Below are 72,089 nucleotides of genomic sequence, written 5' to 3' on the forward strand. Positions count from 1 at the left end.
AATTCGCATATAATCAAGCAAGCACTTACAAAACTACTTTTAAAATAAAAACTACTTAGTACAAGGCATATAAAACTATATTTAAAATAAAATTAAGTCAAAAATTGAAACAAGTAAAATAAGGTTATGTTCTTTTGTAATTAATTCAATTAAATTCAAGTCTTTTTAGTCAGTTTTACTCAACTCTATTCATTTCAGACCAGCTTAATTCAGATATATTTAATTTAGTTTAGTTTTGAAAAAAAATTAAAAATAATGTTGACCGGTCTTCTATTAACAGTACGACAAATCGATTAACTCCAAATAATCCAACGTTTAACTATCGTCTTCTAATAACATGTCAAATGACCGGTGACCTGCTGAAACAGATCAACGAGTCAATGTTGACTCTTTTTCCCCTCCTAAACCAAATTACTCACCACATTTACTCTCTCTTACCATGTCTTCATATCTTTCGTTTCTCCTCTGACTCCATGGTTTTCGAAGCTTGAAGAAGCTCCACCATTTCAGCTCCCTCGGAAGCAGACCCTCTTCCTCCCCTCGTAAAGAAATCCCAACAGCAACAACAACGCAACGACGACAATCCACCTCTTTTCTCCGATTTCGACGATGTTGCCAACGGTGGTGGTTCAAAGCTCTCCCTTTTCTTGTCATCTCTCTTGTTGTTGTTAGATTTGTCTCCGTTTGGATTTGATTTTTCTGGGTTTTATATTTGTAATTAGTTTTACCAATTGGGGCAAATTAGAAATCTTGATAATCATAGTCACAAGGAGGCAGTGGTGGGGAAGGGGGTGGTGACAATGATCACAGAGGGCAGGGGTCGTAGGGGGTGGGGAATGGGGTGGTCACGGTGGGTGGGGTTGGTCGCAGGGGGCAGGTGGGGAAGGGGGTGGTGGCGGTGGCCGCAGGGGGCAGGGTTGGGAAGGGGGTGGTGGCAGTGGCGGTGGTCGCAGGGGCAGGGGCGGGAAAGGGGGTGGTGGCGGTGGTCGCATGGGACGGTGGTGGGGAAGGGGGTGGTGGCGATGGTCGCAGGGGACGAGGGTGGGGAAGGGGGTGGGTTTTCTTGGTTAGGCAGGAGAAGAAGAAAAGGAGAAAGATTTTTTTAAAAAAAATAAAAAAAAATAAAGTTTAAATTAAATTAAATTAATCCAAACAAATTAGAGAAAGACACGTGTCACATTTACTTGTTAATCATGTCACTATCCGGTCACGGCCTATTCTGAGAAGATAACCCCCAAAGTTTGGATTATTTAAAATTAATCGATTTGTCGTACGGTTAATAAAAGACCGGCTAAAGGTTGAATTATTTTTTACAAATTTTCCTTTAGTTTTAGAATTCGCTCCAATTCATAGAATATATCCTTAAACCTTAATCGAATAAACCAACTTGATTGTTAGGAGTACTCATTAATCACTGCACACAACTCTATACGGAGTTACTGTATATCTTCTTATCTTCTTATACTAAAAAAGCCGCAAGGCCTCTTAGGTTTTGCGTCATATTTGTTTCCCATTATGCCCCCTTACTTTGTTTATTATTACTATATTGCCATACTGATTGTAATCTCTTTTTTTTTTTTCCTTTTTTGAAGGTTTAACACTTGTATGCAAAAACACAGACATTTTTAGACATTTATGTGCACGTGTTTTGATAATTTCATTAAAAGAAAATACATACTCCGTACTTTTCTTGAGTTTATGTATAATATATTTTTTCCCCTATATAAGAAGACTTTGAAGAATATATGACTACTAAATTTAATCCAACTATAATTTATCTTACCTCATTTAAATTTTAATGATTAAATAATTAATTATGTACTCTTAAAGTTTTAATCTATACTATTTTTAACACTCCCGGCATATAGAAAGCGAAATGTGGCGTATCATCATCTTTGACATGTCATCTCATATATAAATTTTTTGATCATGAAAAAATGTTAGATATAGCCTTATAGGTTTCAAACTTGTGACCTCTCATTTGTTAGTCACATATGATAATCACTATGCCACAAATTATTTTGTTGTTTCTTATACGTTCCAAATTATATTAAGTCAATACAATTAGAAAAGTGATTTGAATCATTTCTTAATAGTCTTACCTCACTAATTAGTCATTACTTTTATGAGTTACTAATCCTTACATGTTAAGATTTATTAAAGCATACTCGAAGAAAGACATATATTATAATGTTTGTAAAAAATATAAAAAGTTGTGACCAATCAAACAACATTTTACATAATAACATTTGATTTTTACTCTGCATATATTAGTAAAATATCCAAATAAAAGATATTACTCCGTAAATAATATATATATATATATATATATATATATATATATATATATATATATATATATATATATATATATATAGTTTTTTTTTTCTTCTGTAAATGTAAACATCTTTATGCAATTTTTAATAGAAGAAGTCAGGTAGGTATATTTCTTAACTTGCAAATAAGAACGATAAACTTTTATTTGATGTAAACAATGTCTTTTATGCTATACGTAGTAGAAAATAACTTAATCAATTAATACGAATAGTAAAAATTATAAATGTACGTCTAGCCAACACGTGTGTGGCACGTGCTTGTGACTGTATACTAAAAAAGCCCCAAGATCTCTTAGGTTTTGCGTCATTTTTTTCCCATTTTGCCCCCTTACTTTGTTTATTATTACTATATTGCCATGTTGATTAGTAATCTCTTTTATTTTCCGTTTTTTAAACGTTAACACTTGTTTGCAAAAACAGACATTTTTGGACATTAATGTCCACGTGTTTTGACAATTTCATTGAAAAAAAATACATACTTTTCTTGAGTTAAAGTATAATATATTTTTTTTCCCCAATATAAGAAGACTCTGAAGAATATATGACTACTAAATTTAATCCAACTATAATTTATCTTACCTCATTAAAATTTTAATTATTAAATAATTTAATTATGTACTCTTAAGTTTTAATCCATATTATTATTAAAACTCCACGGCAAAGAATGACATCTCGCCACATTTCTCTTTCTATATAATGATAACGTGTCGTATCGTCATGTTTGACATGTCATCTCGTATGTAAGTATTTTAATCATGAAAAAAATGTTAGTTATAGCCTTATAGGTTTCAAACTTGTGACCTCTCATTTGTTAGTCACATATGATAATCACTATACCACAAATCATTTTTTTGTTTTTTATATGTTCAAAATTATGTTAAGACAATACAATTAGAAAAGTGATCCGAATAATTTCTTAATAGTCTTACATCACTAATTAGTTATTACTTTTATGAGTTACTAATCCTTACATGATAAGATTTATTAAATCATACTCGAAGAAAGACATATATATTGTAATGTTTGTAAAAATTATAAAAAACAGTGACCAATCAATCAACATTTTAAATAATAACATTTGATTTTTACTCTGTGTATTAGTAAAATATCCAAATAAAAGATACCACTCCGTAAATAAATAGTGTGAAAGTTAAAGTGATTCATTTAAAAAGAAACACAGAGCGTAGATATATAGTAATTTTTTTTTTGTAAATGTAAACTTCTTTATGCGATTTTTTTATAGAGGAAGTCAGGTAGGTATAGTTCTTAACTTGCAAATAAGAATGATAAATTTTTATTTGATGTAAACAATGTCTTTTATGCTATGCGTAGTAGAAAATAACTTAGGTGTCGTTCGGGACTGATTTAATTTCCCGTTTTTCGTTTTAATTTCTCAAAAAACCAAATCAGATATGTTCGGTGTTTCCGTTTTAAAAAACAATATTCCTCCTGATTTATCAAAACCAAAGCGGAAATCTACAAACCACTTTTAGTGGTTTTGTCGTTTTGGTTTTATAAATTTTCAGTCGCTGCCCCTACTCTTTCTTCCTCCTTTAGTCTCTTTTTGAGTCAACCATGACAGTGTTGAGTCCGCAGCCGCAGCCGCAGCCGCAAACCACCGTGAAAATGTTATCGCCGCCCCCAAACTAAAAGAAACACCACATACACAACCCTTCAATTCCTCTCGATCACCGGCCTACTCATCGTCGGGAAATTAATTCAACCCCAAAATAAAGGAAACCATACGGCCCTTTAATTCCTTTCACCGACCTTTTTATTGCCGGAAATTTTCAGAATTGTTTAAGGCGATGTATCAGGAGAAGCAACTTAACCATGTTTGGGAAAGGGGAAAAAATCTATTTAATTCTCAATGATTACTGAATTCAGGATCATATCTATGAATTATAGTGGGTAGAAAAAATCTTGTTCATCTTAAAATAATGAGAAAAAGAAGATAGCAATGGTGGTGGGAGGTGGAAAATGGTTAATTGTAGTTTGGGTATTAAGTTAAATGTGAGGGGCATTTGGTGAATTTCTGAAAGTCGAGGGGCATTTGGTGAATTTCGTGAAAATTCAGGGGTATTTCATGAAAAATCCGTAAAAATTATAAATGTATGTCGATTTCAACACGTGCATGGCACGTGCTTGTTGCTAGTTTTTAAAATATTACTCCAGCAATCATCATCGAAAACCACGAGAAAACAAAAAAAATGACATCATTATTCAACAATATTATTCTGCCACTTGGCGCTATACAACTCGTCCACGCTCCCGCCACTTCAAGTACTCGTCCCAACAACCACTCTCAGGTCTCTGCTTAAAAACAACCACTCTGCCCCCACTCTCTCTCCTACATCATCATTATCAGTTATCACCAACGTGAAAAGCATGGCTCTTTCTTTCTCTCTCATTACTTTCTCTCTCCTCATCTTAACCACCGCCATCGCTGGAGAACTCCCCGTAACCGGAGAACTTCCCGAAGACTCACTCATTCGCCAGGTAGTCGGTGGCGGTAACGACGCCAGCTCACTCGACTTGTCCCAACCCCACCACCATTTCTCTCTCTTCAAGGAACGTTTCGGCAAATCATACTCCTCCCAGGAGGAGCACGATTACCGTTTCGAGATCTTCAAGGCTAACCTGCGCCAAGCTCAGCGTCACCAGGCTCTTGACCCCACTGCGGTCCATGGGGTGACTAGGTTCTCCGATTTGACTCAGTCTGAGTTTATGAACGAGTTCTTGGGTGTACGAACTCGGTTGAAGTACCCTTCACATGCTAACAAGGCTCCCATTTTACCGACTGATGAACTTCCCCTTGATTTTGATTGGAGGGAACTTGGCGCTGTTACTCCTCCCAAAGATCAGGTCTAAATTATTTCTATTTTTGTCATTTTTATCTTGATCATATTTATTCAATTTGCAAAATTGCTGGTATATTGTGCTACTTTTTAAATTAAGTTGAATCGGGTTGACCTATGTTGGTTTATAGACATTCTCTACCATCTTAATTCTTAAAATAGATAGGGACACAAAATGAAAAAGTAAAATTTGTCAAAAAAAATTGGTCAAGTTTTTATTTAGAGGTATAGGTAGTGATCAAAATTTAGCTTCGTACTCCGTACATATCATACCAGCTGACAGCTGCTGGTTTTCTAACAGTTGAATTTGGGTCGTGTTTGTGGGCTCCACACATAGGCTACAGTAAAAAAGTTGGCTTTGCAGTGTGATCTGAGCTTCATGTAAATTGTTGGGTTTTTGTAACTGCAGAATTTGAGAAATTTTAGGAATTTCCAAAATATTTATGTGATGATTAATCTGACATTTGATTTTGCTACTTTGTTGTGAATTGAAATCTTGTGGTTGACAATCTTCAGCTTCTGAACTTACAATGTTAAGAAAGAATTATGTTTTTACATAATTTTGAAATTGGATTATCAATTGTGATCGTATATGGTGGTTTGATATGTCATACTCAGGGCGGATGTGGTTCCTGCTGGTCCTTTAGTACCACTGGTGCCATGGAAGGTGCACACTTTATCGCGACAGGGAAACTTGAGAGCCTTAGTGAGCAGCAGCTTTTGGATTGTGATCGTGAGGTTTGCACTAATGCTTCATGATTTCATACGACTTTTTAAACATAACAGTAAAGAATCAATTTCATCTTTTGATTGTTGTAAGAATTGAAACTGTAGATTGACATTGTTGAATTAAAACTTATGTGTCAAAGAGTTGATTGTATATGGTATGTTGCTAGATAGGAAAACATTTGACTTAAAGAGTTAGGATACTTCTTTGGTTAATGAATGGGAATGCTACATTGTCTTTATAAGTATATGCTGTGGCATGGTTCTTTGATGTTATAATGACTGAGGCATAGTTCTTTGATGCTTAGCAACTATGGAATACTTGTGTGTGTGTGCGAGAAGTTGTTGCTTATTAGTTACCAATTCCCTTCCTTATTGGCATGTTAGATTTACTTTGTAATCTCCTTGCAAGATAAACCAAGCCATGACTTGTGATTTATGTCCTTGACAGTTGACACCCTAATTTTTTGCATCCTTTTCGTATCTGTGTTTTGGAGAGGATAGTATTGGTAACTGATTTGGTATTAAATTTGCATAGATTTAAAGGCCAGACTCAAGTTGTCATGTTTTGCTTGCAAAATGAGATGTTCTCTGATGCTAAAAGTTTGTGATTTGATAGTGTGATCCAGAGGGGGAATCAGATGACTGTGACCAAGGTTGCCAAGGTGGGCTGATGAACAATGCCTTTGAATATCTTCTGAAAGCTGGTGGATTGATGCTAGAGAAGGATTATCCATACACAGCTAGAAATGGTCGCTGCAGATTTGACAAGAGCAAGATCGCAGCTAAGGTAGCAAACTTCAGTGTTATCCCCGTTGATGAAGGCCAAATTGCTGCAAATCTTGTGAAAAATGGGCCCCTTGCTGGTAAGCCCTTGTTTTATACCACTATTGGGTGTTCTAAATATGTTGGAAGTATACATTATAATCTGGTGTTTACTATAAAATTAACTTAAGGTCGTGTTGAATGCAGTGGGCATCAATGCTCGTTATATGTCGAGTTACATAAGTGGAGTATCATGCCCGTTGACATGCTCAGCTGATTTAGAGCATGGAGTTTTAATAGTTGGCTATGGTTCTGCTGGTTATTCTAGTATGAGGAAGGAAGAGAAGCCATATTGGATAATTAAGAACTCGTGGGGTGAATACTGGGGAGAGAATGGGTATTACAGATTATGTAGAGGTTACGATCTTTGTGGTGTCAACACTATGGTTTCTACTGTTGCTGCAGCTCCTGTTACCCCTCACTAAAGCTGTAAAGTCAGTAGGGGATGATGAATCATATCATCATACATTACTGTACATTTAATGTAAAAGGAGTAAGCCTAAAGCAAGAAACTCCATATTCAAGGCTTCCTTTCTCACTCCATTGTTATTTGTTAAGCTGTTGGAGTTTTTGTAAGGGCATCAACATGTCGTCTCTATTATTACGGAGTATAATGTATCAGTATATCTCCAGTTCTTAATTTGAGAATTGAGATTGTCCGACTTTATTATAATGTATCAGTACAGTACCAGCAATCGTTAGAGGTTCCTTATATACTTATGTTATGGAGCACAAGTCGATCATTTTCGGGTCAGATAACTTTACTTTCGGGTCCTTTTGGTCCAATGTTTTCATGTATGTTCATGTCTTATCCCCGTGACAACCTTCAAAATACCGAAACAATAGCTTTCAAAGTTTGACAATTTCTCAATAATTAGTAGCTGCTAATATAACCCAACATGATTGCCTACGTAACTTTTGTAGATTTTTTTTTTTTTTTTTTTTGACAATTACAAAGAGGTAAATGAAAAAAAACATAACTAGATATAAGAAACCAAAATCTAATCCGGCTCTGACGATGCCCGTGCAAAGCTCTATTGAACAACATTCTTGGCCAGATTAGCGCTTTCTGGATTTGATCTCGACCTACCTTGTGCACAACGCAACGGCTAAAGAACTTACCACATTTTTGAATCATCACCATTATCTATTCCTGTTGAGCATCTTGTATTTGTTGATGTTGTAAATTAGTAACCAACACTGATGAGTCTGTCAGTATTAGGAGAGAGTTAATAAATTTGTCCTTACCCCAATGCATTCCATGTTAGCATGCTAAAGCCTCCGCTTGAGCCATTGAATGGGTCATTACCCAGCTGCACCCTCCTGTTGTATGAAAAGGGTCACCGGTCATGAGACTCGTGACTTTCTAAGATCGCCCCATTCCTACTCGATTATTCTCCTCTTTCCAGGCCGCATCAACCTGCAAATGATAACTTATCTGGACATTCACATGTCTTCCTATTTTCACTTCCAAAACCCGCAGCGGACCATTGTTGTTGACCTTAATCCTTACCAAAAGCTGCTCTTGTGAACTTTGGTAAAGATTTTAAATTGTTTCATTGCTCCTTCCACGTGGGTGAAAACCAAATCCACGTCTGCGAGCTGTTTTTGGACAATTCTGTTATGTCTCGTGATCCATGGTGGCCCAAAAAGTACTAATGAAGTAAGCCATTCTTTTTCCATTTTTCCTATCCAAGCTAATAAAAAGTCGGATATAATTAAGAATCCAATCCTGAATGGAAAGATTCTCATCATAATTTGAGTGAATACTCAAAGATCCATTCATCCAAATTGTTGTGCTAGTGAACACAATGGAAATATCCTCATCATTCAGTACCACAGTGCACGCAAACAGTGTCAGTGTGAATACCCCTTGCACGAAGGTTGACACACAGCCAACAACACTTCCCATCAGGACTTTCCATATTTTCCACTTTGGTGAATAGATAGAAAGAAAGAAATGGAGTGGAAGTGAATGAAAGAAATTATAGCTATATCCCGCAACAGCTTGGGATTAGATTACCAGATAATAAACACAACCAATCTCTAATTTAACACTTACAATATTGCTTGCAATTTGGTATTTAATGAAACACCAATTGCAAATAAAAAAAGAGTACTTTATTAAAGGAATAACTTATTGTACATAAAAGCACAAACATCTGATTTGTTATGATACATGGCCTATAACTTCTCGTCGAGGCCTATTATTTCTCCCAAAGTACAAAATAAACAATTGGAAGGGCTGGAACTCTTGACTGTGCAAAACTAATTCTCGCAAATGTCCCTCAATGGGGTGTTCCCAACTTCCATCTCCCAGGAAGCTAGATAAATTAAGGAATCAAATATCAACAACTCACATACGTCTAGTGAAATGGCTAACCTATTTCTGATACATTCACTCTTCTTCTTCAACCATCAAAGAGAATGAGAAGGGATAAAACTTGTAACCATCTCCAAAGTAAAACTTGTTCTGGAATTCCACCCAATGGAGACGCAATGCATGTAGAAAAGCACTCAGGGTTTCCATGACCAGCAACACACCAACAGTAGCAAAGATGAAGACAATAATACCAATTATAAGAATAAATACATTGTTGTACCTGCAATGACAAAGAAACAATTAGGAGATTAACGTGCTGATTCTTACTTCACGTGCAAAACTCACCACCTCTTTTTTTGTTCCACCCTAAAATTAATCCATTAATTGAAAGTCCAACATCAACAACAGAAATCTAAATCTAACAAAATTTACAAAAGGCAAAACTCCTCTTTTAATTTGTACCATTTGAGTGGATAAGCACTAGAAGGAGGACAAGAAAACACAATAGAATTAGGCTTGCCTTCTGTCAAGGCTAAAGCCTAAATTTTCAATTGGCATAAGATTGAGTAAATGATCAGGGCCAATATCTTGTCGATCATGTATATAATACAAAAGACTAGGGACCCAAATAAAACTTTTTGACTAAATAACTCAAATAGAAAGGCATTTTACCACATAATTCACTTGATGGTTACCTAATTCACTTGATCAATCCAAAATACCAATAATACTTTGCCACATAAAACATCTAAGGTTTGGATTTTAATGAATGCAAAGAGTGCCCTGAATACAACAGAATCTGCCCATCTGTCCCATTGAACACTTTTGTTTACCAATCATATGAAATATCATCTTAGATTGCGTGAGACATACAACTATGCAAGCCTAGAAAAAGAAAAAATAATAAACAAACAAGAGGATATTTGCTTTGACGTACCCCCATGCTAGCATCAAAACCTTGTCATAAAATACAGTAGACAGCTCCGAGTGGGCCAGGCTGCATCAAAAAAAGTTATCACAGGAAACATTAGCCTTTGTTGACATAATAATGTTCCTAATATCTCTATAATTTACCCAAACTACTACAGTTGATGTCAGAATTTGAACTACCTTTAATACTCTTATAGTCTTATCTAACATTATACATTTATACACTATTTTGCAATACATAAAATTTTCTATTTGCTTAGCTTCTGAAATTTATTGAGAAAATTAGGTGAATTAGTTAAGTTATGAGTAACTGTTACTAATGGGCTGTTTAATCATGGTTTTGATAATATTTGAAATTTTGTTTAAATTTACAGAAACCGACTGTCAAACCAATATCCTCAATTACCTTGGTAATTGTTAGTCTGTTACTAATGGGGCGTTATGCTCACCTTAAAAAAATAAGTTTCAGGTCCAATAAGTTCATATAAGTTCCAATATTAATAATAACAATAATAATAATAATTTTTTATTTTTTATTATGGAGTTTTTTTATTTATTATTATACTAATTATTATTATTAATTACTCTCTCCGTCCCAAATTACTTGTTACACTTTCCTTTTTCGTCCGTCCCAGATTAGTTGTTACACTTCTAAATTAGGAATGGCCCCACAATTATTATATTGTCTCTCTCTTCCCACTAAACTTTTTTTGTCACCACACCCTCTCTCATTCAATTAAAAAAGTACCCCACTAACTCACATCACATCTACTTTTTCAATAAAATAACAATTGATAACCAAACAACCTCACCTAAACTTTGTGCAAAGGTAAGTGTAACGAGTAATTTGGGACGGAGGGAGTATTAATTTATTACTTTTATTATTATTATTTTTATTATTTTTTATTATTATTATTATTATTATTATTTATTATATATATTTTTTATTATTATTAGTTCCAATAAGTTTAGATAAGTTTCAATAAGTCAGATAAGTTCAGGTCAGATAAGTTGAATAGAACGCACCCTTAATAGTGTGCTAAAAAAAAATTACCATAAGAAGAAATGCAACAAGAGTTAAGATCCCCTACTCCAGACGGTCAATTTTAACACATTGGTGTTTATAACTTGTCGTGTTTATTCTGTATCGATGCTACATGAAATTTAATCATGAAAACACCAATATGCTCAGGCAGGCATCGAGTGCAATATAAACTAGTTTTCTAATACCAAAACAAGATTTCATAATGCAACCATTAGCATTCAATCGTCTGATGGATTGAAATTATCTTGTCAGTTATTTTACTAGTTGTTCATTTATATTCCAAGCTCAATATTACTATTGACAGCAGTAGGTTTACTAATTTTGTGTTGTTCAAGATCCATAGTCTCTGCAAATACTGTTGGAAGCTTTTAGTGACAAGTACCTCAATGCCCATAATCGAAGGTATGAAGCAGTATTCGAAACTGCTCCAAGTACGAACTCTATAGTATGAATGAGCTGATGCACCAGCACTTCACTGAATTCAAACTCCTCATGCTCGCCATGAGAACCGTTTGCTGCTTCCCCTTGAAGGCTTTCTTCTGCTTGAAGGGGAATATATGACTCACCCTGATGCCTCTACAAAAACATTAAATTTGGAATTAGTTGTAAAAGCTAGACCTGATCCATTAACAAGTTCAAGTGTTCAACACATATCTCAAAAATTTACATTTTCATGCTGTCTTTTCATAATAAAAGGCTTTGGAAGCAGCATCCAAGGTACAGCCACAAGGGCTAGCAGCAACAGAACAATCTGAAACATAGGGAGATAGAAAATGGAAATGTTATGAACACCAAGGGTACAAATATGTGAAACAATTACAATCTCAGAATGATGTCAAAAACAAGGATAAAAGACCTGAGTTGTCTTCTGGCCAGAGAAAAGCTCATTTTCACCCAAATCATCAGTAGGGCTTAAAAACATGTAGATCATTATGTGATATAAATCAGCTTTAGAGCCAGTGCACCATTTCAGAACAATGAGAAAGGAGAGATAGCCAAACAAACTGTTTAAAAAAATGATCTGAGGAACAAATTGGAACCTGCAGCAACAATATAAAGTTCAATAACAAAGCCGGTGCAAAACTGAAATCACATAGCTTTTCATCATAAGATATAAAGTAAATATTTAAAACGAGGAAGCTATAGGATGAACGATGAATATCACTGTAGCTAGTAAAATTGCAAATGATGTCCAAGATCATCACCACTAGAACAGATGGCACAAGACTAACGTCAAGAATCAAGACATACCATATATCAACACAACTTCTGAAGAACGTAGCATTACAGAAACTCATCATGATCCCCAGGTTCATTTGGGCAACACCAAGTAAAATTGACATCTTCATCTTTAGTGAGTTAAGGAAAGGCAATTCGCTTCGTGAGCCATGCCATACAGGATCTAATCCAAATGGGTATGCATCTCTTACTTTAATCAAACCATCAATCGTTGCATCCCTGAAATGCATTACCACAAATAAATAAAACAAGACAGTGACAGAGATGAGTGAAAAAACAAAGACCGCAGTAAGTATTAGTTTTGTCTATACTTGCAAGAAAGATCACGGCAATCATAGGCTGACTTTCCGAATAATTCGAATGGGACTGAAAAGAACTCGTTATAGATGAAGCCTGTGTAGATTGAAAAGATTGCCATCATCAAAATAACATATCGACCTCCAAACATCATCTCCATGATATCTCCCAGTTTCTGCAGCAAAAGAACAAAAACAATTAGGCCTAGACCTAAATTACCCAAAAAAAATTATAACAAGGGGTGACCGACACAATTCAATCAAGTAATCCCTGCAGATCAGGAAACACCACCTTATGGCATTTATATGGTGGTTCTAAAAATGAGAGCTCTATACTTTGAATTGACTTGTGCAACACCACCTATGTATCGTAGTAATCTTCGACTCTTGGTGACATCCATCAATTCATATTGGGGCACATGAAACTTTATATACAAATATCTCCATTCAATATAAAGAATTCATACATATTATTGATGGAATTTTTATGGACTTGTGAACTTTTCTTAAAATCTAGAATTGGTTATTGGGTATCGTCCAAAAATTGAGTTCTAGGTTTAGCATTTAGTGTCAGTTTTCCTATTCAACAGAAGCTCATTTACTTTGTGTTCTTTAAACATGTGAAATTGAAGAGTTTCCTCAATACAATAGTGTTTTGCTTCTTAGTTTTACCCTCACCACAGTATGATAAATCAGTCAGTGACTATGTTACTCCTACTTTTCCATCCTTGTGATTTTAAGTCCAGAAACCAGCCTGCAAACAGAAGGAGACTTTTGTGTGCATATGCTCCTCTCCAGTCTTTGGAGAGAGCTTCCTGCAGATGGCTGCAATTTTTTAGATACACGCTCTCACTTTTTTTCACTTTTTTTTCATTTAGATACTCTTTTACTCTCTTTTTTATAGTGATTAATCTTTTACTTTGTTTTGTACATGCAGTATGTCAGAAATTTTAGAGTCTGCCAAAACTTCTGATCCATACCTTTCAGGTCAGAAAAAAAAAAATCAGTAAGTAAGAAGATAGCAGACCAAACAGGAAAACACTATTTGAGCATGAAGTTTAGTCAAAAACTCATGTTAACACCTTCAGAGATACTTGACTGTCATAATAAGTTAGAAATAATCACCTGACTTCCAAGCTTCTTTTCCCTGATTACCAGGTATAAAGTACAAATTAACAGGCATATACCATGCCCCCAATCACCAAACATGACTGCAAACAAGAATGGAAAAGTAACGACTGTGTATACAGTTGGATTTGCTTCTCGATACCGAGCAATCCTGCAAATATGACATTGATCACTTTAGCAATGATGAAAAATGGCACGTAAGGTAGATAAAGAAGCCGCAACACTAGAAACTTGACAATCATGAAAAACACATGTACTATATTAGCTTTTAAGTAAATCAGCTACTCAAGTTCAACGATTAAGAGAGCTAAGCAGGCACCATTTCCTCCATGTTTTAACACTTTCAATGTTAAAAGTACGTAAACAATACAGAATAGAGGCCTGCATATTCAAAGATTAGATGAAGAGAATATAAAATTGAAGTTTCAAATGAAATACAATTTGAACTGGGCACCAATGGCGCCATTTCCAAATGAACTTTTTGGAATAATATGATCCGCACCACCAAAGCAAGAGGGGAAGATAAATGGTTTGTATTTGTGCGATAGAAGTACTCTGCATTAACGAATCCTACGTTGAATTTTTAAGCATAACCCATGCCTTGTCCAAATGTCTGCTTTCCAATTTCCAAGGCCGTTCATAAGTATTATTTTCAAGAGGATTCAGATAGTAAGTTAAGCCTCAAGATTCTTTGCAAGCCAATTCTTTTTTGGATGGAGGTGGAATTTTTCTACGGAAATAATTCTGACCCGATAATCCTAAGAGTATCAAATATAAAAACCGATAGCTCAAACCCATGCTCTGATGCTTCATGTATTACGCTTACAACTACAAATATGTTCATTCTAAATGGTGAGATACTGTTTCGAGAAGAAAGTAAGTAAAATTTGGATCGGGGTCTGGGAAACATAATTACAGGATTTATGCAACAAAATATTGGGTTTCAATCAGCATATTCATAACTAGAATCATAGAAGACTTGATTAGGGCCTGCAATGCTCTTGAACAATGCAAGAGTTGAAAGTTACAACTACAATCTTCGGTAATGAAACCCCATAACTTTTATCAATATTGTAATAAAACCTTATTCTAATTTCAAGGATTTATCACTGGAAAAAAATGACATAACACACAAAAAAAAAAATTAAAGCGATTTACCAGACATATAATTTCTTTTTATAATTTTATACGTTGACGTCAGGGTTATTATATCAGAAATCAAACCCGGGGGGGGGGGGGGGGGGAGGAGGAGAAGTGGAAAGTGATTGATTTTACATTCAATGCATCCTATGATAAATATATAACAGCTAACAAGTCATCTCCCTGATCCAACTGGAAGCTACATACAATGCCTATAAAACTCCTCTTAATATGCACAAGACAAAATAGAACAAAAAAATTGTTGTGAGCATTTTGAAGTATAGATGTTGCAGTTCAACTGATGTTGATTTTGCAAAAGCATGTCATATTTAATTAAGTCTTTCCTTGATAAGAATTTGGGTTTTTATTGAAGAAGATACACTAGACATGCTGCTAAGGAGAAAATAAGAAGGTAAGAGAAGGTGAGCTACATAACTGGGGAAAATAGAATAGGAGAGGGAAAGTTTGATATTCATCTTACTGATTGCAGTTACAATACACAATGATATGCAATGAAACAAATCCATTAGTGTGCCATTATATCATCTTACAACCACTCAACCAGTGAGAACTTTGCTGGAGATAAGAATGGGGGTTAAGCTGCACTTCTGATAAAAGTTATGGAATTCAATTGCTACAGTTACAAGTTAGGGAGGTTGAATTCACAATTGATTATAGCTAGGGGTCAATTTGCTGCTTTCTCGCTTGAACGACACAACACTCATTTTAACCTTTAAAGTTAAGATAGCTTACCCATAAGAATCAACAATCTCCTGATAAGCAGTAGTAAATTTGTTAGTCCTGAAATAGGTTGGCGGCGACTCCTTTGTATATAGAACCTGAAATATAGCTTCAACTTGTGAATTTGAGTCCAGCGTCGCCCTGTGCAACAAATCCTGGATCTGCATTGATCAAGCTTCACTTCAGTTTTGATGTCTCTGGTTAAAAACTTAAATACGCATGCACAATCCACCAAGAATTCACACCTTAGATGGTTAGAAGTTTACCTGTTGCGTTGCAAAAACTGGGCACCACCCTTCTGCCACAAGACATTTTTTGGTTACATCCATGCTAAGCATGTTCAATGTGTGGTAAATGGATTTCTCTTTTCTCACCTTCATAATAAGAAAATAAAATTTAAATTCAAACTAAAACCACAACACATTAGCAATGCGAGCTACAGTTTCTCTTTTCTTTCAATTAAATACACAAGAAAAACGCTGATTTAACTTAAGGATTTCCAACATACCAGAATGTTCCACTGCTCAAACTGATCACCAATAGTCTGTAATAAGTTTCCACGATGCAGAAGTCCAGCATCAATTGTAGTCCTCAACTCAGATAGTTTACCAGAAACCTAAAATTCAACCATGTAAGGTCAGCAAATTTGCATATCCAATGGAAAAAGAGAAGCTCTGAAGTTGAAGGAAGAACATTTCAACGAAAGTAGAAGTTGTTATAAAAGCAGAAGAGATCTACACTAATGAAAGAAACAGTAAGCAGAAGCTGTGGTTGTGAATTTATCACTGCTACTGTTTCAGATATAGAAATCAATGGATCTCTTGGTTTAATACTGTATTTCATTGTGAATATTTCACAACTATTGAGAAAAAATAGGGGGGATAAAAAGAATAACTTCAAGAAGAGTTGTGCATTGAAATGCCCTGGGGGACAAATGAGCAATTAAGATAGTCAGGCTGAACTATATTAAAACAAAAAGGAGGGCTATGTGAAATGGAACAGTTCAGGGGATATTCTTTTTCTGTAAAAGGGCACACCAACACTTATAAGTGGTGCTAAGAAAAATTGTTACAAGAAAATGTAACTCGAAACAATTAGATCAGCAGAAATAACAACATATGTTTATGCAAACTTTCCATTTCCCACTTCATTAGCATTCTTTTTATTTTTTTACTCTTTTCCAGGACTATTTGGCAATGGAGTGTAGAGTAATGCATTTGATATTGGTAACAAATCCTCATCTTACTAAATGCAAATAAAAGAAAGACATATTAAATAAAGTACAAAGAGCACACCTCTTTCAACATTTGAGCTTGTTTGCCAAAGTCCTCACTGAAAGGATAACGATTAGCTCCAAATGCTTCACATATCTTAAGAATTTTGGTCTTTGCTCTTTCACCAGAATAGAATATCACAAAGACATTTTTCTCAACCTGAAAATTAGAAGACAAAAAATCAGCGCAATATTCTAAATTTTATGGATGTCAAAATCATGTATGGTAAAGGACCTGCATGTATGCTAAACAACTGTTTCAAATTTTTTATAGGAAAAGAACTCCCACGGCATCAAAAATAGTGCATAGAAGAAATATTTTGTTGAACCTTTTCTCCAGAAGCAGGATCAGTAACAGGATTCTCAGCTGTGGTTTGCCTCAAGAAAACATTGCCTCTAGTAGCACGAAACAAGATCCTCTCAAATGGCATGGATTTCTCCCTGGGTACAAGGCCTGTAAAGAACCCCAGCTGCACCTGCTTTGATGGATCACCCGATTTTTCCTGAACAAAAGTCCATCAAGAAATCATTCCAAAAGCAGGATACACATGAGAAGTACAAACAAAACAGATCAACAGATCAAGTCTTACTTGGTCCGTCAGTAAAGGTGTGTCCAAGGACTCTTCAGTTTGCTGTGCTTCCATTTCCCTCTGCTGAGCAGCTGCAATGCTCTGGGCTGAATGGAAGAATTCTCCTGCCTGAGGGATAAACAGAAACACAATTTTCAGTATACGACCTAATCAATAAATATAATGCATAGAAAATGAAATATACTATGCATCTCATTCCTACGAGTTGGACTTTTAAATAAGTTCCTAAAGATTACGTCTCTGTTGTGATATAAAATAATACGCCAAAATTACTTTAAATAATGTGTAATATTCCTCAAATATGAAGCCTTTTCACCACCAAACTCCTCCTTCCAGAGCTACAGGAGTATGAGTGTCTGTGGCAGTTTAGCTTCCACTTAATAACACGCTAATACACAGTCTTTGTATTCAACTGATGCACCCATGTTAGGTACTTAAAAATCTAATATAGAGGGGGACTATATGGACAAGGTTTAATAATATAAATAAACAAGTTCAAAGAAGCGTGAATAACCTACCTTCTGTAGAACAAGTTTATACTCGACAAGTTCATTATAAGTGCGCTGTAACTTCCCATTGTTTGCATTCATCTCAGTAAGCTCAGCTTCCAGCTCTCCAAGTTTCACCTATATAATCACAAAACCGCATGTTGCTCAGTCCACAAAGCATGTTAAACTCCCTTCATATGGGGAAAAGGATAAACAAAGTGAAAAAAAAGAATTCTCAACAAACCTCCAAATCATCCACTTTGATATCATTCCGAGTGAAGGACTTTGGTGGAGCTGAAATACCAGCATTGGACATTTGTTCCCTGAAATATCGTAGTCTACGGGCCATCTCTCCACATTTTTTTATCTTCAGAAAGAAATTAAGTTAATCAATATGCCAAAAAAAAATTCTAAATTGACTAAAGACTTGAAGAGTCCCTAATTAGGCAATTTTTAACTTTGGATAACAAAGAATCAAGTCGAATGCCCAGCTTAGATGTCCTAGGGTTCTTTGATGCGGAAAATTGGGTCAGCCAGTTGCCTTCTGGACCAAAGTCTAACAAAGAAAACTTCTTTACAACTGTAAAGGTAAATCTAAGAGAGCTTCGGAGCATTGTACAAGTGAGCTATGTGCAAATAAAGCCTTCCTGTCATGCCCTATTCGGGATTTACTTTAAAGGTTAACGAGGAGAATGTATACTTATATATCAGTCGAATAAAGGTGAAGTACAGGACATGAACTTCATCAGGAACAATTAATGAAGTATTGACCAAAAGTTCGGCTTTATCCTTTTAATTAAGCTTGAGATGTCAAAAAATGCCTACACAATTGTCCATGTATGAAAAAGATCAATACCTAAGGGCTAAGGTTTGATTGATAAATAATTACAAGAGGGGCAAGTTGCTAATCAAATGATACAACTCATTGAACAAAAGGGGCCCACAACCACACTCAAACAAACTGGAAGATAGAGAGACACAATGAGTCAAGGAGGAGTTAAAATGCTGATCTTTAGCTCATATAAAGTCTTAAGCACATACAAGCAATCAAATAATATAACTGCAGTAGCACAGTTGTGATGAAATATGAAGTGAGATATGTTCCACCAATAATCACTTCAATTCAAGTATGCTACACAAATAAGGATGAACAAGGGTCTTAGAAAGACATTCTGCGCACTTGAAGCCAAAAAATGAGCAATGATAGCGTAATGGAAACCTCAAGATACCTGATTCGCATAAGTTCGCTGGAAAGGACTCTTATCTGCATTCAACTGGAAAATAAAATATGTCAATAAAGTAAAAGTCACCTGACAGTTACACTTGCACAATGTCTCAATTTTAAAATAAATTAGGGGAAAGCAGAAAAATTTAGAAAAAAAATATCAAGTAGGAAAAAAACGGCATGAATAGACCAACATGAAACAACTTAACCATTACAAGGCTAAAAATTATTACTGGTAATTTTCTACATTCAACACCATCAAAGTAACAAAATAAAATAAATAATGAAAAAGCTCCGAAAAGTATCTCTTAATCTCAATTCTTGAAGTGTATAAATACCATGATGTTCTAGACCGTAGCTATAGGTTTGTTAATCTAATCACCATGACTCAAATAACTTTCTCAAATCCTCCTTCGTGATTTACAGGGTAAAAACTAGTCTAGAGCAACTTCATGCTTTTTGTGTAGGTTGAATCAACTATAATAAACGGAGGCACGCGAACTTTCAAGATCAACGTGTTCAGTAAATCAGCAGCGATAATGATCAATCAAATAGCACACTCTCCTTTCCATTGTTCCTAGGATAAAAAATAGCTGTCACATCAATCCATATACTCCTCTAAACTTTCAACTCTTCCCATCACAAGACCACAAGACGCTGTCATCACACAAATTCTTAGCACATAACCTCACCATACCTGATACCACAACGCTCAAGTACCTTTACAGAAAACATGTAAGCTACTTTTTAACAAAAAATTCCTCTTTCATGAATCATTCATGTTAGAAGCATCAGTTTCTACAACGTGATGCATTGCACCTATCAGAGCCAGCTTCACTCCGATGACTTTTAAACTTACCAGAAACCTAAAGACTTTAAACTAGCTGGCACATCAGTAGATATACTCCACCATACATCAAACTCTTCCCTTAAATGTCACAAAAACCTCAAAAAGCTGTAATCTCAGAGATGCTAAGCACAAAACTTCTGCCCTCGGCATACCTCAGCGTTCAAAGTGTATTTGCAGCAAACAAGTTAGCTATTGTATTCACACACAAAAAAACCCTTCTTTCATTAGTCATTCATGTTGTAAGCATCAGTTTCTGCAATGTGATACATTGCATTTATCGAAGTCAGCTTCACTCCAATGACTTTTAAACTTATCAGAAACCTAAGACTTCGAAATAGCTGGCGCATCTGTCCACATACTGCACCATACATCAAACTCTCTCCTTTCAATCATGCCACAAAACTTCAACAGCTGTCAACTCACAAATGGTGAGCACATAACCTTGGTCCTTGGCATACCTCAGGTCCTCAGCGCTCAAAGTAACTTCGCAGCAAACAAGTTTGCTACTTTATTCACAAAAAAATCCTTCTTTCATGAACCAGTTATGTTATAAGCATCAATCTCGACCCCTCGGTAACAAAAAGGGCATTAATCTCGACAATATTGCATTTATCAAAACCCGCTTCTTCACTTGCTGACTTTTAAATTTATGAAACACCTAAAGACTTCAAAATAGTTGGCGCATTAGTCCATATACTCCACTATACATCAAACTCTTCCCTTCATCGTCACTAAACCTCAAAAAGCTGCCATCTCACAAATGCTAAGCACATACCTCAGCGCTCAAAGTAGCTCTGTAGCAAACAAGTTAGCTACATTAATTCACACAAAAAATTTATCTCTCATGAATCATTCCATGTTATAAGCATCAATCTCAACAACGTAACACGTTGCATTTATCAAAGCCAAGTTCAGTTCGTTGACTTTAAAAAGTTACTTGAAACCATTAAACTCAAAAACAAAAGCACTACAATCAAAGGACATTGAACAATTCCAAAACAAAACTACCAGAAATCAGAATAACAATAAACGATCATCAATTAAATACACAAGCAGCTAGAGAAACCCTAAATCAATTAATTTTTCAGTAAAAGACAAAAAACGCAACATAATTTGATCCAATTAGCAATCATCAGATAACAAAATTGCAATCATACTGCCCAGCAATCAAAATTCAGCAACAAAACGATCAATAATCGAGGTATTGCAAATCAAAATTACAAAAAAAAAAAACTAGAAATTAAAATTTGAAACGAACGTCTTTGAACTGGAGAAGGCCGAGGTCGCCGAGATGTGAGACGGTGAGATGAGAAGACTCAAGAGGGATGATGAGCTGCACCAATTGCATCTCCTCCGACCGCATCAGATCCATCGGAGGACAACATCCTACCATTGTTGTCGTCTTTCACTTTCTCTCTCCTCGCTCACGAACTTTCTCTATCCTCCCTTGTGGGTGTTGTGGTGTTGTTTCCTCCCCTCGCGAGCTTTGTCTCTTTGGCTAAGATGATGATATGACAGTGTCGCGGAGAGAGACGGAGGAGAGAGAATTTTTGTGGTTTTAATTATTTTATTTATTTAAGTAAAATTAATCTTCCGCCACGTTCGTCTGACAGCTAAAACCTGACTTCTGTTTTACCCTGATTAATCAACTAAATTTTAGCCCGTGGGATGCACGGTTTCTATTAAATTGTTACGTTAAAATAAAACTCTCATATATATTAACTGTTATATTTTATATATTAGATTAAATTTTTTTTTTTTATTATTGTGGATTGGATTTCATTGTAGATTTTTTTTAAATTATTATAGTGTTTGATTTTGGATGAAATTGTATATAAGAAATATTAATAATTATTTAATAAAAATATTTACGTGGTACCTAATTATTTATCTATGTGGCATTCGACTTTTTAGTTCAAAAATAATTTTGAATTCTTATTTTTCATTGGCCGAAACCATTAGCTTTCCTCTCTAATATTGGATTAATGTTTGATTTTAGATTGAATTTTATTTTAGATTAGTGTTTGATTTTGGATGAATTTTATTTTAGATATATTTTTTAATTATTAGAGCGTTTGATTTTGGATGAAATTGTATATATGTAATTAATTAAATAATTTAAATATCTACGTGGCACCTAATTAATTATCTACGTGGCACTCAATTTTTTAATTCAAAAATAAATTAGAAATCTTATTTTTCATTGGCCGAAACCATTAGTAATCCTAGGTGGCGCTCTAATAGTTCAGCAAATATGCCTCCTTTATATATGTATAATATTAGATTAATTAATTAAAATATCTACGTGGCACCTAATTAATTATCTACGTGTCACTTGATTTTTTAAATTCAAAAAGAAATTAGAAATATTATTTTCATTGGCCGAAACCATTAGTAATCCTAGGTGGCGCTCTAATATTTCAAAAAATATTCCTCCATTGGCCGAAGCCATTAGATTTTTCTACATGGCGCTCTAATATTGGATTAACGTTTGATTTTAAATTGAATTTTATTTATTTTATTTTAGATTATTGTTTGATTTTGGATGAATTTTATTTTAGATTTATTTTTCAATTATTAGAGTGTTTGATTTTAGATGGAGTTGTATATATTAGTAATTAGTTAATTAATTAAAATATCTACGTGGCACCTAATTAATTATCTACGTGGCAATCGATTATTTTTTAATTATTAGAGTGTTTGATTTTCGATGGAGTTGTATATATTAATAATTAATTAATTAAAATATCTATGTGGCACCTAATTAATAATCTACGTGGCACTTGATTTTTTTAATTCAAAAAGAAATTAGAAATCTTATTTTTCATTGGCCGAAACTATTAGTAATCCTAGGTGGCGCTCTAATCTTTCAGCAAATATGCTTATATCTACGTGGCACCTAATTAATTATCTACGTGGCAATCGATTTTTTTTAATTATTAGAGTGTTTGATTTTCGATGGAGTTGTATATATTAATAATTAATTAATTAAAATATCTATGTGGCACCTAATTAATTATCTACGTGGCACTTGATTTTTTTAATTCAAAAAGAAATTAGAAATCTTATTTTTTCATTGGCCGAAACCATTAGTAATCCTAGGTGGAGCTCTAATCTTTCAGCAAATATGCCTCCTTTATATATGTATATTAGATTAATTAATTAGAATATACACGTGGCACTTAATTAATTATCTACGTGGCAATCGATTTTTTTAATTCAAAAATAAATTAGAAATCTTATTTTTCATTGGCCGAAACCATTAGTAATCCTAGGTGGCGCTCTAATATTTCAGCAAATATGTCTCCTTTATATATATATATATCTCTTCAAACTTCACGTACGAGTTTTTTTTTTTACCACCCGATTCACCTTTAGGGCTAATTCGGATTCGGGCGAGTTTTGAGTGGATAAGTTTCAGTTCCTTCCCAATTACTGTTACGGGGATCGAACACGGGATTCTCCCTACCAATTCAGCCTCAATCATCACTAAATCAACAGGCAATTGGTCACGTACGAGTATATAATAATAAATTATTTAAATTCTTGTTTTTAGTGTAGTTGGTAAGATTTAATTTTGACTTCAATGCATATCAATATGTGAATAATATGGTGTTAGATTTTATTTGATGGGGATTCAAATCTCACTCTTTTTTACGAGTTCTTCAATTATATTAATTCGCCTATGTTTCTAACTATACACTTAATCCTTCTTTAATAGTTTTAATGCAAAAATATGTCCATGAGAAATTTGCTCAAACAACGCTCGGATAAACACTTTTCGCATTAATAAGATACAAGCTCACATGTAATAGGGTCAATCATGAAAATATCTAGTTGAGATCATGACGTATCAGTATTCTCTTTAGATGTGTGATTTGAACTCAATTATTGTCTCTATTCGTAGATTTAATTTGTTTAAAGTTGTATTATCTTCCACACGTCAACAAGTGTTAGTAAATAAATAAATGTAAGTTTTATAAAAAAAATAAAACCATTGCTAAATATAAGACCCTTAAACCTTAGTTCACGTTTTGCAAATGTAGCAAGAACTAAATTAAAGAAATATTTTTCGCATTAATTTATTCTTGACATTGTAATTTGTAACTCTTAATTGATTGTTTGTAATCTAATTTTTGTTATCACTCCATAATCTGCTTAAATACATTACAAACAATTGTAAAAATAGCAAAAGATGGAGTGAGGATTCATAGGAATTAATTAAATGAAGATTTTGTCAGAGAATGCCGCTACTGATAGATCCCGCCCAGATCAAGAGCGGTCTCTTAAAGAAAGAAAAAGGCGAGAGTCTTCGATGAATGAGATGATCATGTATGCAATTCGTCTTTCTCTTTCCTCGTGAACCTTTGTTTCCATTGCCTCCTATCTGTCAATTTTTTGTTAGGTTGTTAAACTACAACTAGTACGAAATACTTCCCAAAGCATGGAATATGATCCAAAATTCCTAAAATGACAACAAACTTTCCTGCTAATAACATATGCGAGAGAAGCAACATATAAGGTTAAGTGATCAAAACCCTAGAAAAATCTATTATTTACAAGAAGTAACATATAGTTACCCGTATTGTAACATATAGTTACCCTTTTACAAATATAGTGACCCTTGCTGATATCCTTCACTGTGATCATCATTATCCGGATTCATCCAACACATTGTCCAATTGTTTCTTATTTTTTTTCTTCTTTAGGTAAGAATTACACGTTAATACTTAAGATTGAACAGAGTTTATCAACAAAATGTATTACTCCCTCCGTTCCTAAATAAGTGTCACATTTGGGACTTTGCACAGTAATTAATAAAATTGTGAAGTGTGTAAGAGATAATGATTGGGAATGTTTTTTTTGGGGGAATGAATAAAGTAGATAATTGTTTAATAAGATAAAGTACAAAAATAAAGAGAGAAAAGAGAGAAAAATCAGAAATTAAAGACATTGCCATGTCATCAATCCACTACCCACAAAATCAACCAATCAAATTACAACAAAAAAAAAATATCAACCAATAGAAATACAAAGAGCAATAATCCACGGATCATCCAAAAAAAAATCAACCCAATCACCAAAAATTTCAAAAAATCGAACAAAAAATTCAAACAATCCAGGATTAATTATCAAAAAAAATTCTAACAACACTAAAAATCTCAAAAAATCGAACAAACCTAAAATCATAAAAAAATTTGAACAAAACTCGAATTATCAAAAAATCGAACAAAACCCAGATTCACCCAAAATCGAACAAACCCTAAAACTCGAATTATAATAAAATCGAACAAAAAATTGAACAAACCCAGATTCACCAAAAATCGAACAAACCCTAAAACTCGAATTATCAAAAAATCGAACAAAAATTGAACAAAGCCTAAAACTCGAAATATCAAAAAATCAAACAAACCCAGATTCACCAAAAATCAAACGAACCCTAAAAATCGAACATCAAAAGGTTCAACTAAAATTCGAACAAAACTAACAAAAAAATCATCAAAAACCTAATATCCACCCTAAATTCGGGAAAAAAAAAATCAGAAAAGCATAAAACCCAGACAAAAAAAAAAAAAAATAAAGTCACAACAAATCATCAAAAATTATCAACAACAAACCCAGAAATTGTCATTAAACTAAAATAAACTAGAAAATTATCAAAAACTCAACATACCTAACAATCCAAAGCCAAATTCGAGGTTTAAAAGGTCAAATTTGACCATGAAAACTTCAGATCTGGAATTTTCATGGTCAAATTTCACCATTTAAACCAAAGTCTTGAATTTTGTGGGTGAAATAAGAGAAGCACGAACGAAAATGAAGGGGAGAGAGTGGAGAGGGAAGAACAAAGAAGATGAAAATGAAGGAGAGAGAAGATGAAAATGGAAATGAAGGAGAGAGAGAAAGGTGAACGACTGAACGTGAGAAAGGGAGGAGGGTTCTGTTCCCTCAGTTTTTTGTTCCCTTTTCTAAAAAATCTTTTTTTAAATTATTTTTTTTATTATTTTTTGGGCACATTTTTTAATAAAAGGTAGGTATGGGGTGTAATTGTTGAGAAGTTAAGGGGTATATTGGTAAAGTGTACATGTCCATAAAAGGAAATGTGACACTTATAAGGGAACACCGTAAAAGGAAATGTGACACTTATTTAGGAACAGAGGGGGTACTAATCAGAAAATTAAGCTAAATAAGAAACCAAAGATGATTAAAAGGGATTAGGTTCTGAACAAGTAAAGCACATGCATCAATCTATTATAGTGGCCCTTTCGGTTGATCGAATAAGTATCTTTAAATTGAAAAAAAAAAATTAAAATTTGAGATATAGGAACTGTAATTGAGTCCTAGTAACCCCTATGAAAAAGATACCTTACAATCAAACAATTTTACATATAGTAACTAAAATTTTAGCTTAGTAACCTTTTTTGCATAATGATATTAATGAACCTGATAATCATGGAAAATCACAACAAACAAAAATAGTGTTGAAACTAAAATTGAATACATATAAATTAAAATTGAATCAAAATAAGCACATTAAAATTGAATACCTATAAATTAAAATTGAGAAAAATCATATACAAAATTACAGTAAAATCAAACACAAGCAGAAGAACTTCAGCTACTGCAACTTCTATCTCCGTAACACATATTAAACAACTTACATCGCAAAAATTATTAAAATTAAACTAAAATTTTCCTAAAGAAATTTAGAATCTAACATGAAAAATAAATCTCTTCGAAAATTAAATCAACTACTAATTTATAATAATTATAGAGGTTATCAGAACTTTTGGGAGGAAAGTTATAGTTCTGAAAAGTACTATTGATCAAATATCCAATGATGCGACCTTCAAATGAATAAATAGCTCACTTTAATAAATCTTCAGACCGAAATCACTAGAAAGCTATTGAAAAAGTGATAAATTTGAGCAAAAAGGTCAATTTCATTCAATTGAGACTAGTATAAAATAATCTTTAGCAATCCAAGAGAAATTGCCAGAAATTGTAGACAGAGCCCGATGAAAGCAACCCAAAGACAAAAACAATTGCCATAGCATGAAATTGAGAGGAGAATTTAATCGAAATATAGATCGAAGAGTTCAATGACAATCAATCGAAGAATTCAATCACAAAAAATTGAACAAAGTTCGACCACGAGATCGAGAGAAGCAAGAGTAGAGAAGAACTGAACGAGGAAAAAATAAAATTAAGAAAGAGAAATGTTTTGTTAGACTCACAAGTTCATGCCAACCTCTATTTTTTCGGCGAAGCTTCCCCTTTCGCCCTTGGTCCACAATAAAATTATTGTGGACCCAATTATTTAAAAAATTACTGGAAGGGCACACAATAATTGGATACTATTCTCTCAAATTATATCATAATCTATATACAGAAATAAAATAAGAAAACTTATCTACAGCTCGGTGTGTATTTAGGTGAATGGAAATGTACTCTCTTCGTCCCTAAAATATTGCTCCATACCACTTTTTTCACTTTATTAAGATAGAAGGCAAAAGAAAAGCAAGTGATTAGTAGTTTTGTCTTGTTCGCTAATTTAAATAATATAATAAATAATATAATACGAGAGGAGACATGTGATGACCTATAAATGATAGAAAACTTTTGTGTGCCCCCGATTTATAGTATTTTATTGTTCATCCAACCTAGCGTGTAAAAAGTGAAAAATAGAACTCACTCAAGGTAAAACGTGATCTAGACCAAAGATATAAATGAGCCCGACCAAAGATATAAGTGACCTTATTCGAGGACTAAAGTTACTTTACTGAAGGATAAATATGACCCTAACTAATGAAAAATGTGACCCTAACAATAAACAATGAAGTGACCCTGATCAAGCGTGATATGTTTTTTACAAGTTATAACTATGACTAATACAACACCAACAATGAGATTGTGAGAATATACCAATACACAAGTGTAGTAGGTAGTAGGCTATGTGTGGCTTGAACCCATACCATGTATAATATTGTACATTGCTCTACCATTTAAGTTTAAAATAAAAAAACTAATAACATCAACCAGGGTAACTAAAATAAAAGAACAAGTGCAGATAACCTTCCTCTTTTGAGCCGCCACATAATATATCATTGTAGATCGGCCTTTTAAAAAAAAAAAAAAACTAGTTTTAATACCCGTGCTAATTTTAATACCAGTACAAAAAGATTAGTTGTTAAGCGATCATTTAAAGTGCTAATTTTGTTAAGGGATTGTATTTCAGTGGGTTGAAAGTTGAAAAAATATACAAATTAGATGGTGAAACAAACAACGGAGGAAAAATTGAAAAAAAAGAACAAATTAATAGAGGAAAGATAGGATGACACATGTCATCTAATAGACCATGGTGTTAATAGAGTAAAGATGAGATGACACATGTCATCTAATAAATCAGGTCTTCCTTTTTAAATACTAGGTATTGATGTACTTAACCACAATATAACGAAAGAAGTGGATGTCTACTAGCTTCACTGGTAAACTTTTCGAAGGATGGTATCCAATACCTTGAATTGAATTCCGTGGACAAATTTTTTAATGATCTCACTTAGGCACCTTTATTCTCTAACTATACCTCAATTTTTTTAATGATCTCACTCATGCACCTTTATTCTCTAACTATACCTCAATGTTTTTTATATTTTTTAAAAGGGAACTCATACTGATGCTTACAATTCGTTAAGACTGCTAAAATCCTCTAATAGACAGGATAACATTGATGTTCGTCTTAAATAGACAAATTGCGGAATTTTCCAATGATGCAAATTTCGAAAGATTGGTATAAAGCAGGTTCATAAGAAGTAAAACGGGTTCATAAGAAGGCCAATTGCAAGTGATCGTTGTATGTCTATGGTGTCTTTCTTAGTATTATTAGTGCTAATTAATCTACCATTATTGACACACAATATGAAATATCTATCTATATATCTATCTATTACATTATACTAAAACAAACACCGGAAATGACACATGTCATACCTGGTGCAAAATTTTCCTGCCAAAAACTATTTTCCTAAAAGTGTATCTGTTTTGTTTTATTTTATTTTTATTTCCTACTCCCTCAGTGCCTTAATACTCGACTTGTTTTGACCGGACACGCTTGCCAATGCACTCCTTTGACCACCAATTTCTTTAGCTACATATTATAAAAACTTATAAAACTATTAATATTTTGAAAACATATATTAAGATGAAGCCAACAATATATATATTATGTACTAACATTTGTTTTAATATACTAGAAATAAAATAGGGTCAAAGTGAATTATGTGAATAGTGCAAAAAGTTAAACCGGATCGAGTATTAAGGGACGGAGGGAGTACCGTTTTCCTAAAAGAGTATTTATGTATGGAAATAATATTAGTTTATAAATCATAGCAATAACATATACGACATAATAATAATTTTGCTAAATATTTTTTGGTAATATTTTAGTCAAATCGGTACATTAATAATGGAATATATATTCGAAGAATATGCTTCAATCGAAGTTAACCTTTACGGCTGTAAATGAGCACGGAAAATATCTTGGGCTCCCGACTTATGTGTGGAGGTCTAAGAAAGCTGTTTTCCAGGTGATACAAGACCGAGTATGGAAAAAGATCAAAAGTTGGAAGGAACGGTGTTAGTCAAGGGCTGGTCGCGAATTAAACTCTCTTGAAGCCGATGGCACAGGCAATACCGACCTATGCAATGCAATATTTCAAGCTATCGGGATGCATTATTGATAACCTGACGAAAATGTGCAGGGAGTTTTGGTGGGGGCATAATGGAAATGAGAGGAAGTTGGCTTTAATTGGGTGGGGGAAGCTCTGCAAATCCAAGGATGAAGGAGGGGTGGGGATGTGAGATCTGGGTGTGTTTAATACTTCTCCCCTAGCCAAGCAGCTATGGCGCATTGTTAATGAACATGACTCCCTAGCAGCAGTAGTTTTAAAAGGAAAATATTTCCCTCGAACGACAACATGGGAGACAAAAATAAGCCTGAATGCGAGCTACACTTGGAAGTCGCTACTCTCGGCTCGTGACTTGGTAAGGAATGGGTCACACTGGGTCATTGGTAATGGTAGAACAACATGAATATGGAAGGATAGGTGGGTTGAAGGGCTACCAGGAGGATGTTTACGGTATGTACCCCCAACTCAGGAGATGGAGTTGGACTGCGTGGCTGCTTGGAGTAATACATAAGGCACAATGTGGGATGTGGAAGCTATGAGAGAATGCTTAACTGAGCAAGAGTTTGATGCCGTCACAACTATGAAAATGGCCACAAGCGAGCAACCGGATATGTTATGCTGGAATCATACTAAGAATGGCATTTTCTAAGTCCGGAGCGCGTACCACTGTCAAATGCAAGCCAAAGGTAGCGGTGCTAGCACATCCAATCCGAATGCAAATCAATGGTTGTGGAGCAAAGTTTGGAAGGCTAAAGTTCCCATGAAGGTCAAACACCTGATGTACCGAGCCTTGAAGGAGGGTCTTCCTATGCTGACCAAGCTCAGCCAGAGAGGTATGAACATTGATAATATGTTTCCTAGGTGTAGGGAGGGTCCAGAGACTATCACTCATATGCTGATGCTATGTAAAGACAACAAAATTATATGGAAAATCTCCCCTGTCAGATTGGAGGTAAACAACTGGGAGAGAAGTTTTGGGAGTGGTGTGAAGGCTTTGCAAAGAATTGTAGCTTGGAGTATGCTTGAGAAATGGTGATGTTATTCGCTTGGCAAATGTGGAATGCATGCACCCTGTGGGTCTTTGAGAAGAAAAAAGTTGACCCAAGAGTGGTGGTTGCAAGGACAAACAATCTCCTGGGTGAAGTTATTGTTGCTGGGAAAAAGGAGAAACTGCAAGAGGAAACTGGGGCGAGGGACGTGCAGGGGTGGACACCACCGCCTAGGGGTGTTGATAAAGCATATTTATATAGGGTATTTTTGGTGCATTTAGGTTGTATTTCTAGGTATTCGTCTCATTTTAGTTGCATTTAGGATCACATTTGCATAAGTTGTCGTTATCGTACTCTATTACGCCCCGTTTGTGTTTTCTTTAATATTTCAGGTGATTTTACGATCATTTGGATACTTTCGGAGTGTTCATAGTTGATTTGGATGATGAACGGATGTAATGTTGACTCGAGGATCATTACATGTCTCTAGGGATAATTTTGAGTCAACAACGAAGCTAAACGTTATTTTTCTAAGCATCAAAACGGACAAGCATTCACTCTTTTGATGATATCTCAAGTTATATATATCGGAATGAGACGACTTTGATTGGGCTAGAAAGTAGGCTTAAAGAGATTTCCAACGATAGGTCACACATCCCTAGGGGCATTGTAGATCAAAAGTTATGACATAAACGCTAGCCCAACTCTTTGTTGCACGCAGCAGTCCCAACGAGGGATCCCTCGCCTCCAACGAGGGATGTCCCCTTGCGCTCCCCTTGCAGAAATCGCCAGCGAGAGAGCACTCGCCAGCCAGCGAGCGTTGCCTTGGCGCTAACCCCTTGCAGGAAGCCCGCACAGCCTTCGTCGCACACAAGGAGCATCCAGCGAGCGAGCACTCGCGACCAGTGAGCGAGCTCATCCCAGCGAGGGATCACTCGCTGCCAGTGAGGGATCTCGCGCTGTACTCACCATTGCTACTTGTCCCTTGCTGCTTATTCCGTATGCCCAACAAACCCCCAAAGAGGGATGACTCGCAGCCCAACGAGCGATCTCTCGACCCAGCGAGAGATGCTTCGCCCAGGATTGCTCGATGCCCAACGATAGATGCTTCGCAGCCTTGCGCCCTTGTGCGTTCTTGGATGGCTCGATCATACTCGGCTTTCATTGCCACATCATCGTCCATCGACTAATCATTGACGACTTCCATTATTTATTTTCTTATTTATTTATTTATTTATTTATTTTAGAAAACTATAAATACTTCAAGGGAATTAATTTATTTCCCTCATGTTATTATTTCATTAGAATTCTATTTCACGTTCTTTTTCTCTCTTCTAGTTTCATGAACCCTAGTTTTTCTGCATACTCCATCGATGTAATTCTTTGAGGTATTATCGATTTTTTTCTTTATTTTATTTATCGCTTTTAATTATGTTTTCAATCCTAGACTTAAGTTTCATAATTTATTTCATGATTGAGTAGTTTGCTTTCTAGGGTTTGGGAATCCATGTTTATATTATGAATCCTTATTATTATTGTTGATGGTTTGATTATTCATTGATATTTCTAGTTGATTGGGTTTATATTGTTAATCTTTGCAATCTGATCAATCGTTTGATTAAATCATGCTAATAGGGTTTGGAATCGAAAGAAAGAATTTTAGAGGCTTACCTACAACTAGCAATTCTGATTATGTTAGCGATCGTACTGCATATGTTGAATTGAGAGTGTTAAGACCCGACCGTAGGATTAACTTATGCTCTAGATAATTTGAATATTTGAATTGTTGATGATGTTTTGATTGATTTTGAACTATGAACATGGTGAACCATTGCCCTAGATCTTTTAGTTTATTTTCCTTTATTTTAGTTTAAACATTCAATCCTAAATTTCATCTCATTGTTAGTTCCGCCATACCTTGAAAGCTAGATTTAAATAGTCATCTCTCTGTGGATTCTGTTAGGTTATGATACATATGATATTACATAAATCATGCGGAAACAACCATTAACCCAGGATTACATATTATTTACACATAATCATATAGCATAATTTAGATGCATACTCTTTGTTGCGTGCCCTCCCTAGCTGCGCCCGAACCGAACAAGAACAAGTCTTTAGGACTCCAAGTGTCGTCCCTCCGTAGATAGTCCACAGCACGTCCGGATCCGCCTTAAGATTGACCAACTAGAATCGCCCTTAAGGTACTAGAATTTTCGGCACTTTTGAGCAAGATGTGTGACTGAATTTTTCTCTCAAAAACTCACTTTGAATACTTTAAAACTCGTTATAAATTGTGAACCCAGGCCACATATTTATAGGGGTATGGAAAGAGAATTGGAATCCTATTAGGATACGAATTAATTAAACTTAGAATCCTACAAGAACTCTAATTAATTAATTTATCAAATAGAATTAGGAATTTAATCATTAACCGAACTCTGCACGTTTTAGGAATCGTGCATGAACACAAACACTTACGCACACACACACGGCAGCCACGATGGGCCGCCCATGCGCGTGCGTGCGAGCAGCAGCCCACGCAGCGAGGCCTACGCGAGCTACAAGCCCACGCAAGCACCTGCGCGCGCTGCGCGCGCTGTGCGCGCTGCCACGGCCTGCTGGGCCTGGCCTTGCGCTGGGCCTGGCGTGGCCTTGGCTGTTCGTGTGGCGCGCTTGGCTTGCTGGGCGATGGCCTGGCTTCGTGCTGGGCCCTCGTCCGGCAGGCCTCGTCCGATGCTTATTCGTACGATACGCTTCCGATTAAATTTCCGATTCCGGAATTCATTTCCGATACGAACAATATTTAACATTTCCGATTCCGGAACTAATTTCCGTTTCGAAAAAATATTTAATATTTCCGTTTCCGGAATTATTTTCCGATTCCGATAATATTTCCGATTCTGACAATATTTCCGTTTCCGGCAATATTTCCGATTCTGGCAATATTTCCATTTCCGATAATATTTTCCGATACGTACCATGTTTCCGTTTCCGGCAACATCTACGACTTGGATAATATTTATATTTCCGATACGATCCATATTTCCGTTTCCGGCAATATCATCGTTTCCGGAGTATTCATTTCTTGCCTGTGACGATCTTAGCTCCCACTGAAACCAAGATCCGTCGATTCTGAATATTCATAGATGGAGTATTTAATGCCATTAAATACTTGATCCGTTTACGTACTATTTGTGTGACCCTACGGGTTCAGTCAAGAGTAAGCTGTGGATTAATATCATTAATTCCACTTGAACTGAAGCGGCCTCTAGCTAGGCATTCAGCTCACTTGATCTCACTGAATTATTAACTTGTTAATTAATACTGAACCGCATTTATTAGACTTAACATAGAATGCATACTTGGACCAAGGGCATTATTTCCTTCAGTCTCCCACTTGTCCTTAGGGACAAGTGTGCATTTCCTAATTCCTTTGTCGCTCGATGCTTGCTCTTGAACATAAGGTAAGAGTTGTCATCCTTATTATGTCCAGAGGTGTTCCTCGGTTTCAGAGTTCAACTGATCAAATAAACAGATAATCATAGCCTATGATTCATCCGAGCACGGCCATGCATTTCACAGTTTCTAGCTCTCCGAGTGGCCTTGTACAACTTTTAAGCATCTCATCCCGATTTATGGGAGGACAATCCCAATCTTGCGATCTTGAGATTAGACTTCGTTTGATAGGTGATTACCTGAGCGTTGCCTTTATAGCCTCCTTTTACGGTACGACGGTTGGTCAACGTCAAAGCAACCAGTTCTCAAACAAGTAATCTCAAATCACTCAGGTATTGAGGATTTAGTGTCTAATAATTTAATGAAATTTACTTATGACAGATTTTCATCTCTTACAGTAAAGTTTCATAGGTCTTGTCCGATACTAGTCTTCCCAAAGTAAGTATCTATGCAAATGATTATGACATTGCCATGTCCACATAGTTCAAGAAACAGAACTACTAGTCATCTTGCATTCTAATCGTCTAACGTTTTCTATGCGTCCAATTTTATAGAAAACTCCGACTAGGGACCATTTTCAATCTTTGACATTCAAGTTCACTTGATAGACATTTCTTAGTCACAGGACTGGTCCTGACAGTCTATCTTGAATATATCGTCAAATTGAAGGGACTCATCATTTAATAAACCACAAATTAAATGGAAAAATGAATTCTTTTCATTTATTGTGAATGATTAACCAATAATGTTTTACAAAGATTTAAACTCTAAAGCTTTTAAAACATTAAACAGAGACATCAAAGCCATTCTCCAATATGCTTGATTCCCATAGCTGCAGTGTGCGAGTTGTGCTTCGCCTGCGGCAGAGGTTTAGTTAATGGATCTGATATGTTGTCATCAGTTCCAATCTTGCTTATCTCGACTTCTTTTCTTTCAACGAACTCTCGTAGAAGGTGAAATCTACGAAGTACATGCTTGACTCTCTGGTGGTGTCTAGGCTCTTTTGCCTGTGCAATAGCTCCGTTATTGTCACAATACAGGGCTATTGGTCCTTTAATGGAGGGGACTACACCAAGTTCACCTATGAACTTCCTTAGCCATATAGCTTCCTTTGTTGCTTCATGTGCAGCAATGTACTCCGCTTCAGTTGTAGAATCCGCAATGGTGCTTTGCTTAGCACTTTTCCAGCTTACTGCTCCTCCGTTGAGGCAGAAGACAAACCCAGACTGTGATCTGAAATCATCTTTGTCGGTTTGGAAACTTGCGTCCGTATAGCCTTTAACAATTAATTCATCATCTCCACCATAGACCAGGAAGTCATCTTTGTGCCTTTTCAGGTACTTCAGAATGTTCTTGGCAGCAGTCCAATGCGCCTCTCCTGGGTCTGACTGGTATCTGCTCGTAGCACTGAGTGCGTACGCAACATCCGGGCGTGTACATATCATAGAATACATTATTGAACCAATCAATGATGCATATGGAATCCCATTCATTCGTCTACGCTCATCAAGTGTTTTTGGGCACTGAGTCTTGCTTAGAGTCATTCCATGAGACATGGGTAGGTAGCCTCGCTTGGAGTCCGCCATCTTGAACCTATCAAGCACCTTATCGATATAAGTGCTCTGACTAAGTCCAATCATCTTTTTAGATCTATCTCTGTAAATCTTGATGCCCAATATGTACTGTGCTTCTCCTAGATCCTTCATCGAAAAACATTTCCCAAGCCAAGTCTTGACAGAGTTCAACATAGGAATGTCATTTCCGATAAGTAATATGTCGTCGACATATAATACTAGAAAAGCAATTTTGCTCCCACTGACCTTCTTGTATACACAAGATTCGTCTGCGTTCTTGATAAAACCAAAGTCACTGACTGCTTCATCAAAACGTATATTCCAGCTCCTGGATGCCTGCTTCAATCTGTAGATTGATTTCTTTAGCTTGCATACCTTTTTAGCATTCTTTGGATCCTCAAAACCTTCAGGCTGTGTCATAAACACAGTTTCTGTTAAAACGCCGTTTAAGAAAGCAGTTTTGACATCCATCTGCCATATTTCGTAATCGTAATATGCAGCGATTGCTAACATTATCCGAATAGACTTTAGCATTGCAACTGGTGAAAAGGTTTCATCGTAATCCACACCGTGGACTTGCCTGTAACCTTTTGCAACCAATCTAGCTTTGAAAACTTCAAGTTTCCCATCCTTGTCCTTTTTCAGTTTGAAAACCCATTTGCTTCCAATGGCTTGGTAGCCATCTGGCAAATCGACCAAATCCCATACTTGGTTTTCAGACATGGAGTCTAATTCAGATTGCATGGCTTCTTGCCATTGCTTGGAGCTAGGGCTCGTCATAGCTTGTTTGTAAGTCGCAGGTTCATCACTTTCAAGTAATAGAACGTCATAGCTCTCGTTCGTCAAAATACCTAAGTACCTTTCCGGTTGAGATCTATATCTTTGCGATCTACGCGGGGTAACATTTCTAGATTGACCATGATTCTCACCAGATTCTTCTAAAGATCTCTGAGTTTCATCCTGAATGTCATCTTGAGCATTCTCTAGAGTTTGTTGTTCGACTCGAATTTCTTCGAGGTCTAATTTTCTCCCACTTGTCATTTTGGAAATGTGATCTTTCTCCAAAAAGACACCATCTCGAGCAAGAAACACCTTGTTCTCAGATGTATTGTAGAAGTAATACCCCTTTGTTTCCTTTGGATAGCCCACAAGGATACATTTGTCAGATTTTGGATGAAGTTTGTCTGAAATTAATCGTTTGACGTATACTTCACATCCCCAAATCTTAAGAAAAGACACATTTGGAGGCTTTCCAAACCATAATTCGTATGGAGTCTTTTCGACAGCTTTAGACGGAGCTCTATTTATAGTGAGTGCAGCTGTATTTAGTGCATGTCCCCAAAATTCTAATGGAAGTTCGGCCTGACCCATCATTGACCTGACCATGTCTAGCAAGGTTCTGTTCCTCCGTTCCGACACACCGTTCCATTGTGGTGTTCCAGGAGGAGTCAATTCTGATAGAATTCCACATTCTTTCAGATGGTCATCAAATTCATAGCTCAGATATTCACCGCCTCTATCAGACCGCAGTGCCTTAATCTTCTTGCCTAATTGATTCTCTACTTCACTCTGAAATTCCTTGAATTTGTCAAAGGATTCAGACTTATGCTTCATTAGGTAGACATAACCATATCTACTGAAGTCATCAGTGAAAGTGATAAAGTAGCTGAAACCACCTCTAGCATTTGTACTCATTGGTCCACATACATCTGTATGGATTAAACCCAATAGTTCATTTGCTCTTTCTCCAACTTTAGAGAAAGGTTGCTTTGTCATTTTGCCAAGTAAACATGATTCGCATTTACCATAATCCTCTAAGTCAAATGGTTCTAGAATTCCTTCCTTTTGAAGTCTTTCTAAGCGTTTCAAGTTTATATGGCCTAATCGACAATGCCACAGATAGGTGAGATCTGAATCATCCTTTTTAGCCTTTTTGGTATTTATGTTATATACTTGTTTGTCGTGATCTACTAAATAAAGTCCATTGACTAATCTAGCAGATCCATTAAACATCTCTTTAAAATAAAACGAACAACTATTGTCTTTTATTAAAAAGGAAAATCCCTTAGCATCTAAGCAAGAAACTGAAATGATGTTTTTAGTAAGACTTGGAACATGGAAACAATCTTCCAGTTCCAAAACTAGCCCGGAGGGCGACGACAAATAGTAAGTTCCTACAGCTAATGCAGCAATCCGTGCTCCATTTCCCACTCGTAGGTCGACTTCACCCTTGCTTAACTTTCTACTTCTTCTTAGTCCCTGTGGATTGGAACATAAGTGTGAGCCACAACCTGTATCTAATACCCAAGAAGTTGAATTAGCAAGTATACAGTCTATAACGAAAATACCTGAAGATGGAACGACTGTTCCGTTCTTCTGATCTTCCTTTAGCTTCAAGCAATCTCTCTTCCAATGCCCCTTCTTCTTGAAGTAGAAGCATTCGGATTCAGAATTGGGTTGACTGACCTTCCTCTTTACAGATTTGGCGCTAGTTTGCTTAGTTGGGCTGGCCTTGTTGCCACCTTTCTTAGCATTCCTCTTCTTTCCAGATTTCTTGAACTTGCCCCCACGCACCATAAGCACATCCTGCTTATCACTTTTGAGCGTCTTTTCAGCGGTCTTCAGCATACCGTGAAGCTCAGTGAGCGTTTTGTCCAGACTATTCATACTGTAGTTCAGTTTGAACTGATCATACCCGCTATGAAGAGAATGGAGGATGGTGTCTATAGCCATTTCCTGAGAAAATTGCTGATCCAGCCGACTCATATTCTCAATGAGTCCAATCATTTTGAGAACATGTGGACTTACGGGCTCGCCTTTCTTAAGCTTGGTCTCAAGAATTTGCCTATGAGTCTCGAATCTTTCGACTCGAGCCAGATCTTGGAACATGTTCTTCAACTCACTGATGATTGTGAAAGCATCTGAGTTGATGAACGTTTTCTGCAGATCCGCACTCATGGTGGCGAGCATTAGACATTTCACATCCTTGTTGGCATCAATCCAACGATTGAGGGCTGCCTGAGTGACCCCGTCGCCTGCAGCTTCGGGCATCGCCTCATCTAGGACATACTCCTTTTCTTCCTGCATAAGAACTATTTGCAAGTTCCTTTGCCAGTGAAGGAAGTTTTTCCCGTTCAACTTCTCCTTTTCGAGAATTGATCGAATGTTGAATGAATTGTTGTTTGCCATATTAAAAACTACAATTGAAAAGAATAAACAAATAAATAACCATTCACAGTTTCTCTTAATAAACTTAAATTCTAGCATACATGCATAATTCGATGTTTATTAAGCATTTTATTCAAGTTATGTGTTCCGGCAGGTGTGAATAAAATGATTCCAAGATCCTAAAATCATTGAAGAACTAAGCACAGTTTGTCGACTTAATCCTAGAACATCTTAGGTAAGCAAAAGCCTTTTGCTAATAGTCTAGAAACTATTCTTGGTTGATAGGTACGTCTAAGAACTTATTAGGTAAACCTATCGATTTTGCCACGACATAAAAGGACTCCTTACTTATATCGTTGAGTTTCACCAAAACTAACATGTACTCACAATTGTTTGTGTACCTTGCCCCTTTAGGACCAATAAGTAACACCTCGCTGAGCGAAAACTATTACTAGATTGATGTAAAGGATATCCAAGCAAGTGTATATTTTGGCATGGCACCTTTTAACTCAATTTTTAAGTTTGGAACTTAAGGCTCTTACTATGTTGGTTAGATTTTAAGTGAACTAAAATCCTTAATCATGCAACATAATCAAGCTTTTGATCTCATGCATTTTAAGACATATTTAGAAGCAATAAATAACTTAAAACATGCATAAGATAAATGTGATCTAGTATGGCCCGACTTCATCTTGAAGCTTTGACTTCAAGGTCCGTCTTGAAAATCTCCGTGGGAGGCACCATTTTCTTCAAATAGGATAAGCTATAACTAATTACAACTATTTGATGGTTCGCAGACCATTTTTGAATTGAAAAATAACTTTGGTACTTTAGACCAATTACATTCAAATTAATGGTACGCAGACCATATTATCTATCCTATTTGGGCCATACTAGTCACTTCATAACCTGCAAAACAGTACATATACTATATATACCATTCACCCATTCATTATCATGAATGGCCCACATAGCTGGTTAGTAAAACACATTATGCATCACGTAAACATTTGCAGCAATTAATCAAGGGCACCAATAATCTACCAATTATTCAGTCCTTATTAATTCTAATCAAGTTGTTTTAACCTTAAGGATTTGTAGACCTAATCAAGAGTTTATGACTAAAAAGCGCTCCCACTTAAACCAATAAATTCATATGCTTTACTAATTTTAAACATAAAAATGTATTTCTAGTCCAACCGGAAACATACAAATTTAATTAAAATTTAAAGCTCATATAAATTTATAATTGAATCCAAAAAGTTTAATTTAATTTCAGACGTTATTTAAATTAATTCATGATTTTAATTTTAGTAAAATAATTAGAATAAATAAAATTTATTATAATTACAATATTCAAAATTAAAATCCAAGAAAATAATTTAAATTATTAATTTTAAAATTAATTAAAATTACGTGAACTGAAATTTTCAAATTAAACATTCAAAACGATCTAATCGTAACGCAAACACCCTACGCATTGCACGCCCATGGGCCGCACGCACACAGCCATCGCTGGCCATGTGCGCGCAGCCCATGCGCTCGTCGCATAGCTGCTGCATCACCATCGCAAGCCATCGCACGCTGTGGTGCTTGCTGCGCGCGCGCCAGCGCTGGACGCACGCGAGCCATCGCTTGCTGTGCGCGCTCGCCAGCGCACGCTGCGCGCGCTCCATCGCTCGCTGTGCGCGCGAGCCATTGCTCGCTGTGCGCGCGACATCGCTTGCTGGGCGCGCGACATCGCTCGCTGTGCGCGCGAGCAACGCTGGGCGCAGCGCTCGTGGCACGCGAGCTTGCGCTCGCTGCGCGCGAGGCTGCGCGCTCTTGCGCGAGGCAGTGCGCGTTGTGGCGCAGCTCGCTTGCTGCCCACACGCGACTGTCTTGGCTTGCCTTTCGCCCATGCCCATTTGTTCATAGCTCGTGGCCCACGACACAAGGCAGGGCTGCTGCCTTGTGCCCGTGCACTACGCCCTTGCTCATTGCATTCGTGCCGCACGGGCGACGAGCTCCCTTGCTCGTCGTCGCATGCCCGCACTATACAACACCCCTTAAGGGTAACACGAAGCGTCCATTGCTTTGTGCGTGCAAGTTATATGAACGAATCGCATAAAAATTTAAAATTTATATTTAAAATTAATGACAAATTAATAAATAATATTAATTTCATAATTTTAGGGCGAAAAATCGAAAATTTATTATTCAATTGATTTCCGATTATCATGGATTCAAGTCTAGGTCATAAAAATTTAAAATTTATCATAAATTTATAATTTTTATGGTGGTTTTTAATCATAGGTTTCTAATTAAATTATAATTAATTATGAAAATCAAATTAATTCTAAATTATTCTACTTTTCAACAAATTAATCATAATTACAAATTAGATTGCATAATTAACAAGGCCAGACATTCAAACTTGTTAAACATATACACTAGGTCAATCAAAAATTCAAGATTTATCAACAAGAATCGCAAATATTTAATTTAACATCTTAAATTTACGAAATTTTGCATTCGAAAAACTAAAACCTTCGAAAAGTCATAGTTAGGCTTCGAATTTGAGAATTCTGGGTTCGGCAGAAAAAAAACTATTTTTGTCAAAATTTTAGAATGCCTTTTACATGCGGAATTGACACAAAAATCACTCGATTTGGATGAGTAACGAAGAAACTGCCGAAAAACTGCGTACGTATAATTAAATAAACGCAATTTGCAATTAATTAACAATTACGAAAATTAATCACCCCTTTTAATTCTTGCAAATTTGTAATATTTAACCATGTTCATGCAAATTAGATTATGAAAATAATAAGGGGCTCGTGATACCACTGTTAGGTTATGATACATATGATATTACATAAATCATGCAGAAACAACCATTAACCCAGGATTACATATTATTTACACATAATCATATAGCATAATTTAGATGCATACTATTTGTTGCGTGCCCTCCCTAGCTGCGCCCGAACCGAACAAGTCTTTAGGACTCCAAGTGTCGTCCCTCCGTAGATAGTCCACAGCACGTCCGGATCCGCCTTAAGATTGACCAACTAGAATCGCCCTTAAGGTACTAGAATTTTCGGCACTTTTGAGCAAGATGTGTGACTGAATTTTTCTCTCAAAAACTCACTTTGAATACTTTAAAACTCGTTATAAATTGTGAACCCAGGCCACATATTTATAGGGGTATGGAAAGAGAATTGGAATCCTATTAGGATACGAATTAATTAAACTTAGAATCCTACAAGAACTCTAATTAATTAATTTATCAAATAGAATTATGAATTTAATCATTAACCGAACTCTGCACGTTTTAGGAATCGTGCATGAACACAAACACTTACGCACACACACACGGCAGCCACGATGGGCCGCCCATGCGCGTGCGTGCGAGCAGCAGCCCACGCAGCGAGGCCTACGCGAGCTACAAGCCCACGCAAGCACCTGCGCGCGCTGTGCGCGCTGCCACGGCCTGCTGGGCCTGGCCTTGCGCTGGGCCTGGCGTGGCCTTGGCTGTTCGTGTGGCGCGCTTGGATTGCTGGGCGATGGCCTGGCTTCGTGCTGGGCCCTCGTCCGGCAGGCCTCGTCCGATGCTTATTCGTACGATACGCTTCCGATTAAATTTCCGATTCCGGAATTCATTTCCGATACGAACAATATTTAACATTTCCGATTCCGGAATTAATTTCCGTTTCGAACAAATATTTAATATTTCCGTTTCCGGAATTATTTTCCGATTCCGATAATATTTCCGATTCTGACAATATTTCCGTTTCCGGCAATATTTTCGATTCTGGTAATATTTCCATTTCCGATAATATTTTCCGATACGTACCATGTTTCCGTTTCTGGCAACATCTACGACTTGGATAATATTTATATTTCCGATACGATCCATATTTCCGTTTCCTGCAATATCATCGTTTCCGGAGTATTCATTTCTTGCCTGTGACGATCTTAGCTCCCACTGAAACCAAGATCCGTCGATTCCGAATATTCATAGATGGAGTATTTAATGCCATTAAATACTTGATCCGTTTACGTACTATTTGTGTGACCCTACGGGTTCAGTCAAGAGTAAGCTGTGGATTAATATCATTAATTCCACTTGAACTGAAGCGGCCTCTAGCTAGGCATTCAGCTCACTTGATCTCACTGAATTATTAACTTGTTAATTAATACTGAACCGCATTTATTAGACTTAACATAGAATGCATACTTGGACCAAGGGCATTATTTCCTTCAGATTCGACCCTACTTACTTTGCTACATTGTTAGGAGGTTTCGTTAGGATTTTATTTTTGACAGGTGTACGACAACCTATCAGGTGTATGCAAGATCAACACAGATGCTGCAGTATCAGTGGAAGGCAATATCGGTTTGGGGATGGTGGTTAGGGATGAAGTGGGAGACGTTTTAATGTCTGCGGGACGAAACTGGAGTGCACGAATCACAGCCCTGCAGGCTGAAGCAGAAGCTATGTGGTTTGGGTTACGATATGCCTATGATGCAAGCTTCATAAATGTGCAGCTAGAGTCCGACTGTTTGGTACTGGTTAAGCTGCTGCAATCAAGAACCAAGGAGGAATCAAGGACGCAAGTCATTGTGAGTGATATTTGTAATTTAGTGTGCTCTTTCTTAGCTTGTGCGTTTAAATTTGCACCTAGAACATGTAATAAAGTGGCACATGCCATGGCCAAGGTTTCCTTACTCTTTGAAGAAGTCCTGGTCTGGATGGAGGACTGCCCATCTGACATCTGCTCCCTTGTCATGTTATACAAGGCCTTGATTGAGTAATGAAATCACAATTTTCCTATCAAAAAAAAATAATGGAATATATGTTCACTCAATATTTTATTCAAATTACCATATTACGCATTTAAAATATGCATATTAGATGAATTCATTTAAATGAGTATGTTCAAAATTTTAAAATTATACAATAATTTGTAAAAATCTAATCCAGTGTACCTATAAAATTATTCCAAACATCAGAATAGAAGAGTGATACGGAACCAACTTTGGGGAACTTTACTCCCACGTTGCCAATTGATTTGGGATGAATGTACAAATCATTCCAACATCCCAAGCTAACCAACTCTTCACCTCCCAAGAGTAGATAAGAGAAGTCTATAAACAAGATCAACTACTATAAGAGTATAAGTCCCACATTAGAACACTCTAGATATCCCCAAGCTATTCATCAATGGAGGTAATCACCATGTCCCACGCCATGCAACTCCATGCACAAGTACTCAAATCAGGCGCACAACCCCACCATCAAAACTACAGCAAACTCTTCACTTTCTCTGCTCTTTCTCCTTCAGGTGACCTCAGCTATGCGCGCCTAATCCTCAACAATCTTCAAACCCCAAACTCTTACTACTGGAACACTATGGTTCGAGCTTACTGCGAAACGCCAGACCCTCATCAATCTATCTTTCTCTTCCTTGCAATGCACATGGAACAACCTCATGGCGTCGCGCCGAAGCCCGACAAGTTTACTTACCCTTTTGTTGCTAAGGCTTGTGGGAGACTAAGAGATACCCAGTTGGGAAAACAATTTCATTGTTTGATTTGTAAATTGGGGTTTTGGTCTGATAGATATGTTTGCAATTCTTTGATTCATATGTATGCGAAATGTAATGATTTGGGGTGTGCACGTAAGGTGTTTGATAATATGCCTGAGAGAGATGTTGTTACTTGGACGTCTATTATTGATGGGCTTGTTGATAATGGTAGAGCTGTCGAAGCGATTAAGCTATTTGAGGAGATGGTGGGTTCTGGAGTGGAGCCTAATGATGCGACTGTCGTGTCGGTTTTGAGGGCTTGTGCTGAGGCAGGGGCGTTGGAGGTTGGGAGAAGAGTTCATAGGATTATTGATGAACAAGGTCTTGGTTTCAGGGCTAATGTTAGTACTGGTTTGATTGATATGTATTCCAAGTGTGGTTGTATTGATAGTGCTAGGAAAGTGTTCGACAAGGTTTTTGATAAGGATGTGTGTGCTTGGACTGCCATGATTCATGGCCTTGCTAGTCATGGTATGAGTAAGGAGGCTGTTGATTCTTTTGAAGAAATGAAAATTTCTGGTGTAACTCCTGATGAGCGGACCATGACTGCTGTTCTAGCAGCATGTAGGAATGTGGGCTGGGTGACTGAAGCTTATCGTTACTTTAAGGATATGAGAAAGAAATATGGAATCAAACCTAACCTTCAGCATCATGGATGTATAGTAGACCTTTATGCACGATCAGGACAGTTGAAAGAGGCTGAAGATTTTATCAGGAAGATGGTGATTCAGCCGGATGCAGTTTTATGGAGAACTGTCATATGGGCGTGTAAAATTCATGGAGATACTGATCGTGCAGAGCGTTTGATAAAGGAAATAAACATAGAATTAGATGACTGTGGGAGTTATGTTCTTGTCAGTAATATTTATGCCTCGGCTGGAAAATGGCATGATAAGGCAATGTGTAGGGAAACAATGAGTAGACAAGGGCTTGTGAAACAGCCTGGTTCAAGTAAGATTGAGGATGATGGTAGTGTTCATGAGTTCACTGCAGGAGATTCGAGTCACATTGAAGCACATAATATTTATCAGAAGTTGGAAGATATGAAAAGGAGGTTGAGCGAAGAAGGGTATAAACCTGAACTTTCAGAGGTCTTGCTTGAAGTTGATGATGAAGAGAAGGCTTTCCAATTGCTTCATCACAGCGAGAAACTTGCTGTTGCCTTTGGAATGATGAAGATGAAACCAGGTTCCCAAATTAGAATCGTAAAGAATTTACGATCCTGTGAAGACTGTCATTCTTTTATGAAATTGGTTTCTAGAGTATATGAGAGGGAGATAATAGTGAGGGATCGCATTCGTTTCCATCATTTCAGAAATGGGGACTGTTCCTGTGGAGATTACTGGTGAGCAGATCTCCAGTTAATCCCTTCCCCTACTCTCTCCTTTTGTTGCTGCAGTGCTGGTGCTAGGTCTTTGTTAGGCATTGCCCGTTGAAATTTAGGATGCTTGTATTTAGTCTTTGGAAAAGTTGAGAAAAGGCGGAGGCGGAGGCGGCTCCTGAAAGATCTAATCATATTAGTTCATACTTACATACAGGAATGACTTATTTCTTGAGAGAGCTTGTCTATTTAACATTGATACAACATCAAGTGTTCCATATATCCGTTTGGTTCCAGGGGTGCAAATGAGTCGAGACTCTCAATAAAATTCATTTATGTTCGTTTATTTAATAAATGAGCCGAGCTTGAACAACTTTTGAATCTCGTTTGAAAATGAATATATGTATGCTCGTTCATTTAAGTTCATGAACAACTCGTATGCTCGTCTATTTATGTTCATAATCAAATTTGCCAAATATAATTGTTTCATTATAGATAAAAATCGTATTTTGATTTTTAACATCCATAAAAGTATATCATAGAATAAAAATGTTTTTGAATTTAAATGCCTAAATTAGTGCACATTCAAATAATGTTTTCAATTGTTAAACTCTAAAGCACAAAGCTCGTTTATGAACTCGATTCGATTAATAAATGAGACGTTTTTGAAACGTTCACGGACATAAAATCTCTTAATAAAACAAACTTAAATAGATTTTTGAGCTCGATCAAAAGTTCGGGCTCGAGCTTGCTTAAATTAAATGAACATGGACAGGGTAGTACTCGGCCCGACTCGGCTGCATCCTTCTTAGTTCAATACTTCTATTTGTTGCTTGTTCTTGGCTTTTAACTTTGATGAGATTGTTCGTTAAATACCAGCATTTCAAACACATGAACTATTTAATAATGAGAATTCCCGAAAACATTGAGATAGTCACAAAACTGTCATGCCATGGGATTCGAATGGTAACAAATTTTGCAGGAACCTTTCAGCCTTTACAATGAACTAGTGTCACTAAAATGAAATGAGACTTCTACATGTTAAATTTAAGGGTGGTGCTGTTCAACTGTTTCCTTAATCAGTATTTTTCCGCTTCTGAAGTTTGCTGCAAACCCTCCTTTTCTATACTCTCTTTACACTATCACCGTGAACAGATACAAATCCCTCAGTTGCTAGAGTTGATAATGCATTCCGGAGCTGATACATTGGAGAGAAAACAAGTCAATACAGATCAAGCAGCATACTGATAAACAAAGAAAAAAAAGATACATGCAGAAACTTACATCATTAAGGTGAAATTCAGCACCAGAACTCTGCTTCTTTAACTCTTCAAGTAACTGCCAGGTGAATAAATCGATTGTCAGAATTGAACATCAATAATTTGATAAATTCTTGAGCTCAAACTGTAATTTGTTACCTCTAATGTGCGCATTGCTGGTCCGCCAAGTTGCAACTTGTCCATAATTACATTGCGGGTTGCAGACAACACTTGTTCACGTCTCATCCTTTCACTTGCTGATACTCCAGTTGTAATTAAATCCATATCTATGGTTCCTGCAAATATGAAAATTCAAAATGTGAACTTCAAGTAGTTGCAGCAACATTTTTTGCTGGACAAGAGAGAAACTGATATAGAACTAAAACAGCTGAGGAACTGGGTTTGTTAATTGTTGATTGTTAATGAATCATTAGCGCAATAGTTGAAAGATCCATCTCTAACTTACTAAGACAAGTTGCTACTGTTTTCTCTTTGTTCTCCATCAGTCCACTTATTGTTGGATACAGATAGAGGAAATTACACCCTTCATTTGAATCAACTGTTCGAGGGATGCGACTACTACAATTGGTATCTTTCTAATGTTCATACTTATGAGGTTCGGAGTTGAGACAATTAATACTAGATGGAAGGAGTATGTAAATGCGTGAAACAGGCTATTTTGCTCCCAAATTTGTTGGAAAATGCAAATTGATACACATACAACTTATAGGGAAAGAACTAGAAGGTAAGTTGATGCTTTGTTATTCATTCACTCATATACTCAAAATGACTTGAGATATATACATTTGAAGAGATGGGCTCTAATTAAAGAACATATGAAGTTTGTAGGTTTTATTAAGCACAATGTGCATTTACCTGTGGCATGATCAGTTGCTGATTGTTGCAATGCAACTTCTAATAGCCGAATAGCTTCAGTCACATCTCGCTTCTCAACCTGCATGTACAAGAAATTATATCCATATCTTCTTCCACTATTCTGGAAATATCAGTCTATCTATGAAAGACTTAAATATTAAGTTATTAACTGACCCATTCAGAGAAATGCATCCGTGCCAGTGCTTCACTAAGTCGTATTAAACTCTCCAGCTGCCTAGGTGTTGCAGTTATAACCTGTTCATAATTGAAAAATACATGGATCATATAAATACCAGCTTTTTACTTCCACAAAGCTAGTAGAATCTTTAAAAACGTAGCAGGGTTCTTCAGTTGTATACCTTCTTACTACTTCCTGGAAAGTTTCCTCTCCTTCTCATCTCAACATATCCACGTATCAATTCTTCAGCAGCTTCATCAGACAACCGTGGATGAATGTTTTTTCTTGCATAACTCACGTAAGTAGTTAATGTTTGAATGTCTAGGAAATCCTGTTGTATACTCTGCAGGTTGGAATTAAAGACGTTCAGACACATGCTGAATACAAGAGATTGTTCTCTTGCAACAAAAACAGAAAACTTCAATCAAACCTCTGGGTCTTCAAAGTGAAGAGCAACTATATGCTTTGCAAGGCGCCTGTCTGTTTGTTCATCAGCTTTGTCAAGTATCAAATATATCAAATCAAACCTGTTTGGTAAAAAAAAGTTTGATTAACCGATACACAAACAATACAAGGCTTCCATATACTAAAAAGTTCTTTCCAAGCTTTAATAATGCAACCTAACATGTTGAAATGCTATAGCGTATGATATAGACATCCCTTGAGAAAAGTTGCCAAGAGACAAATAAATTTTGCTAACATAGGAGCATGCTCATTTTAGACTATAAAAATAGATAGTAAAGAACTCGCGTAATTTTGATCAAGACTTAATTCCATGGTATGCAGGATTATATGTATTACCTTGACAATAGGGAAAAAATAATGAATAATAAGAGCATGCTTGTTTTAGCTCATACAGATGAACGACAAAGAAGTTCAACACATAAAAACTGAAGTTTATAGCATGTAATTAAATCTGATGCTTGGTATGCAGGTTTGTATCCATTACCTTGACAGTAAGGTAGGGGGGAGATGAATGTTGTCAATAACAGATAAGCGAGGATTGTAACGTGAACCACTGGGATTTGCACAAGCCAGTACCGAGGTTCTAGCATTAAGGGAAGCAATGATTCCAGCCTTTGCAATTGAAACTGTTTGTTGTTCCATCACCTAGGTTAAGTTGAATTTGGAACCAAATGTTAGAAATCACAATAAGCTAAACTAATGCAGATGGCTTAATCAATTCGGAAGGTGGGAACTTCTTTTAGATTAAGGCTCCGTTTGATTGAATGTTAAACATTTTTAGTGTAAAAATGATTTTCATGGAAAATAATTTACAGTGGGAAACACGATTCCAAAATTAGACTTCCTTCATTTGGTTCCATGTAAGAAAAATGATGAAACAAAAAGAAAATGAAAGGGAAAGTAAGCAGGTAGTGAGAGGAGTGTACAAGAGAGATATGGAAAAGGAAGGAAAACAATTTCCCCTTCATTTTGAAGGGAAAATGGTTTTTGATCATTGGGACTTGAGAGAGCAATTTTACTCCTAGGGAAAATGGTTTTACACTACTTTGCAAACCAAACAATGTAAAATTGAAAATAGAGGAAAACTATTTTCCCGGAAAATCTTTTACGCCCTTACCAAATGGAGCTTAAATCAAATGCTTAACATGATTTAGAATCCACAAAAAAGCAGCTATTTTGCTTGAGTAGAGATGAAATCTCACCTCATGTAACATGCTCCGTGCACTTTCAGACATTTTGTCAAATTCATCAATGCAACATATGCCTCTATCACTCAAAACAAGGGCGCCACTCTCCAAAACCTGAAGTCGTAAATTATCACATGGCAGACACATAACATAAATCTGTTTGGCATAATTTAGAATTAAGATGGTGGTGATTTGAAAAAATCATGGATAAGTAATGTCTTACAGTTTCCCCAGTTTCAGGATCTTTGGCAACATAGGCAGTCAATCCAACAGCCGAGCTTCCTCTTCCACTCGTATATATCCCACGAGGAGATAGCTTATGGATATACTGAAGCAGTTGTGACTTGCTTGTCCCAGGATCACCAACAAGAAGAATATTGATGTCACCACGGAAACTAGCTCCAGATGCCATCTTCAATTGACTACCACCAAACAACTACAGGATGGCAATTTAGCAATTTCAGCATCAATCCACCAAGAGTTGAACTATTCAGTTTGATTGGCTAAGAAATTTAGTATACCTGACAAAGAAGGCCTTTCTTAACATCATCAAGCTCCCAAATATTTGGTGCCAATGATCTTGTTAGTCGGTTATATATGTCAGGCAGTTTTGACAACTCCTTCAATCGATCCACCTAATGGTCGGAAGTGCATTGTTAACCAAAAATTCCAATAGTTTGAAATATGAGGTTTGAGAGACAGAAACTTTCAGATACCTTCTTTTGATAGTCCACATTCAAATCCTCTTCATTACCGCTTGAGCCCATCTCTACCTCCATGGGATCTTCATTCTGCATCCTTGACTTGTCGGTTTTCTTTATGTGGAGACAATCAATAAAAGTCTGCCAGGAAAAAACAGGTACTGTTGAGTTAAATGAAAGACTTTGTGTGTCTCAGAATAACACAAGGCTAAAGTAAAGTGCTAGTCTGCTAGATACATGCCTTGAACAATGACTTCACAGTTCTGTGTGCAGGTCCAACTCTAACACTCATTGCCCTAAAAATTCCAGTGACCTATTAAGGAGAAACAAAGACCAAAATGTAACAAATGTTAAGAAATGTAAGGGGAATAATCATAGTCTAATAACGGCTTACCTCAACCCGGTCACCAGGCTTCGCTGAATCCACCAGTTTGTCATGCAACAACAAGCTCACTGTGTGAGGCGTCCCTCCATCAGGAATCTCATCTGGTGTCTCTTGGAGCCGCACAATCTGCTTATCAGCAAACCTGATGGATATTTACATTCAACACAGCCTTAGCAGAAGATTCGTCAAACTAATTACTACAGCTAGCTCTACATTCTTGGCTGATTGTTTCCTCTTTCCAGTTTCCACCTATTCCAAACAGTACTGTGAAGCTACAGTTGACTTGTACTCTCGTAAATTGGAGCTTCTATTCATAGACCCTCAAACATATTCCCAAAATGGAGCTTCTTTACATATAGATTTCAAACATATTCCTAAAATTCAACTTATTCTCTAAACAGCTGCGAAAATGCTCTTATCGGGACAAAAAAGTTTCAAAATTATGCTACCTTCACTCTTCGACATTGATTTCAGTCCATGTCTCATTTCAAATATCAAGAACCAGTTGACCATCTAAATTTATCTGAACGACATTGTCAAAACTCAAAAAGATGAAATAAATTGGAAGTATTAATAACTGATACAGTGGACAATTATTTTTGGTAAGAACATCACAATAGAGTTTACCCAAACATACATCCTCTTTGACATCTAGTTCTGATAACCACCACATCAATTCGCCAACTCAACAAACAAGAATATAGGGAGTAACTAATAAAGCATTTCCTTGAGCTTTATGATCATTATTGTAACGGCATACATTTTTGTTAAGCGAAGCTAAACATATAATATCAGTCTAATGCAACCTCACAAACAAACAGGGAAAAAGAAGAAGTTAAGACCATATACCTGCATCTATTGTGAACAAGAGTCATGGAGTTTTTTGCCTTGCATTCTTCCCTCACACAGGCAGGAGGCTCGCTAACTCTTCCTGTTAACATTGCAAAACATTCAAACGACTTGAGCAAAAACCCCTTATACTATATAGTAACATCAACAGAATCAAATGAACAGACAAAGATGTACCTCGGTCAACAACAAGAGAATCAGTGAAATATCCACATACAAGACACCTAAAAACCGCTTCTCGGATTTCAGGAATTATCGAACTACATCGAATTACCATCCCCTTCAAAGATACCATCTTCTCAATGTCTTTCAAAGATCAAAATCAAATACACTCATTTCAAAATTCATGCTTTAATAGTAATGACAAGAATCAAAACACAAAAATGAAGTTCATTTTTAAGGAGAAAAAGGTTACCAGAAGGATTCAAATTCCTCATACAACTAGAAGTTTTGAGATTGTAGATCCTAACTTGAACGTGCTTATCAAAAAGGGGTTTAACCTTGGCAACAATATCCATCAGAACAATATCGAAAATCGCCAAAACTTCAAGAGGGTACCTCACCATCTTATTATACAAATCAGGATCATAATCAAACACATGGTGTGCATCAACATCAAGCCAATCACCTTCAATCTCAATCACTCTCCGAATCGATCTCATATACTTCCCTTCAAACTCTCCACTCTCTAAATCAACAGGAGCATCCCTAAAGTTCCTCAAAAATCTTAAAATCGCCCCATTAACATCCTGAACACTAATATTAGTCCCCCACACGTACATTGGTGGAGCATCATCATTGTCGAACCCCTCCCCTGCCTCGGACGAGGCCGGAGTCGGTGCCACAGGAGTCGATGGAGTTAGACCCTGACGACGGCCGCCCCTTCGGCGAGACCCAGTAGAAGAAGGGGTTCTAGCTTCACTTGAAGGGTTTAGTCTAGATCGAAGTGGCGTCGATGTGTTTGATGAAGTGGCTCTCTGGCTACGGCGGGTGGTTCGGCCGCCTTCGCCCGGAGACGACAATGTATTTCCAATTGGACTAGATGTGAAGTCATCTGGTGATGAAGGGCCTGCAAAATTAGTGGCAAAAAAAATCGAAAATGTCAAAACTGCAAATTGAATATCTAAAATTGGTAATTGAGAAAAAAATAGAGAGAGGTAATTACCTCCATTGATGTTGCCGCCTGGAGAAGAGTCGGACGCCATTCTTGAGTTTTTGGAGAGAGAAAATGAGGTTTTAGGGGGTTTGTGGGAGGGAAATGACGGATGAAAGTGAGCGAAAGAGTATTATTTTGGGGGTAGATTTGGCGGGAAATTGGTCGGTTTCCCGCCAAAATTGGTTAGTGGGTTTAGGTTAAATTGGAACAATTGGGTGTCTCGCGTGTCTTGTTGTTTTGGGTGTAGTTTGTGACTTTGTGGACATTGTAATACCAGTGATTTATGGGCTAGAATAGGATTTAGATCCAACTATCCAAGTATTAGCTAGGGGCCCAACTATTAATAGGCCTACTGTGGATCCAAAACTCGTTTTGGCCCATTACGAGGTGGCTCTGGCTCACTTGAGATCCGATTCAATATCTGCATAAACCTGATTCGATCTACTCCCACGGTCCCACCGTTATTTTTAATGGTACACTTTGTATTTTATTGTCTCCAACGCACACATTTTACCATTAACATATCAAATTGTATATTGATCGAGCAATGTCTTGGCCTAGTGGAAAAGATTCCACCTTCCAACCAAAAGATTGAGGGTTCAATTCCCACTAGGCCACCAGAGGGCACTTTGAGGGAGGGTTCAATCTCCACTAGGCCACCAGGGGCCCAAGGCACTTTGAGGGAGAGTTTCTCTTACTATTCCCCCCACTCTCAAAGTGTTTAGCCTGTTAATCCGGACGGGTTGACCCGTATGGGGTTCCGATCTGGTAGAGAACTTCATCATCTTACCTTCAAAAAATATCAAATTGTATTTTTTGTTTTGTTAAAAACACATATTGATAATAATCATATATATATGTATAATGAGAAGAATGAGAAAGGATCTTGAGCGTGCATATACATCAATCCAACGACTCACGATTCACCCGTGCTACAACAGCAAAACGTTAATGAATTGATAGGAAAAAAGATCGTATCTCCGAAACCTCACCCACTCATTTATCTTTCCTCCACATTTCTCTCTCCTCTGCTACTCATCTCTTTGTCTTTTTCTGTGTGCAACCAAAATTGATTCCTGTTTTAAAGCTCCAAAATATACAACAATGGTTGCTAATAACTATCTTAAAATCAAGGTCGATTCTTGATTAATTTTGTACAGAGTACTATTAATTTTATACGATTATGTTTGGTTTTTTCTGTTATATATAATTTTGATTGCAACTCAAGCTCCATTCTCTCGATGGCGAACCAATCGACGATGCATACGCGCCACTGCTAATTCCTCCCTTTTCGACCTCGTGTATCTTTGGATTCATGAAGATTTCATTTTGATCATCCCTTTTTTCAAGTTCTATCTCATAAAGTGTTGGTTGTCTTTATTTTCAATCAATTGGGGATTCAAGTTGTTCTCAATTGAAACCCTTTAAAGCTAATTAAAGTTTCTGGATTTTGTTCTCTTTGTGTTTTATTATCTGGGGAAGAGGTGGTGAAGATATGTTGGGTACTTATTCTGGTTGACATCCTAGATGTTTTGTTTTGCTTAGAAGTTCTATGTACCTTACTGTTAATGTATTGCTATTTACAAAGTTATACTACAAATTGAAAAGTGTAACTCACATGATCATGAGTTTTCCTTATCCTAATCAAAGTTAAATTTCTTCAGGTAATCATTAAATATAATATATTATTATTTTAGGAAATTGTAATCAATGTTTCATGTAGAGCCTCTAAGATGAAGGAAGAGTAGATTGGGAAAACTTGCTCATTTTGTGTAAATGAGCAAAATAGTATTTGCTCATTTTATGTAAACTAACTTTTGAGCCCGTTCAAAGAACGGACGGTTGTATAGTGGTTGTTCAGATGTCTTTTGAAGTTTTAATTAGTGAGTACTTGTGATTTTAAGTAACGGATGAATTAAATAGATGTAATTTGAAGGTTGGAAAAATATAAAAAATATAAAAACTATAATTAATGTTGAATAAATATTGGATGTTAAAGGGGTGAAGTGGAAGAGACTATTGAGTATAGTACACTATTAATAACTTGATGTTGAATAAGGAAAATGGAGTGGAAGAGACATTAGAAGTTGTAAAACATAGAAACAATAAAGAAAATTTGAAAAAAAAAAAAAAACAAAATGATGGATGAAAAGAGAGATGCCACGTGGCTTCTAACAATGAGATGCCACGTGGCTTTTAACAATGAAGTTATATGTGTCTAGGGCAACCCCTACGTCCATATTCCGGTGACTATTCTGGCGGGTCCAGGCACGTCATTTTCAGGGGAAATTTTCAGGCGATTTGAAGCGAATTTCGGGTGCAGTTTCAGTGCGTTGTCCACGGATTTTGGTGCGGATTCAGATAGTTTTCTCCGGCGGATTTTGGGTAGGGATCAGGGTTTTTTCTTCGGCGGCGTTGTGTGGGATCGTAGGGTCGTTGTTTTGTGCCGGTGAGTCAGGTATACTTTTTGCGGTGGTGTTTTGGTGGTGCCGGTGCTGTTTCTTCGCTGCATTATTCGTCGGATCTGGTTGTGAATTTATGGGTTACTGTTGTGTGTGCGGTGCTTTCTAGGCCGTGAATTGGGCGGTCCTTGCTCGGTTTTGCGGTGCTTTTGTGCGGTGGTCTGGCTGTGTATTTTTGATTGTTACGTCGCAACTTGGTTTTGATTAAGTGGGTTTAGGGTGGTTGAAGGATAGTGAGGTACTTTTAAGGCCTTGTCTTTTCCTGTTTTGTCCTATTGGTTTTTTCTTGTTGCTGCTACTATTCTTCTCGAATGCCTACTAATGTGGTGCGTTTTCACTGCCCATTTGTGGGTCTTAATGGGTGTCAAGATGGTGGGGGAATGGGCTTACTAGGAGCTCTTTGATCACACATCTTCGTGATCGTCATTGTAGTGATGCTGCCGCTCAAGCAGTCACACGATACTCTCTAACCACTGACTTAACTATTTACACTGAGGCTGAGTTGACCTTCCGTCGTATTTGGATTTGCGAGGATTGTTTTAAGACGCATGCTATTTGTTCTAAATGTCACCATGGTGCAGGTTCTAATTTTGTGGCCCCACCTGATGATGGGGATGGTATTGTTCAGTTTGTGCTCTATGGTCTTTCTAAACCGCAACTCAATGCTAATGTACCTAGTCATGTGGATACTACGGTGCAAGCACTTGATTGTGGTTTCACCGTCGCTCTTCTTGGCAGATTACTTTCCACACGCCTTTGCACTGTGAAATCCATCCCACCTAAATGTCGTTTGAGTTTTTCCCGGGTATTGAAAGGCGCGCTTGATGAGGTGATTTGCAAGCCCGACGACATCTCTTGTTGGGTTAGTCTTCTTGTGTTGCCTCTGTGTATCCTTACGACCTTTAGTCCGAGGAGTAATCGCGAGTGTTCTTCTGCCGTTAGGCGGCAACGGCAGGAAGAGAGCATTGCTAATGCTATTCGTGCTTGGAGTGAGTCGGGTGGTAGTATGTTGCTTTTGCGGGAAGCTTTGGCTGCTGGATCTCCTACTTTGATGGATGTTGATGAGGATCTTGATTTGGCAGAGCGTAATATCAAGCAGTATCGTAGGAAGATTTGTGATGGTCATTACACTGTTGCAGTCCGTGTTCTTTCCTCTTCTGGTGTTGCACCTTATAATGAGGCCACTCTTGCGGATTTACAGTCCAAGCACCATTCTTCTCCAGCTCCGTCCTTTCCTCCTATTCATGTTGATCACCATCATCTCATGGCTACTTCTACAGTTGTTTTGGACCGGATTAGGATTTTTCCACGTGGCACATCTTGTGGGAGGGACGGTTTGCGGGCTCAGCACCTTATGGATTGTTTGAGTGGTGATGATGTGGTTGTTTCAGATGAGTTAGTTGACTCCATTTCTGAGGTGGTTAATCTCTTTTTAGCTGGGAAATTGAAGGAAATAATGCCCTTGGTCCAAGTATGCATTCAATGTTAAGTCTAATAAATGCGGTTCAGTATTAATTAACAAGTTAATAATTCAGTGAGATCAAGTGAGCTGAATGCCTAGCTAGAGGCCGCTTCAGTTCAAGTGGAATTAATGATATTAATCCACAGCTTACTCTTGACTGAACCCGTAGGGTCGCACAAATAGTACGTAAACGGATCAAGTATTTAATGGCATTAAATACTCTATCTATGGATATTCGGAATCGACGGATCTTGGTTTCAGTGGGAGCTGAGATCGTCACAGGCAAGAAATGAATACTCCGGAAACGATGATATTGCCGGAAACGGAAATATGGATCGTATCGGAAATATAAATATTATCCAAGTCGTAGATGTTGCCGGAAACGGAAACATGGTACGTATCGGAAAATATTATCGGAAATGGAAATATTACCAGAATCGGAAATATTGCCGGAAACGGAAATATTGTCAGAATCGGAAATATTATCGGAATCGGAAAATAATTCCGGAATCGGAAATGTTAAATATTGTTCGTATCGGAAATGAATTCCGGAATCGGAAATTTAATCGGAAGCGTATCGTACGAATAAGCATCGGACGAGGCCTGCCGGACGAGGGCCCAGCACGAAGCCAGGCCATCGCCCAGCAAGCCAAAGCGTGCCACACGAACAGCCAAGGCCACGCCAGGCCCAGCGCAAGGCCAGGCCCAGCAGGCTGTGGCAGCGCGCACAGCGCGCGCAGCGCGCGCAGGAGCTACGTGGGCTTGTAGCTCGCGTAGGCCTCGCTGCGTGGGCTGCTCGCACGCACGCGCATGGGCGGCCCATCGTGGCTGCCGTGTGTGTGTGCGTAAGTGTTTGTGTTCATGCACGATTCCTAAAACGTGCAGAGTTCGGTTAATGATTAAATCCCTAATTCTATTTGATAAATTAATTAATTAGAGTTCTTGTAGGATTCTAGGTTTAATTAATTTGTATCTGAATAGGATTCCAATTCTCTTTCCATACCCCTATAAATATGTGGCTTGGGTTCACAATTTATAACGAGTTTCAAAGTATTCAAAGTGAGTTTTTGAGAGAAAAATTCAATCACACATCTTGCTCAAAAGTGCCGAAAATTCTAGTACCTTAAGGGCGATTCTAGTTGGTCAATCTTAAGGCGGATCCGGACATGCTGTGGACTATCTACGGAGGGACGACACTTGGAGTCCTAAAGACTTGTTCTTGCTCGGTTCGGGCGCAGCTAGGGAGGGCACGCAACAAAGAGTATGCATCTAAATTATGCTATATGATTATGTGTAAATAATATGTATTCCTGGGTTAATGGTTGTTTCCGCATGATTTATGTAATATCATATGTATCATAACCTAACAGTGGTATCAGAGCCCCTTATTATTTTCATAATCTAAATTGCATGAACATGGTTAAATATTACAAATTTGCAAGAATTAAAAGGGGTGATTAATTTTCGTAATTGTTAATTAATTGCAAATTGCGTTTATTTAATTATACGTACGCAGTTTTTCGGCAGTTTCTTCGTTACTCATCCAAATCGAGTGATTTTTGTGTCAATTCCGCATGTAAAAGGCATTCTAAAATTTTGACAAAAATAGTTATTTTTCTGCCGAACCCAGAATTCTCAAATTCGAAGCCTAACTATGACTTTTCGAAGGTTTTAGTTTTTCGAATGCAAAATTTCGTAAATTTAAGATGTTAAATTAAATATTTGCGATTCTTGTTGATAAATCTTGAATTTTTGATTCACCTACTGTATATGTTTAACAAGTTTGAATGCCTAGCCTTGTTAATTATGCAATCTAATTTGTAATTATGATTAATTTGTTGAAAATTAGAATAATTTAGAATTAATTTGATTTTCATAATTAATTATAATTTAATTAGAAACCTATGATTAAAAACCACCATAAAAATTGTAAATTTATGATAAATTTTAAATTTTTATGACCTAGACTTGAATCCATGTAAATCGGAAATCAATTGAATAATAAATTTTCGATTTTTCGCCCTAAAATTATGAAATTAATATTATTTATTAATTTGTCATTAATTTTAAATATAAATTTTAAATTTTTATGCGATTCGTTCATATAACTTGCACGCACAAAGCAATGGACGCTTCGTGTTACCCTTAAGGGGTGTTGTATAGTGCGGGCATGCGACGACGAGCAAGGGAGCTCGTCGCCCGTGCGGCACGAATGCAATGAGCAAGGGCGTGGTGCACGAGCACAAGGCAGCAGCCCTGCCTTGTGTCGTGGGCCACGAGCTATGAACAAATGGGCATGGGCGAAAGGCAAGCCAAGGCAGTCGCGTGTGGGCAGCAAGCGAGCTGCGCCACGACGCGCACTGCCTCGCGCAAGAGCGCGCAGCCTCGCGCGCAGCGAGCGCAAGCTCGCGTGCCACGATCGCTGCTCCCAGCGTTGCTCGCGCGCACAGCGAGCGATGTCGCGCGCCCAGCGAGCGATGTCGCGCGCCCAGCGAGCGATGTCGCGCGCCCAGCGAGCGATGTCGCGCGCCCAGCGAGCGATGTCGCGCGCCCAGCGAGCGATGTCGCGCGCACAGCGAGCGATGGCTCGCGCGCCCAGCGAGCGATGTCGCGCGCACAGCGAGCGATGGCTCGCGCGCATAGCGAGCAATGGCTCGCGCGCACAGCGAGCGCTGGCGAGCGCGCACTGCGAGCGATGGCTCGCGTGCGACGAGCGCTGGCGCGCGCGCAGCGAGCACCACAGCGTGCGATGGCTTGCGATGGAGATGCAGCAGCTATGCGACGAGCGCATGGGCTGCGCGCACATGGCCAGCGATGGCTGTGTGCGTGCGGCCCTTGGGCGTGCAATGCGTAGGGTGTTTGCGTTACGATTAGATCGCTTTGAATGTTTAATTTGAAAATTTCAGTTCACGTAATTTTAATTAATTTTAAAATTAATAATTTAAATTAGTTTCTTGGATTTTAATTTTGAATATTGTAATTATAATAAATGTTATTTATTCTAATTATTTTACTAAAATTAAAATCATGAATTAATTTAAATAACGACTGAAATTAAATTAAACTTTTTTGGATTCAATTATAAATTTATATGAGCTTTAAATTTTAATTAAATTTGTATGTTTCCGGTTAGACTAGAAATACATTTTTATGTTTAAAATTAGTAAAGCATATGAATTTATTGGTTTAAGTGGGAGCGTTTTTTAGTCATAAACTCTTGATTAGGTCTACAAATCCTTAAGGTTAAAACAACTTGATTAGAATTAATAAGGACTGAATAATTGGTAGATTATTGGTGCCCTTGATTAATTGCTGCAAATGTTTACGTGATGCATAATGTGTTTTACTAACCAGCTATGTGGGCCATTCATGATAATGAATGGGTGAATAGTATATATAGTATATGTACTGTTTTGCAGGTTATGAAGTGACTAGTATGGCCCAAATAGGATAGAAAATATGGTCTGCGTACCATTAATTTGAATGTAATTGGTCTAAAGTACCAAAGTTATTTTTCAATTCAAATATGGTCTGCGAACCATCAAATAGTTGTAATTAGTTATAGCTTATCCTATTTGAAGAAAATGGTGCCTCCCACGGAGATTTTCAAGACGGACTTTGAAGTTAAAGCTTCAAGATGAAGTCGGGCCATACTAGATCACAAATATCTTATGCATGTTTTAAGTTATTTATTGCTTTTAAATATGTCTTAAAATGCATGAGATCAAAAGCTTGATTATGTTGCATGATTAAGGATTTTAGTTCACTTAAAATCTAACCAACATAGTAAGAGCCTTAAGTTCCAAACTTAAAAATTGAGTTAAAAGGTGCCATGCCAAAATATACACTTGCTTGGATATCCTTTACATCAATCTAGTAATAGTTTTCGCTCAGCGAGGTGTTACTTATTGGTCCTAAAGGGGCAAGGTACACAAATAATTGTGAGTACATGTTAGTTTTGGTGAAATTCAACGATATAAGTAAGGAGTCCTTTTATGTCGTGGCAAAATCGATAGGTTTACCTAATAAGTTCTTAGACGTACCTATCAACCAAGAATAGTTTCTAGACTATTAGCAAAAGGCTTTTGCTTACCTAAGATGTTCTAGGATTAAGTCGACAAACTGTGCTTAGTTCTTCAATGATTTTAGGATCTTGGAATCATTTTATTCACACCTGCCGGAACACATAACTTGAATAAAATGCTTAATAAACATTGAATTATGCATGTATGCTAGAATTTAAGTTTATTAAGAGAAACTGTGAATGGTTATTTATTTGTTTATTCTTTTCAATTGTAGTTTTTAATATGGCAAACAACAATTCATTCAACATTCGATCAATTCTCGAAAAGGAGAAGTTGAACGGGAAAAACTTCCTTGACTGGCAAAGGAACTTGCAAATAGTTCTTATGCAGGAAGAAAAGGAGTATGTCCTAGATGAGGCGATGCCCGAAGCCGCAGGCGACGGGGTCACTCAGGCAGCCCTCAATCGTTGGATTGATGCCAACAAGGATGTGAAATGTCTAATGCTCGCCACCATGAGTGCGGATCTGCAGAAAACGTTCATCAACTCAGATGCTTTCACAATCATCAGTGAGTTGAAGAACATGTTCCAAGATCTGGCTCGAGTCGAAAGATTCGAGACTCATAGGCAAATTCTTGAGACCAAGCTTAAGAAAGGCGAGCCCGTAAGTCCACATGTTCTCAAAATGATTGGACTCATTGAGAATATGAGTCGGCTGGATCAACAGTTTTCTCAGGAAATGGCTATAGACACCATCCTCCATTCTCTTCATAGCGGGTATGATCAGTTCAAACTGAACTACAGTATGAATAGTCTGGACAAAACGCTCACTGAGCTTCACGGTATGCTGAAGACCGCTGAAAAGACGCTCAAAAGTGATAAGCAGGATGTGCTTATGGTGCGTGGGGGCAAGTTCAAGAAATCTGGAAAGAAGAGGAATGCTAAGAAAGGTGGCAACAAGGCCAGCCCAACTAAGCAAACTGGCGCCAAATCTGTAAAGAGGAAGGTCAGTCAACCCACTTCTGAATCCGAATGCTTCTACTGCAAGAAGAAGGGGCATTGGAAGAGAGATTGCTTGAAGCTAAAGGAAGATCAGAAGAATGGAACAGTCGTTCCATCTTCAGGTATTTTCGTTATAGACTGTATACTTGCTAATTCAACTTCTTGGGTATTAGATACAGGTTGTGGCTCACACTTATGTTCCAATCCACAGGGACTAAGAAGAAGTAGAAAGTTAAGCAAGGGTGAAGTCGACCTACGAGTGGGAAATGGAGCACGGATTGCTGCATTAGCTGTAGGAACTTACTATTTGTCGTTGCCCTCCGGGCTAGTTTTGGAACTGGAAGAATGTTTCCATGTTCCAAGTCTTACTAAAAACATCATTTCAGTTTCTTGCTTAGATGCTAAGGGATTTTCCTTTTTAATAAAAGACAATAGTTGTTCGTTTTATTTTAAAGAGATGTTTTATGGATCTGCTAGATTAGTCAATGGACTTTATTTATTAGATTACGACAAACAAGTATATAACATAAATACCAAAAAGGCCAAAAAGGATGATTCAGATCTCACCTATCTGTGGCATTGTCGATTAGGCCATATAAACTTGAAACGCTTAGAAAGACTTCAAAAGGAAGGAATTCTAGAACCATTTGACTTAGAGGATTATGGTAAATGCGAATCATGTTTACTTGGCAAAATGACAAAGTGTTATTCCAGTAGGAACACGCACAAGAGGGGGGGGGGGTGAATTGTAATTGGAACTTTGGTAAAGTTTCTTGCGGAACTAAGAAACAATCAAGGAACTGAGAATAGAGAAGACAATAACAATAATTGTGAAAACTTCTTGACACTAATCAAGAAGAGAATTCCTTTTATTATAGTAATGCCTCGATTACAATAATCTCTCCAACACAAGTTCCTCTCAAACTTGTGTTCCTCACAGTAATCTACTCTGATTACAGCTCTTTCACTTCTCTCTCTCAGACTTAAACTCTAAGTCTCAACAGGATAACTCTATCCTTACTAATACAAAATACAATTCGTGTTTAGATAACTCTAGATATTAATGATGCTTTAGTGTATATATGGCACTTAGGAACTTAGGATTAACTAGGACACAAACTGTTTTTAGAAAATCTTTGACAATGCGTTTTAGGAAAGCAAGAGCTCTTAGAAAGTTTGTGTATTTTGTTTCAGAAAACTTCTTTGCCTTATATAGAATTTTTTCCTTAGGGTTTGTTTCCTTCGAAAACTCAACTGCCAACAACTGACACTTTGATTGTCACGTCCCTAGACTTGAGGAACAAGGGGAGACCACTTCCCACACAACTTCCTCAACTGCTGGACGTGTCTAAGACTATGTCAGTCACTGTTTGTTTTGAAAAGAATGTTTCTTTATTTTGTCAAAATATTTAGGAGAAGTTTTAGGAAGATAAAAACTGTTTTTATTTAATTGTGATAAAAATCTAATTTTTATTAAATATGAAAAGATATTATATTTAAAGTATTTTCCTTAAAACTGTGTTTCTTGATATTTTGACAAAAACACACGAGTAATCCAAGTTCCTCTAGTTCCTTATATACCACTTAACATATTAATATATTACATATAAACTAAGCAAGATAAACTACCTAGACGTATATGTCTTTCCTTTGGTGAGGCATTCAACTCTGAAGCTTCACTTGTTCTAGCACAGGAACATTAATGAGTTCCTCTAATGTTTAAATAGGAACTCGTGGCCATGAGTCTGCAATAGTTCTTGTGAGTATTAGGAACTCTTGATATGCAACTGTGTTGCTCCTCTTGTGACTTCAAACTGGAACAGGTACAACTTCCAGCTCTGGAACTCTAGTGACTGTCCCAAGTGTATACCAGGAACTTCACCATTTGATTCAAGTTCCTATCCTAATAGAAACTTGGGCATTTACCTGTCCAAAGTCATTGGCAACCATAATCAGGAAGTTTGCAATATGTGTGTGTCATCAACCAAAACATAGGGACAACAATATTCCCCCTTTTTGGTGATGACAACACTTGCAAACTTTTTGCAAATGAGAGGAAGCACAAACAGGAACTTATGCAGACTACTGTAAAACAGAACACAAAAAAATAAACTTATAGAGAGATACAGAGTGATTGATGCAGGAACTGGGATTGAGTGTACCTTGGAAGTTTGCACCCTTGACTTCCCCCTGTTGACATCAACAAAAAGCATAACACGAAATATAGCCATTCCAAACACAGTGCCCCACGATCAACGTTTGGCAAGTTAAGCTAGCCTCAAAGTATTAAACCAACTCACACAATAAATTGAAAGTAAGCAGTAATGATCAAAACTAGAAAGCACAGATAGGTGTAACCAAGCAAGTCAAAATAAGATGGAACAAATACCCAAGTTTGAAAATTATACAGACCAAAAGAAAATTAAAAAGATTGTTCCATGGCAAAAGATAAAAGAAACATGGGATAGGGTGATTAGGCTTGGGATGGGGAACCAGAACCAGCAGTTTCTTCTATCACAGTCTCCTCAAAAGATTCCAGATTGTTGATCTTGGTGAGGATTGTGGCACGAGTTGCATTGTCTTGTTCTGAGTAGTGGTGAAGAGTGGTTTGGAGAGTCTTGACACTGGTAACCAATGCACCTATGTGGGCCTGCATTGAGCTGATCCTGTGATCTGTTCCCTCCTGCAGTTCCTGTAAGGTTATGATTCATATGACAGTTCATAAATCATGCGGAAAAACCATAAAGCCAGGAAACATATTATTTACACATAATCATTTAGCATAGTTTAGATGCATACTCTTTGTTGCGTGCCTTCCCTAGCTGCGCCCGAACCGAACAAGAACAAGTCTTTAGGACTCCAAGTGTCGTCCCTCCGTAGATAGTCCACAGCACGTCCGGATCCGCCTTAAGATTGACCAACTAGAATCGCCCTTAAGGTTCTAATATTTTCGGTTAGGTAGGCAAGAATATTGGCTGATTTTTCTGCTTAAAAATCTTAGTTTTGAATACTAAAAACTTGTGTATAAATAATGACCCCTAGGCCTTTATTTATAGAGTTATGGAAAAGGAATCGTAATCCTAGTAGGATACGAATTAATTGAAATTAGAATCCTACATGAATTCTATTTAATTAATTTATCCAATTAGGAATAGGAATTTAATCATACACTAACTCTTGTAGATTTAGGAATCACGCATGAGCACAAACTCACACACACACGGCAGCCACAAGGGCTGCCCATGCGCGTGCGAGCAGCAGCCCACGCAGCGCGGCCCACGCATCCGTGGCCTTGGCGCGCGCTGGGCCTGCCTTGCGGTAGGCCTGGGCGCTGCCTTGGCTGGGCTTGTGGCGCGCGTGCTTGCTGGGCGATGGCCCGGCTTCGTGCTGGGTCTTCGTCCGGCAGGCCTCGTCCGATGCTAATTCGTACGATACGCTTCCGATTAAATTTCCAGTTCCGGAATTTATTTCCGATACGAACAATATTTAATATTTCCGATTCCGGAATTAATTTCCGTTTCGAACAAATATTTAATATTTCCGTTTCCGGAATTATTTTCCGATTCCGGTAATATTTCCGATTCTGACAATATTTCCGTTTCCGGCAATATTTCCGATTCTGGTAATATTTCCATTTCCAATAATATTTTCCGATACGTACCATGTTTCCGTTTCCGGCAACATCTACGACTTGGATAATATTCATATTTCCGATACGATCCATATTTCCGTTTCCGGCAATATCATCGTTTCCGGAGTATTCATTTCTTGCCTGTGACGATCTTAGCTCCCACTGAAACCAAGATCCGTCGGTTCCGAATATTCATAGATGGAGTATTTAATGCCATTAAATACTTGATCCGTTTACGTACTATTTGTGTGACCCTACGGGTTCAGTCAAGAGTAAGCTGTGGATTAATATCATTAATTCCACTTGAACTGAAGCGGCCTCTAGCTAGGCATTCAGCTCACTTGATCTCACTGAATTATTAACTTGTTAATTAATACTGAACCGCATTTATTAGACTTAACATAGAATGCATACTTGGACCAAGGGCATTATTTCCTTCAGTCTCCCACTTGTCCTTAGGGACAAGTGTGCATTTCCTAATTCCTTTGTCGCTCGATGCTTGCTCTTGAACATAAGGTAAGAGTTGTCATCCTTATTATGTCCAGAGGTGTTCCTCGGTTTCAGAGTTCAACTGATCAAATAAACAGATAATCATAGCCTATGATTCATCCGAGCACGGCCATGCATTTCACAGTTTCTAGCTCTCCGAGTGGCCTTGTACAACTTTTAAGCATCTCTTCCCGATTTATGGGAGGACAATCCCAATCTTGCGATCTTGAGATTAGACTTCGTTTGATAGGTGATTACCTGAGCGTTGCCTTTATAGCCTCCTTTTACGGTGCGACGGTTGGTCAACGTCAAAGCAACCAGTTCTCAAACAAGTAATCTCAAATCACTCAGGTATTGAGGATTTAGTGTCTAATAATTTAATGAAATTTACTTATGACAGACTTTCATCTCTTACAGTAAAGTTTCATAGGTCTTGTCCGATACTAGTCTTCCCAAAGTAAGTATCTATGCAAATGATTATGACATTGCCATGTCCACATAGTTCAAGAAACAGAACTACTAGTCATCTTGCATTCTAATCGTCTAACGTTTTCTATGCGTCCAATTTTATAGAAAACTCCGATTAGGGACCATTTTCAACCTTTGACATTCAAGTTCACTTGATAGACATTTCTTAGTCACAGGACTGGTCCTGACAGTCTATCTTGAATATATCGTCAAGTTGAAGGGACTCATCATTTAATAAACCACAAATTAAATGGAAAAATGAATTCCTTTCATTTATTGTGAATGATTAACCAATAATGTTTTACAAAGATTTAAACTCTAAAACTTTAAAACATTAAACAGAGACATCAAAGCCATTCTCCAATATGCTTGATTCCCATAGCTGCAGTGTGCGAGTTGTGCTTCGCTTGCGGCAGAGGTTTAGTTAATGGATCTGATATGTTGTCATCAGTTCCAATTTTGCTTATCTCGACTTCTTTTCTTTCAACGAACTCTCGTAGAAGGTGAAATCTACGAAGTACATGCTTGACTCTCTGGTGGTGTCTAGGCTCTTTTGCCTGTGCAATAGCTCCGTTATTATCACAATACAGGGCTATTGGTCCTTTAATGGAGGGGACTACACCAAGTTCTCCTATGAACTTCCTTAGCCATATAGCTTCCTTTGCTGCTTCATGTGCAGCAATGTACTCCGCTTCAGTTGTAGAATCCGCAATTGTGCTTTGCTTAGCACTTTTCCAGCTTACTGCTCCTCCGTTGAGGCAGAAGACAAACCCAGACTGTGATCTGAAATCATCTTTGTCGGTTTGGAAACTTGCGTCCGTATAGCCTTTAACAATTAATTCATCATCTCCACCATAGACCAGGAAGTCATCTTTGTGCCTTTTCAGGTACTTCAGAATATTCTTGGCAGCAGTCCAATGCGCCTCTCCTGGGTCTGACTGGTATCTGCTCGTAGCACTGAGTGCGTACGCAACATCCGGGCGTGTACATATCATAGCATACATTATTGAACCAATCAATGATGCATATGGAATCCCATTCATTCGTCTACGCTCATCAAGTGTTTTTGGGCACTGAGTCTTGCTTAGAGTCATTCCATGAGACATGGGTAGGTAGCCTCGCTTGGAGTCCGCCATCTTGAACCTATCAAGCACCTTATTGATATAAGTGCTTTGACTAAGTCCAATAATCTTTTAGATCTATCTCTGTAAATCTTGATGCCCAATATGTACTGTGCTTCTCCTAGATCCTTCATCGAAAAACATTTCCCAAGCCAAATCTTGACAGAGTTCAACATAGGAATGTCATTTCCGATAAGCAATATGTCGTCGACATATAATACTAGGAAAGCAATTTTGCTCCCACTGACCTTCTTGTATACACAAGATTCGTCCGCGTTCTTGATGAAACCAAAGTCACTGACTGCTTCATCAAAACGTATATTCCAGCTCCTGGATGCCTGCTTCAATCCGTAGATTGACTTCTTTAGCTTGCATACCTTTTTAGCATTCTTTGGATCCTCAAAACCTTCAGGCTGTGTCATAAACACAGTTTCTGTTAAAACGCCGTTTAAGAAAGCGGTTTTGACATCCATCTGCCATATTTCGTAATCGTAATATGCAGCGATTGCTAACATTATTCGAATAGACTTTAGCATTGCAACTGGTGAAAAGGTTTCATCGTAATCCACACCGTGGACTTGCCTGTAACCTTTTGCAACCAATCTAGCTTTGAAAACTTCAAGTTTCCCATCCTTGTCCTTTTTCAGTTTGAAAACCCATTTGCTTCCAATGGCTTGGTAGCCATCTGGCAAATCGACCAAATCCCATACTTGGTTTTCAGACATGGAGTCTAATTCAGATTGCATGGCTTCTTGCCATTGCTTGGAGCTAGGGCTCGTCATAGCTTGCTTGTAAGTCGCAGGTTCATCACTTTCAAGTAATAGAACGTCATAGCTCTCGTTCGTCAGAATACCTAAGTACCTTTCCGGTTGAGATCTATATCTTTGCGATCTACGCGGGGTAACATTTCTAGATTGACCATGATTCTCACCAGATTCTTCTAAAGATCTCTGAGTTTCATCTTGAATGTCATCTTGAGCATTCTCTAGAGTTTGTTGTTCGACTCGAATTTCTTCGAGGTCTACTTTTCTCCCACTTGTCATTTTGGAAATGTGATCCTTCTCCAAAAAGACACCATCTCGAGCAACAAACACTTTGTTCTCAGATGTATTGTAGAAGTAATACCCCTTTGTTTCCTTTGGATAGCCCACAAGGATACATTTGTCAGATTTTGGATGAAGTTTGTCTGAAATTAATCGTTTGACGTATAATTCACATCCCCAAATCTTAAGAAAAGACACATTTGGAGGCTTTCCAAACCATAATTCGTATGGAGTCTTTTCGACAGCTTTAGACGGAGCTCTATTTATAGTGAGTGCAGCTGTATTTAGTGCATGTCCCCAAAATTCTAATGGAAGTTCGGCTTGACCCATCATTGACCTGACCATGTCTAGCAAGGTTCTGTTCCTCCGTTCTGACACACCGTTCCATTGTGGTGTTCCAGGAGGAGTCAATTCTGATAGAATTCCACATTCTTTCAGATGGTCATCAAATTCATAGCTCAGATACTCACCGCCTCTATCAGACCGCAGTGCCTTAATCTTCTTGCCTAATTGATTCTCTACTTCACTCTGAAATTCCTTGAATTTGTCAAAGGATTCAGACTTATGCTTCATTAGGTAGACATAACCATACCTACTGAAGTCATCAGTGAAAGTGATAAAGTAGCTGAAACCACCTCTAGCATTTGTACTCATTGGTCCACATACATCTGTATGGATTAAACCCAATAGTTCATTTGCTCTTTCTCCAACTTTAGAGAAAGGTTGCTTTGTCATTTTGCCAAGTAAACATGATTCGCATTTACCATAATCCTCTAAGTCAAATGGTTCTAGAATTCCTTCCCTTTGAAGTCTTTCTAAGCGTTTCAAGTTTATATGGCCTAATCGACAATGCCACAGATAGGTGAGATCTGAATCATCCTTTTTGGCCTTTTTGGTATTTATGTTATATACTTGTTTGTCGTGATCTAATAAATAAAGTCCATTGACTAATCTAGCAGATCCATAAAATATCTCTTTAAAATAAAACGAACAACTATTGTCTTTTATTATAAAGGAAAATCCCTTAGCATCTAAGCAAGAAACTGAAATGATGTTTTTAGTAAGACTTGGAACATGGAAACATTCTTCCAGTTCCAAAACTAGCCCGGAGGGCAACGACAAATAGTAAGTTCCTACAGCTAATGCAGCAATCCGTGCTCCATTTCCCACTCGTAGGTCGACTTCACCCTTGCTTAACTTTCTACTTCTTCTTAGTCCCTGTGGATTGGAACATAAGTGTGAGCCACAACCTGTATCTAATACCCAAGAAGTTGAATTAGCAAGTATACAGTCTATAACGAAAATACCTGAAGATGGAACGACTGTTCCGTTCTTCTGATCTTCCTTTAGCTTCAAGCAATCTCTCTTCCAATGCCCCTTCTTCTTGCAGTAGAAGCATTCGGATTCAGAAGTGGGTTGACTGACCTTCCTCTTTGCAGATTTGGCGCCAGTTTGCTTAGTTGGGCTGGCCTTGTTGCCACCTTTCTTAGCATTCCTCTTCTTTCCAGATTTCTTGAACTTGCCCCCACGCACCATAAGCACATCCTGCTTATCACTTTTGAGCGTCTTTTCAGCGGTCTTCAGCATACCGTGAAGCTCAGTGAGCGTTTTGTCCAGACTATTCATACTGTAGTTCAGTTTGAACTGATCATACCCGCTATGAAGAGAATGGAGGATGGTGTCTATAGCCATTTCCTGAGAAAATTGCTGATCCAGCCGACTCATATTCTCAATGAGTCCAATCATTTTGAGAACATGTGGACTTACGGGCTCGCCTTTCTTAAGCTTGGTCTCAAGAATTTGCCTATGAGTCTCGAATCTTTCGACTCGAGCCAGATCTTGGAACATGTTCTTCAACTCACTGATGATTGTGAAAGCATCTGAGTTGATGAACGTTTTCTGCAGATCCGCACTCATGGTGGCGAGCATTAGACATTTCACATCCTTGTTGGCATCAATCCAACGATTGAGGGCTGCCTGAGTGACCCCGTCGCCTGGAGCTTCGGGCATCGCCTCATCTAGGACATACTCCTTTTCTTCCTGCATAAGAACTATTTGCAAGTTCCTTTGCCAGTCAAGGAAGTTTTTCCCGTTCAACTTCTCCTTTTCGAGAATTGATCGAATGTTGAATGAATTGTTGTTTTCCATATTAAAAACTACAATTGAAAAGAATAAACAAATAAATAACCATTCACAGTTTCTCTTAATAAACTTAAATTCTAGCATACATGCATAATTCAATGTTTATTAAGCATTTTATTCAAGTTATGTGTTCCGGCAGGTGTGAATAAAATGATTCCAAGATCCTAAAATCATTGAAGAACTAAGCACAGTTTGTCGACTTAATCCTAGAACATCTTAGGTAAGCAAAAGCCTTTTGCTAATAGTCTAGAAACTATTCTTGGTTGATAGGTACGTCTAAGAACTTATTAGGTAAACCTATCGAATTTGCCACGACATAAAAGGACTCCTTACTTATATCGTTGAGTTTCACCAAAACTAACATGTACTCACAATTATTTGTGTACCTTGCCCCTTTAGGACCAATAAGTAACACCTCGCTGAGCGAAAACTATTACTAGATTGATGTAAAGGATATCCAAGCAAGTGTATATTTTGGCATGGCACCTTTTAACTAAATTTTTAAGTTTGGAACTTAAGGCTCTTACTATGTTGGTTAGATTTTAAGTGAACTAAAATCCTTAATCATGCAACATAATCAAGCTTTTGATCTCATGCATTTTAAGACATATTTAAAGCAATAAATAACTTAAAACATGCATAAGATATTTGTGATCTAGTATGGCCCGACTTCATCTTGAAGCTTTGACTTCAAAGTCCGTCTTGAAAATCTCCGTGGGAGGCACCATTTTCTTCAAATAGGATAAGCTATAACTAATTACAACTATTTGATGGTTCGCAGACCATATTTGAATTGAAAAATAACTTTGGTACTTTAGACCAATTACATTCAAATTAATGGTACGCAGACCATATTTTCTATCCTATTTGGGCCATACTAGTCACTTCATAACCTGCAAAACAGTACATATACAATATATACCATTCACCCATTCATTATCATGAATGGCCCACATAGCTGGTTAGTAAAACACATTATGCATCACGTAAACATTTGCAGCAATTAATCAAGGGCACCAATAATCTACCAATTATTCAGTCCTTATTAATTCTAATCAAGTTGTTTTAACCTTAAGGATTTGTAGACCTAATCAAGAGTTTATGACTAAAAAGTGCTCCCACTTAAACCAATAAATTCATATGCTTTACCAATTTTAAACATAAAAATGTATTTCTAGTCCAACCGGAAACATACAAATTTAATTAAAATTTAAAGCTCATATCAATTTTAATGAGCTTATGAGCTTTAAATTTTAATTAAATTTGTATGTTTCCGGTTGGACTAGAAATACATTTTTATGTTTAAAATTGGTAAAGCATATGAATTTATTGGTTTAAGTGGGAGCACTTTTTAGTCATAAACTCTTGATTAGGTCTACAAATCCTTAAGGTTAAAACAACTT

At 37.2% G+C, this 72,089-nt stretch overlaps 5 protein-coding genes across 5 annotated transcripts; 3 read left to right on the top strand and 2 right to left on the bottom strand.

Annotated features, from left to right (window-relative positions):
* The first annotated feature begins 4,654 nt into the window (after positions 1-4,654).
* Positions 4,655-7,465, top strand: LOC110789554 (cysteine protease RD19A). Its single transcript, XM_021994250.2, has 4 exons — positions 4,655-5,201; positions 5,813-5,932; positions 6,540-6,786; positions 6,893-7,465. Exons 1-4 carry the CDS (start codon positions 4,725-4,727, stop codon positions 7,168-7,170), a joined length of 1,122 nt encoding a protein of 373 aa, XP_021849942.1. The 5' UTR covers positions 4,655-4,724; the 3' UTR covers positions 7,171-7,465.
* Positions 7,466-8,811: 1,346 nt separating this feature from the next.
* On the bottom strand, positions 8,812-21,612 carry LOC110789556 (V-type proton ATPase subunit a3). Its single transcript, XM_021994251.2, has 18 exons — positions 21,272-21,612; positions 19,168-19,212; positions 18,183-18,305; positions 17,969-18,076; positions 17,451-17,558; positions 17,190-17,363; positions 16,883-17,020; positions 16,096-16,203; positions 15,854-15,961; positions 15,600-15,748; positions 13,704-13,857; positions 12,594-12,754; positions 12,295-12,501; positions 11,900-12,083; positions 11,711-11,794; positions 11,426-11,619; positions 10,006-10,065; positions 8,812-9,348 (listed from the first exon to the last, which is right to left on the bottom strand). The coding sequence occupies exons 1-18, from the start codon at positions 21,404-21,406 to the stop codon at positions 9,144-9,146; spliced, it is 2,445 nt and encodes an 814-aa protein (XP_021849943.1). The 5' UTR covers positions 21,407-21,612; the 3' UTR covers positions 8,812-9,143.
* A 9,143-nt stretch (positions 21,613-30,755) lies between these two features.
* On the top strand, positions 30,756-43,692 carry LOC130471988 (uncharacterized). Its single transcript, XM_056842379.1, has 2 exons — positions 30,756-30,953; positions 43,204-43,692. The coding sequence occupies exons 1-2, from the start codon at positions 30,756-30,758 to the stop codon at positions 43,690-43,692; spliced, it is 687 nt and encodes a 228-aa protein (XP_056698357.1).
* Positions 43,693-43,875: 183 nt separating this feature from the next.
* On the top strand, positions 43,876-46,159 carry LOC110789557 (pentatricopeptide repeat-containing protein At4g21065). The gene has a single exon (XM_021994252.2). The coding sequence runs from the start codon at positions 44,102-44,104 to the stop codon at positions 45,812-45,814; it is 1,713 nt and encodes a 570-aa protein (XP_021849944.1). The 5' UTR covers positions 43,876-44,101; the 3' UTR covers positions 45,815-46,159.
* Positions 46,160-46,667: 508 nt separating this feature from the next.
* On the bottom strand, positions 46,668-53,008 carry LOC110789558 (DNA replication licensing factor MCM4). The gene is made up of 18 exons (XM_021994253.2): positions 52,852-53,008; positions 52,102-52,755; positions 51,864-51,992; positions 51,687-51,768; positions 50,847-50,979; positions 50,694-50,765; positions 50,468-50,593; positions 50,273-50,386; positions 49,975-50,187; positions 49,767-49,865; positions 49,049-49,209; positions 48,530-48,626; positions 48,281-48,442; positions 48,096-48,176; positions 47,922-48,000; positions 47,205-47,341; positions 47,071-47,124; positions 46,668-46,984 (listed from the first exon to the last, which is right to left on the bottom strand). The coding sequence occupies exons 1-18, from the start codon at positions 52,889-52,891 to the stop codon at positions 46,910-46,912; spliced, it is 2,508 nt and encodes an 835-aa protein (XP_021849945.1). The 5' UTR covers positions 52,892-53,008; the 3' UTR covers positions 46,668-46,909.
* Positions 53,009-72,089: the final 19,081 nt, after the last annotated feature.

This window comes from Spinacia oleracea, chromosome 4 (genome assembly GCF_020520425.1).
Source record: "Spinacia oleracea cultivar Varoflay chromosome 4, BTI_SOV_V1, whole genome shotgun sequence".
NCBI classification, from domain to species: domain Eukaryota; kingdom Viridiplantae; phylum Streptophyta; class Magnoliopsida; order Caryophyllales; family Amaranthaceae; genus Spinacia; species Spinacia oleracea.

What these genes read in the sequence shown, in the direction of transcription:
- LOC130471988 (XM_056842379.1), top strand. Translation starts at nt 30,756, where the DNA reads ATGTGGAATGCATGCACCCTGTGGGTCTTTGAGAAGAAAAAAGTTGAC. An exon ending in ATAAAGCATATTTATATAGG is followed by an intron (nt 30,954 to 43,203) that starts GTATTTTTGGTG and finishes TATTTTTGACAG; the next exon opens with GTGTACGACAACCTATCAGG.
- LOC110789557 (XM_021994252.2), top strand. Translation starts at nt 44,102, where the DNA reads ATGGAGGTAATCACCATGTCCCACGCCATGCAACTCCATGCACAAGTA.
- LOC110789556 (XM_021994251.2), bottom strand. Translation starts at nt 21,406, where the DNA reads ATGGTAGGATGTTGTCCTCCGATGGATCTGATGCGGTCGGAGGAGATG. An exon ending in ATCCTGCTTCTGGAGAAAAG is followed by an intron (nt 17,021 to 17,189) that starts GTTCAACAAAAT and finishes TCTAATTTTCAG; the next exon opens with GTTGAGAAAAATGTCTTTGT. An exon ending in CTGGCCAGAAGACAACTCAG is followed by an intron (nt 11,795 to 11,899) that starts GTCTTTTATCCT and finishes CCTATGTTTCAG; the next exon opens with ATTGTTCTGTTGCTGCTAGC.
- LOC110789558 (XM_021994253.2), bottom strand. Translation starts at nt 52,891, where the DNA reads ATGGCGTCCGACTCTTCTCCAGGCGGCAACATCAATGGAG. An exon ending in AGAAAGGCCTTCTTTGTCAG is followed by an intron (nt 50,188 to 50,272) that starts GTATACTAAATT and finishes GCCATCCTGTAG; the next exon opens with TTGTTTGGTGGTAGTCAATT. An exon ending in CCCCCTACCTTACTGTCAAG is followed by an intron (nt 48,627 to 49,048) that starts GTAATGGATACA and finishes TTTACCAAACAG; the next exon opens with GTTTGATTTGATATATTTGA.
- LOC110789554 (XM_021994250.2), top strand. Translation starts at nt 4,725, where the DNA reads ATGGCTCTTTCTTTCTCTCTCATTACTTTCTCTCTCCTCATCTTAACC. An exon ending in TTACTCCTCCCAAAGATCAG is followed by an intron (nt 5,202 to 5,812) that starts GTCTAAATTATT and finishes TGTCATACTCAG; the next exon opens with GGCGGATGTGGTTCCTGCTG. An exon ending in TTTTGGATTGTGATCGTGAG is followed by an intron (nt 5,933 to 6,539) that starts GTTTGCACTAAT and finishes GTGATTTGATAG; the next exon opens with TGTGATCCAGAGGGGGAATC.